Source organism: Phoca vitulina, unplaced genomic scaffold, assembly GCF_004348235.1.
Source record: "Phoca vitulina isolate PV1807 unplaced genomic scaffold, GSC_HSeal_1.0 scaffold62, whole genome shotgun sequence".
NCBI classification, from domain to species: Eukaryota; Metazoa; Chordata; class Mammalia; order Carnivora; family Phocidae; genus Phoca; species Phoca vitulina.
This window is the reverse complement of record NW_022589765.1, coordinates 5780476-5844855: the sequence shown is the minus strand read 5'-3', so window position 1 is coordinate 5844855 and position 64380 is coordinate 5780476. Positions and strand designations below refer to the sequence as shown.

Genomic DNA, 64380 nt, shown 5'->3' with positions numbered 1-64380 from the left:
CAGCATTTTGATCTCCTTGTGTCCAGGGTCCAGCAGGCAAGAAGAGGAGTCACCATTTTAACTTGGTCAATTGACCCTGACTATCAGGAGATAGGGCTACTATTGTACAATGGGAACAGGGAGGACTGATTGGAGGATCGAGTAGTTTCTAAGCAGAAGCAGCCGCTAGGTTGGATTACCATTCTGTCAGAGATCTGTCCAGTAAGGAGAAAAGCCCAAATAGATACACACACTTGGTTACTTACATAGATAGCATAAGCAAGATCAGCACAGTGTCAGCTCCCCACATCCCTAATCGCACAGGATGACACCTGAACCACAGGGGTCAGATAACAGATTGATAGAGCACTCTGTTGTGGAGGAACCAATTCTAGACTGCAGCTAAGAAGTGTTAGAGCCTTTATCTATATGCTAAGGAAGCCAAGGTAGATAGTCCATGCCTCCCCGGAACCAGGGAGGTAGATAAGAACCTGATCTGTGGCATCCTCCTGCAAGATAGGGAAGCTTACGAGAAATAGCCTTGCGACAGCTCCTCAGAAGATTGCTATCTTGCCATGTTCCTGGGAGGATCACGGGGTGTTTTCTGCCAAGACTTAGGTCAAAACAATTGAGCCTTGCCTATGTGGCCTACACAGATATATGAAGGTTGCCAGGGTGCCATCGTTCACCCATTTCCCTACAGGTACGTGTGTGGAACCCAGGTGATCCACTTGAATATTTCTAGGTACTACCTTTCCCAGTTATGACTATAAATGGACAGGTACAGCAACTCTGAACTGAGAAGGACGTGGTGAGGAGATTGAGGCCACTCAAGGACAAAGGTCTGGGTCACACCCCTAGGTAAGCCACTGAGACAACAGAGGTGGTAACTGGGGGTGAATGGCATTTAAAATGGACAGTAGAGGAAGGAGATTATGATATCAGTTGTGAACCCAAGACCAACGTCTATAGTGTTGCCTGTGTTTGTAACACTGACCTCCCTCTTCTGAGTTTCCCCTCAGGAGGAAAGACCTTATAGAGTCCTGTAGAATCTGCCCCCCAAATATATAGAAAGAAACGTATCCCAGTGGCACAAGTAGTATATTGTGGTAGACAAAGACATATACTCCCTAGCTGCCTCTTCGAGGAAAAAGTTGCTGCTCAGCTCTGGGAAGGACAGTCAGCAGACCCTAGGTAGCTGTCAGCGTTTTCAGGGCGTGCCTCAGCTGCAGTCTCTGTCCAAGTCATACTCTTCCTGTGGCAGCCCACGTCTAGCAACTGAGTGAATCTGACATGGGGCCATGCTGATTGGCAATATTCATTCCAAAGCCCTTTGCTGGGTCACCAAAGTCTTTGTTTGGGCTATATCACATTTCAGTTTCTCCACTGGCCCAATCCTACTTCATCCGCCTTTCGTGGGTGTTGATCCCTGACAAACACCTAACTCCATTTCAGCATCTGTTTCTGGAAAACCCAAGCTGGAACACCAATGATGATGTTTAGATCCAGGTTTAGAGGAAACAATATATCTTGATATGTCAAAATATACTCTGTATTGACATTTTTCTGGCATAAAGTTGTTCATAATATTTCCTTATAAGCTTTTTAATGTCTGTATGAATCTAGTGATGTACTGTCTCTCATTCCTTATATTGGTAATTTGTGTCTTTTCACTTTTTTTCCCCTAATGAGTCTGCCTGGAGGTTCATCAATTTCATTGATTTCCTTAAAGACCAGCTTTAGATTTCACTGATTTTCCTCTATTGTTCTACTGTTTTCTACCTCATTGATACATGTTCTGATTTTTAAAAATTATTTTGCATTTAATTAGCTCTTATATTTTTGGTTCTTAAAGTGGAAACTCAGGTCATTGAATTGGACCTTTCTTCTTTTCTAATGTAAGATTTAGTTCTATAAATTTCCCAATATGTTTAGATCTAAACAATACATTTAAAGACGTTTAAATTTTCCTCTAAGTAAGCTTATGCTTTAGCTACACTTCAATAATTCTGATATATTGTGCTTTTATTTTATTTTAAAGATTTTATTTATTTATTTGACAGAGGGACAGAGAGAGCGCACAAATAGGCAGAGCGGCAGGCAGAGGGAGGGGAAGAAGCAGACTCCCCCTGAGCAGGGAGCCCGATGCAGGGCTTGATCCCAGGACCCGGGGATCATGACCTGAGCCGAAGGCAGCCGCTTAACCAACGGAGCCACTCAGGTGCCCCTATTGTGCTTTTATTTTAATTCCCTTCAAAACACTTTCTAATTTCCCATTTGACTTCTTCTTTAGCTCATGAAATATTTCGAAGTAATATTATTTAGTTTCCAAATATTTGGGGATTTACAGATATCTTTCTGTTATTGATTTCTAATTTAATTTTCCATTGACGTAAGACAACATACTTCATATCATCTAAATGATTTCATTTTTTTTTTTTTAAAGATTTTATTTATTTATTTGAGACAGAGAGAATGAGAGAGAGAGAGAGAGCACATGAGATGGGGGAGGGTCAGAGGGAGAAGCAGGCTCCCCGCCGAGCAGGGAGCCCGATGCGGGACTCGATCCAGGGACTCCAGGACCATGACCTGAGCCGAAGGCAGTCGCTTAACCAACTGAGCCACCCAGGCGCCCTCATCTAAATGATTTTAAATATATCAACTTGTTTTATAAGTCAGAATATTGTTTATCTTGGTAAATGATCACCTGAAATATGTATTCTGATGTTTGTGGGAATAGTGTTCTATAAATATCAATTAAGTCAAGTGGATTGATCATATTTTTGTAATTGATCACTCTTTTCAAGTCTTCTTTGTGTTTGCTGTTCTGCTATCTACTTTGTTTGAAATTAAAGCCACCATTTCAGCTTTATTTCCATTAGTATTAGCAGGATGTATTTTTTTTTTCTATTCTTATACTTTAGCCTATTTGTGTCTTTATAACTAAGGTGGGTTTATTGTAGACCACACATATTTGGGTCTTGGGTTTTTTCTTATCCTGACAATCTCTACCATTTACTTGAGTTGTTTAGACTGTTTATAAATAACATTATTGATATGAGTTGTATTTAAATCTACCATCCTGCTCTTCGTTTTCTGTTGGTCTTGTTTGTTCATTGTTCCCCTTTCTTCTTTTTTTCTGCCTTCTATTTGAATTAATTGGGTTTTAAAAATGATTCCACTTTATCCCCTTTGATTTATTAGCTATATTGCTTGGTTTATTTGGGTTTTTTTTTTAGACCTTGCTTTAGGGTTCATAGTAGATATTTTTAATATATCACTGTCTACCTTGAAGTCATATTATACCACTTCTCATATAGTATAGGAAATTTACAATATACTTCCATTTTCATCTTTGTGCTATCATCATATATTTTTCTTCTACATATATTATAAACACCACACTACATTGCTATTGTTAGCCTTAACCAATTACCTTTCTTTTTTGCAACATGATTTTTAATAACTAAATAGTATTATGTACTAATCAGAGTATGGATGCATCAAAATGTATTTAACCAATTCCAAATTGTGCATTAAAGTTGTTACCACACAAATTATATAGCAATAAACAGTCTTGCACAAAAATCTCTTTGCACATTTCCAACTATTTCTTTAGGATAGTTTTTTATTGTGGTAAAAAATACACATAACATAAAATTTACATCTTAACCATTTTTGGGGTCGCCTGGGTGGCTCAGTCAGTTAAGCATCTGCCTTCGGCTCAGGTCATGATCCCAGGGTTCTGGGATCGAGCCCCATGTCAGGCTCTCTGCTCAGTGGGGAGCCTGCTTCTCCCTCTCCCTCTGCCTGCCACTCCCCCTGCTTGTGCTCTGTCTCGCTCAAATAAATAAATAAATAAATAATCTTAAAAAAGCCATCCTAACCATTTTTAAGTGTATAGTTCAGTATACTTCCAGCTCTGTCTGTGTTCCAATCCTTTTGTGTGCTTAATTCCTTAGCCTTGGGTAGCTTCCTCAGATGTACGTGCATATTGGTACTGGGGGGACCCTCTGTAGGTCTGTGGAGTCCTCTGTCTATACACCTCTCCTATCTAGTACTCTGTCTTGCAAACTCTAGCTGCCATAGTCTCCCTAGATTCTCCACTCCATCTTCTCAGTTTTTCAGGTTCCACCTGGGTTCCCTCTCCTTATACCATGGCCTGGAAACTCACTACAGACAGTATGCTACATAAACATGGGGTTCACCTCATTTCTCAGGGATCACTGTTCTTTATTACTTAATGGCCAATGACTTTAAAACTGTTATTTCATATCTTTGTCCATTTTTTAAAGTTCTTTTTTCTGGTGGGAGAGTAAATCCAGTCCCTATTATGTCATCTTGGCCAGTAGTGGAAATCTACCTCCTTTTTTGTTAAATTTTACTTCAAAGTGTGTCAGTCAGGCTTCAGTCAAAGTAGGAGAACTACTGTGTGTGTGTGTGTGTGTGTGTGTGTGTGTGTGTGAGAGAGAGAGAGAGAGAGAGAGAGAGAGTGCGTGTGCACGGGTGCACATAGGTGTATGCATGTAATTTATAAGGGATTTGCTACAGAGATTTTCCTTATACAATTGTGGGAACTGGTTAAGGAATCTCTGTAAAGCTGTTATCTTTACATCTGATGCTGAAACTTGAAGTCCACAGTGTAGGAAATCAGGAAGGCAAGACGGACATAAATGTAAAGTGGGAGAGAACAAAACCACAAGCATGAGCTGACACCCCCAAGGATAGACTGAAACCTTTGTCAGTTCTTACTTCCCCTGACCTTGGAATGGGTATCCTGCAGAGGCCAAGACACTTCATCACAGAACTAAATTCACACACCTGGCCCAGGAGTCAAGGAGCCAAAGGAGGATCCAGCAGGAGGTGGAGAATTTCCAAGCCCAGCTGCTGCCTTGTGTCAATAAGGTGAATCAACAAAAAAAGCCACAATGTGTTCAAGCTACAAAATGGCCACCGCTTCACTTTTGTCCTCCAAATCTTCCACAATAAACTCACTTGTGTCCCACCCTAACTACAAACATAAAGGAAAGCGAGTTCCCCCAATGTTTATAGCAGCAATGTCCACAATAATCAAAATATGGAAAGAGCCCAAATAGATGTCCATTGACAGATGAATGGATAAAGAAGATGTGGTATATATATACAATGGAATATTACTCAGCCATCAAAAAGAATGAAATCTTGCCATTTGCAAAGACATAGATGGAACTAGAGGGTACTATGCTAAGTGAAATAAATCAGTCATAGAAAGACAAATATATGATTTCATTCACATGTGGAATTTAAGAAACAAAACAGAGGATCATAGGGGAAGGAAAAATAAAATAAGACAAAATCAGAGAGGGAGACAAACCATAAGAGACTCTTAATCTCAGGAAACAAACTGAGGGTTGCTGGAGGGGAGGTGGGTAGGGGGATGGGGTAAGTGGGTGATGGACATTAAGGAGGGCACTTGATGTAATGAGCACTGGGTGTTATATACAACTGATGAATCACTAAACTCTACCCCTGAAACTAATAATATACTACATGTTAATTAAATTGAATTTTAAATAAAAATTTTCTTTTATTTTTTATTTTTTTATTATTATGTTCAATTAGCCAACATATAGCACATCATTAGTTTTTGATGTAGTGTTCAACAATTCATTAGTTGCATAAAAAATTTTTTTTAAGTAAAAAAAAAAAGAAAGAGTTCTGGGAAATGTAACTGAAAAGATAGGAAGGAAGGATGGGAGGGAGGGAGAAAACCAGGAAGGGAGAGAGGGAGGGAGAAATCGGATACAGGGGAGGAAAGAAAACAATGAAACAGAGGTCCACAGTTTGACCCAATTGAAGATCCAAACTTTACTAAAAGAATTTATAAAATAAAAAGATAAAAGTGTGCTGATTTGCTTTTGCACCTCTACAACATAGCTTCTGAATTAACTTTAATATCTGCTGAAATGCATCAACTGGCAAAACTTGATGGCCTTAATACTTGGGCTCAGATTATAGTGATACCTGAGGATCCATCTAAATTTGAACTCAACTCCTATAACCATAGGGAAGTTACTGTAACATAAAATAGAGGGCAGTTATGCCTCATCTTAACTATCAGGACAATAGCCTTGCCTAAATTCCCTGGGATGGTCGCACCCATTGCCCTAAAATATCCCATAACAAGGACACAGATGCTCTAACCCAATGGATAATAAATTAAAATTAAATCTTTGGCACTTACAAATTGGCTTTAAAAAATGAGACCACATGGACCTTCTCCCCTCCACATACCTGTTAAAAAGCTAATAAGGTCCAATGTAAATTTAAATAGGGCCTTCAAGGATTGAAACCCATTATATAACACCTATTTAGAGAAAGAGTGATTGTTAACCACTACTCCTCCCTTTAACAATTCAATTTGACCTGTTCTTAAACTTGGAAAGAACGAATGCTGCCCCACATTAGATTACTGCAGCCTCAGTGCTGTGGTCCCACTCACTAAGGCCCCCCATACTCAAAATTATTGAAATTACTGACTCTATCCGATCAGCAACCGGTAAATATTTTTCCATAATAGATTTGGCCCATATGTTCTGTTTAGTGTCTATTCTACCAGCAGTTTTCCTTTACCTCCTAATGGACATGATACCCCTTTACCTGGTTATCTATGGAGTACCACAATAGCCTGGCCATCGCACACAATCTTTGCAGACATAATCTTAACTGCATCTAGATTTTTCCAGGGGCACATGTATAGCATTATATTGATGACCCCCTCCCCTGAGGATATTCATTTGGCACACTTACTCAGGGCATACGAATACTCCTAAGGGAGCTCGGCAAAGTGGATGGGCCATTGCCTCACACATAGTGCAAGGCCCTGCCACCTCTGTAAATTCCTGAAAATTATTTGGTAAACCAAGGGCCCCTCTATCCTCACACTGTCAAGAAACAGCTACTGACTCTCTCAACTCCCACAATATTAAAACAAGCCTGGGCACCTGGGTGGCTCAGTCGGTTAAGCATCAGCCTTCGGCTCAGGTCATGATCCCAGAGTCCCTCATCGGGCACCCTGCTCAGCGGGGAGTCTGCTTCTCCCTCTGCCCCTCCCCCCACCCCCGCTCTCGTGCGTGTGCATGTGTGCACACGTGCAAAAATAAAAATAAATAAAATCTTTTTTTTTTTAAAGATTTTATTTATTTATTTGACAGAGACAGCGAGAGCAGGAACACAAGCAGGGGGAGTGGGAGAGGGAGAAGCAGGCTTCCCGCTGAGCAGGGAGCCCGATGTGGGACTCGATCCCAGGACTCTGGGATCATGACCTGAGCCGAAGGCAGCCGCCCAACGACTGAGCCACCCAGGCGCCCCAAAAATAAATAAAATCTTAAAAAAAAAAAAAACCCCAACATCTTTTAGGCCTTTTGGGTTCTGTAGGCAACATATTCCTCACTTACAAATTTTCCTTAAGCCCATTTCTGCAGTTATTTGTAAATCAGTCCACCTTGAATGGACCCCCTTCCAACAAGAGGCTCTAGATTCTATCAAAATTGCATTACAACACCCACTCTCATTAATGCCCCTCCACCAGACTCCTCTCATGGTAGAAGCTTTAGCAACCTTCTTTCATGCCTCTTGGAGTCTCTGGACTACCCATACTGGCCATAAGTTACCTATGGGCTTCTGGTGCAAAAAACTGTCCTCTGCAGCCCTATAGGATACTATAGGAGAGGTAATTGCCGGCCACAATACTGGGCTTTCCTGGAAACAGAAGTCCCACAGGCCTTGAGCCCATGATCCTCTGTACCCAGCGCCCACTATGCATTGGGTCATGGAAGCAGCACCCATAAGTTTGCCATGACCACAAAGGCCTCCTTTGCTACAGGATAGAACCAAACCTAGGGGGCGCCTGGGTGGCTCAGTCGGTTACGCATCTGCTTCCGCCTCAGGTCATGATCTCAGGGTCTTGGGGTCGAGTCCCGCATCAGGCTCCCTGCTCAGCGGGGAGTCTGCTTCTCCCTTTCACTCTCCCTCTGTATTCTCTCTCTCTCTCTAATAAATAAATAAAATCTTTTATTTATTTGAGAGAGAGAGACACAGAGAGAGAGGGAACACAAGCAGGGGGAGTGGGAGAGGGAGAAGCAGGCTTCCCATGGAGCACGGAGCCTGATGCGGGGCTTGATCCCAGGACCCTGGGATCATGACCTGAGCCAAAGGCAGACGCTTAATGACTGAGCCACCCAGGCACCCCATAAATAAATAAAATCTTAAAAAAAAAAAAAGAAAGAACCAAACCTAGGCCCCCTGGCATATCCCATCTACAGGAGGGGTGGCCTTCCCTGTCCTCAGTTCTTTGCCAGATGGCATGGGGCTGGAAGAAGCCACCTCTCTACCAGACCCCTTGGCTACCTGGGAAGCCCCTTGGGATCAACTGAGTGAACAGTGGGAGTTTGTACATTTTACAAATGATAATGTCCATCACATGTGACAGAAGTTCACTGGAGAGCTATTGTTTTCATCCCTTAACCAGGACATTCCTGATAAAGGATAAGACAGAAGAGTCAACACAATTGCCCAAATCTCAAGTCTGCATCTCAGAACTATTTTCCCTGGCCAAGAATCAGCCCCATCTGCACCATTTTATAGACTCGTAGACTGTTGCCAATGGTCTGGCTCTCTGGTCCGGCCAATGGCAGCAACAATAATTCTTTGTCTGGGGTTCCCCCCCTTGGGGTACAGAACTCTTGCCTCACAGATACCCCACATAAAATCAAGGTCACATATGCCAGTACATATACTGAAACCACAGTATAAGGCCTTACCAAGACACTCTTTATCCCCTTCGGAGTTCCAAACATTACTGATAGTGACCAAGGCACTCATTTTGTTTCTCAGAATATAAAATACTGGGCTCTTGAACAAGATATTCAGTGAAACTTTCACTTTCCTTACAGGCTACAGGCTTCAGGCCTCATAGAGCGCCATAATGGCTTATTTAAACAAGTTCCAATTCAATTAAATGAAGCATGGTACATTTTTGCCATCACTCAAACATCCCGGGTGAATTATAATGAAGAGGCTGACTCCATTTTTTTGATGTTTGACTGCTGACAGCTTTTAAGCCTCAACCCTGACTCTCTCCCTGGGTCCCACATCTGGGCAAGTTAATAAGAAAGCCTAAGTTCTTCCTCCTTTGGTGCTGACAGGAGTTTCAAACCACACAAGCCCCTGCCCCATCCAGGAACTGTCACCCCAGCCCTAACCCGAACCACCATTAAAATCCCAAACGAGTCTCCTTTCCTTACTGTCTTAAGCCATTTGTGGAGGCCTGGCTGCTCTCCCCAGAGAGTCCCATTAGGTAAGTAATAAACATATTCATACCCTCTTAGTGTGTACGTGGTGTCATCAGTCTTGACATCTGAACCAAATTTTGGGTGGGGATTCACCTTGTTTCTGCATGATGGTCACAACATATGTCTGCCACGTATCTCCTCATGGTCTCAAGGTCTAACAACAACACATCCTCATACCAGCATCCCAAGGATGAGGGCTTGTGGTAAGGTTTTCACTTCACTGATCTTTTATCACAAAGGAGTATCTTTCACTGAAACCACCAGCAAATTTTCTGTGTCTCCCTGGCCAGCACAAGGTAACATACCCACTCCTAAACCAATCACTGACAAATGGAAACAAGATGGCTGAGACCAATCATGAGACACTGCCCATATCTTAACACATCACTGTCTAAGCAATGTAGAGGTTCTGTTAGCAGGTAAGAGAGTATGGCTTGCTGTTGGTTATTAACCAGCAATACCTGTCACAGGAATGTTGATACAGTCCTTTTTCAGATATTTAATGTAGAATTTTTACAGATGGGCCAGTATATTTTATACTATATTATTTTCTACACTATTTTTTCTGATTGGCTATTAAATTTTATTGGCTTCACAAAATGAACTGGGGAGCTGTCCGTCTTTTTCTATGATGTGGAATATACATCTTTAGCTTACAATACCCATCTTTAGCTTATCGTAATATACCTTTAAGAGTTATTATACTCCTTCATATAGAATGCAAGAATCTCAAAACAGGGAATTTCTCTTGGATATTAACCAAAAGTAACACAGAAATGTTGGTACAATCTCTTTGCAGCTATATTTACAAATGAGATGGGTCAGTAGCATTCTTTTTGAGGTAATATATTTTTCTCATTGGATATTATATTATAATGGCTATACAAAATGATCTAGGGAGCTTTTCATATTTTTCTATGGCTGAAATGGCATACGTCATAATCATCTGATTTTAAAGGCTAAACAGGAATTAGCATGAAATCATGTTTTGTGCTTTTAAAAACTGACTACACTCAAACCATGCTTCTATAGGTTGGAACGCTCCAGGACTCGGTCCTCTGTTTTCTACTCATCTCTTTCCCTAGGGGATCTCATTCAAGTCCATGGTTGTTAAATACCATCAATTCACTGGTTTTTTCCCCCAAATTTATATATCCAATCCAATTTCTCCCCTCTGCTCCAGACCTGTATATCCCTGAAGGTCTACTTGATATCTCTACCCTAGTCATGAACAGACATCACAAACCACATCTCTGAAAATGTACTCTTGTTTTTTCCTTTCTTCCCCTGTTCTTCTCCATTTGGGAAGTGGTACCATCATCCACCCACCTGCTAAAGCCTTAAAACTAGGGGTCATCCTTATCTCCTTTCTTTTTTTTTTTTTAAAGATTTTATTTATTTATTTGAGAGAGAGAGAATGAGAGAGAGAGCATGGGATGGGGGAGGGTCAGAGGGAGAAGCAGACTCCCCGCCGAGCAGGGAGCCCGATGCGGGACTCGATCCCGGGACTCCAGGATCATGACCTGAGCCGAAGGCAGTCGCTTAACCAACTGAGCCACCCAGGCGCCCCCATCCTTATCTCCTTTCTTTCTCTCAATCTTTACAACCCTCATACAATCTAAAAATACCTGTCAATTTTGCTTTTTTTTAAAAAAAGATTTTATTTATTTATTTATTTGACAGAAAGAGAACACAAGCAGGGGGAGTGGCAGAGGGAGAGGGAAAAGCAGGCTCCCGGCTGAGCAGGGAGCCTGATGCGGAGCTAGATCCCAGGACCCTGGGATCATGACCTGAGCTGAAGGCAGACGCCCAACCGACTGAGCCACCCAGGCACCCCTCAATTTTACTTTAAAAATACATTCTCTCTCCCTGTGTCCATATCCATTAACAATACTTTAAGCCAAATCATGATCATTTCTTGCTTAATCCACTGCAACAGCTTCCAAACTGTTGTCCCTGTTTATATAATTTCATATAATGTCTATTCTGTAACATCCAGAGTGAAACTTTTTAGACCTGACAACACTACCATAGGAAATACTACAACATTGCCCCTTCGTACTTAGAATAAAATCCAGTCTTCTTAATATTGCTTCCAAGGCCATTGCAAGATGGCCCTTTTGTTTATGTTTCTAACATCATCTTATTCCACTCCCTCCCTAACTTACCAGGCTCTTGCCACACTTGGATCTCTTCTACTCCTTGAAGATTTGAAAATTTTCTGCACCAAGACTTCTGCCACTGGAATTCTGGGTCTCAGTTCAAATGTCCCTTTCTCATAGAGACCGTCCCTAAACTCCTTATTCACAGGGGACAATCTCAAACCCCTGTATAGTCTCTATCTCTCACATCAACTTATATATTAACTTGATAGCACATACCACAATTTACAATTACTTTGCTTTATTTATTTACTTTCTTCATTTATTATTCCACCAATGGGACATAAATAGCAGGAGGGCTGGGAACTTTTCAGTATTTTTCAGTTTTTGTCCAATGAGCCCACTATGTGTTTAATAATTATCTGTCAAAGGAAGAAAAATGTATGGATCTGATGATGAAGAGAAAAGTCTAAGTTGGAAATACAGAGTTGTGATTTGAAGTAGTGTTTAAAATTATGGGAGTGGATAAGCTCACCCGAAGAGGAGGGGTCTGAAGACAAAACTGGGAAAACACCAACTATGGGGCTGTGTGCTGAAGAACTGGCAGTTCAATGAAAGATAAGCGAGAGAGCTAAGAGGAACATCCGTAGATTTTGATATCACAGAAACGAAGACAGTATGGTGTCAAGGAAGGGAATGGTTAACAGAATTAAACACTGCTGAAAAATCATGTGAAAACTAACTTTTAGGGCACGTGGGTGGCTCAGTCGGTTAAGTGTCTGCCTTCAGCTCAGGTCACGATCCCGGGGTCCTGGGATGGAGCCCCGCCTCCTGCTTCCCGCTGAGCAGGGAGTCTGCTTCCCCCTCTCCCTCTGCTCCTCTCACTGCCCCTGCGCTCCCGCATGCACGGGCGGTCTCTCTCGCAAATAAATAAATAAGTAAATTTTTTAAACTGACTTTCAAAGTATCCACTTGCTTTTGTGCTGAGGTAGGGACTGCTGGTGACCTTAATAGAGAATTTTCGCTGAGGTTTTGGGAGGACCAATGTGCCGCAGGCTGGATGGTGAAAGCACGATGAAGTGGACAAGAGTGTGGACTATTCTCTAAGAGTCTAATAGGAAGAGAGAAAGGGCAGGATATAGGGTAGAGGGAGGAAATTATTCGAAGCACAGAGAGAACTTGGACAGGTTTACTGTATGGGAGAAAAAGATTCAGTAGCACAGGAGATGCTGGGAAATACGGGGGGCGGGGAAAAGATGTACTGAAGTGGCTGGGGAAGTGGAACAGGAGCGACTAGGGTCTGCGGCAGGAAGACAGCGTTTGGCAAGGAAAACTGACGGACTTCAGGGCTCAATCACTTGATTTTCTCGATGACAGGAACTCCAAGGTCATCTGCTTAGGACGAGGAGGGAAGAGGGCGGACGGCTTGGGAGTATAGAAAAGTTTGCCATCGCACCTGAGAGTGATGGGAGAGGGCGCTGAACCAAAAAGAGCCCCCCCCCGCCCCCGCACGCACTCACCGACCCCCAGGTCAGGACTTCATCCCGCGTCTCTGGGTGCTGTCCAGAAGCTCTCGGGAACGAGACGCGCCTCTGGGCTCACTGCAATTTCCAGCACAGTCGCCCACCCGCCCCGCCCCGTAGGAGGCGTCTGCCCAGGAAAGGGGGCAGAGCCCAGGGCAGCCGCCAACCCACCAGCCAAGTAGGGGGCTCTCTCCCGAGTGAGGCCGGTCCCAAGAGGCCTTGCGGCCGTGACTCAGAGCCCATATCTCTGACGCGCTCCTCCGTCGCCCCAAACGAGGTCGGCGGGGTGAGTCGGCTTCACGCTTTATCGAGAGGGCAAGTGGGTGAGAGAGGAAGCCAGCGGAAGGGGAGGCCAGGACTGGGCGAGGGCTGAAGTAGGACTGAGGCGGGGAGCGCGGGGGTGGCGGCTGGACGGGGTGGTGCTGGTGGGCCGGGCGGGTCCCTAGGCCGCCGTCGTTTTCGAGCAGCAGGGGCGGCTGGGGCGGCTGACTAGGCCGCAGCGGCCATGGCCGTAGATTTCGGCGACCCCAGGAACGGCTTCCGCCACAACGAGGTGGTGGTGTTCATCAACGAAGAGGTGCTCAGTAACGGCGGCGGTCCCGACTTCTACCTGACCTTCTGCTCGAGGCCCTGGAACGAGATCGAGGACGAGCTGCTGTCCATCGTGGCCGACCCCCAGGTGCCGCGCGCCCTCAAGAGGGCCTACTCGTGGAGCGCGCTGGCCTTGAGTGTGCGCGCGGCCGCGAGGCAGCAGGAGCAGCAGGCGCGCCGCGTGCGGCGGCTGCAGGAGCAGCTGCAGGAGCGCGAGACCACCACTTGGGCTCTGGCCTCCCAGCTGCAGCGGCTGCGCCAGGAGCGTGAGCAGGCGGTCTCGCAGCTGCACGGCATGCAGCACAGCCTCCAGCGGGTGCTGGACGAGCGCGAGGCGCTACGTGGCCAGCTGCTCCAGGCCCAGAGGCAGCCCCAGCAGGCCGGGTCTCAGGCGCAGTGGCTCTCGACCGAGATGTGGCCCCTGAATGTAGCGGAGCGCAACAACGTGCTGGCCGCCACCCGGTCACAGCGTGACCAGGATGCGGAGAGCCAGAGAGGGGAGGCCCGGATGGCCTCCGCGACAACAGGTGTGCTTTACGTGCCAGGACCGCCGCCGCCGCCGAGTCCCTGGGCCCAGGTTGTTCAACCCTCTCTGCCAATGCCGTTCCCCATGCCCTTCCAGGTGGCATTCCCCTACCCACCACCTCCCCAACCCACAGTAGTGGCAGAAGCAGCAGCCGGAGCAGCATTCCCACCCCAGATGCCTACCGGGGCCGTCTACCCACCTGGCACGTGCCCTCCGTTCGGGCCCCAGGAGGAGATGGTCCCGCGGTGGGACCAGAGGAGCCAAGGCCAAGAAGAAGGTCCTGCGATGCCCCACTTTGGCGTAAACCCCTCAGGGCACAGCTGCAGCCAGGGAGAGGAGATGAAGCAACAGCCACAGGAACAGATGCCCAGGCAACCAAATGGTAAGAAAGCCTTTGAATCCCAGCAAAAGGACAAACCTGCCTCCGACCTCAGGAGGAGGGGATTGGGACTGCCTGTGGTGTAGAGCATGATTAATTTTTCTGGACACTTGGCTTGTGATAAATGCAAAAAAAAAAAAAAAATCTACATGCTAACTTTGACCCCAAACAAGCTTCTCACTGAACTTAGGCATGTAGAAAAGAATGGGGACAGATTCCAAAGAGAAATCAATTTCTGGAGGCCCTCTTCTGATCAAAAGCTCACTCTTTTATTTACAGCAGAGAAAAATCGAAAATACCCCAAATTTTCAGTATCCTACCATCAAGTAATAACCATTTTTAGCACATTAATATAGCTATTTCCACAGGTGGATCTCTTTCCCCAGTTTCGTATCATACATGTTTATGTGTGTGTGTAATGTGTATTGCTTTAAAGAAAGATGAGACTCTAGCGAACATGTTAATGAATCGTTTAAAGGAAAATTTTTCCAACTGTGTTTAAGTTCACAGGTGGTGGACTCTGGATGGCTGCTACCAATTGGTTGACACCCTGGAGAGGCTGACATGATGAAACATTCTTTTTCTCTTTTCTGTATTCTCATTAACCTCCTCTCTCCCATAATAGCAGGTCTTTGGCTAAGAAGAATCATGCTTTTAGAACATACGCACATTGTGTTCTAGGAACACCACTTTTCCTTGAGAATGCTATTGTTATGCTATAAACTGCAGCAGTGTTCATTTTGTTTCTTGATTTGTTTTTACAAAATTCATAGCCGAGGGCCTGTTCTTTGTGTCTCCAAGCTCCAGGAACTTTGTGTGAAGCCGAAGAAACTCCAGCTCCCAGTGTGTGAATGAATCCTCACAAAATACCCTCTGGCTCTCAGCAGGCTTCACCTCAGTGAGATGTCAACCGGCTGGAGCTAGTAGAAGTGTGAAGAAATCAGGGAAAAGGAGACATTCTGGCACACATCCTGAAACAGGGGAAAGCAGACAGATTTTGTTAGAATTTGATCCTTCTGTTAGGGAAAGGGGATTGACAGCAGATTTCAAAGGGTGGATGGGAGGGTAGTATTAAATGTTAGAGGTTATAGCAAGTTTGTTGAATTTCATTCATTAATTCATTGAACAAATAGTTATTGATTGCCCAGTATGTGTTAGGAACTACAATTATATGTTATTATCTGGTGCACACATTATAGCTCAGTTGGATGAGTTTGGTTAGATGACAGAAGAGCCTAATTTGGGATACAGTGTACACGGGGGGTGTCTGCCTAGCAAGTAGTAATGGCTTTTGGGTGAACCCAATTGAAATAACATCAAGATCCATTTCTGTGATTCTGGAGGCAACGTCAAAGGCACTTTCATGGAAGGACTTGAATGACTGACTGCTCAGCACATCAGTCCCAACGGAGACCAACAGTGGCAAAGATGGGGAAAAGTAACCTCACAAAAGTACAGGCGGGACTTTTCTGAGACTCCTGCTGATTTCCTCCCTTGAAAAGGACTGCTATTTTCCCGGTTGTCTGAAAGGCCACTGGGTTGTCTTGAAGGAGAGTGTTGGCTACACACTCGCTCCCTCAGCTTTGGGACACCACCATCCCAAGCTCCTTTCCAGTCAAGATGGATTCCGAGGGCGAACACCATGCTGTGGATGGTGCTTCTCTTGGGAAGACTGACTGGATTAAAAATAGAACTGGACTGGGACAAGCCCTTTTGGGAATGCCCCGGGCCCCTTCTCTCCCATTTGGTGTGTTCTCTGCAGGCTCTCTGCTCCCCCGAGGCAGGTGGAGCCCAGGGGGTGGGAAGTTAGATGGTCTCCAGTCTGAACGGAAGGTGTCCTCGAGTTCCCCCATGAAATCCCAGCTCACCAAGCTCAGCCTTTGTCAGAGGTTTCCTGAGTCTAATAATAAAGAGTGTGCACTTGCCTGCTGTGTCTTCTGTGTGGCGTGCATCTCGGGGCAGGTTTGCTCCAGGGCGGCAGTTTAAACCCACATCTTCCCACCAGCCCACCGAGGTGAAGGAAAGTTCGAGCTCATTCACCATTAGAGGGCCTCTCCTCTTCCAGCAAGTTACCCAAGATTGGGAGGGGGAGGGGCTTCTGTGGGGCCTTCAATCCATTGTGAACGTCCCTGCTCCCCTCACTGTCCGAGTCCACATGGTCCTTTGAAGGTGGGCATCTCCGCTGCTCTTGGGCCCGTGGGGCACGGGAGGGGAGGTGGGGACGGGGCTTCTGTCTAGGCTGGGAACCCGGATGCCTGGTGTCCAGCCTCCCTATGTGCACCAAGAAGCCATTTCCCTGAGGCCCTGTCTCCCAGAGTCCCAGCAGAAATTTCCCTTCTGCATTTCTGCCCTGCAATCCACGGTCCCCTCCCTCCTATGCATAATCCCATGAAGGTGTTCAGAGTTCTGGGGAACAGCCAGGTTTAGACGGCCTGTTAATAAGACAAATGTTCCCTGAGGCAAAGGGGGGTAGAACCTGGCTGCCTGCTTGGTGTAGGGACAGGGGATGGGGCAGAGAACTGACCCTACCCCACCAGCTTTCTCTCTCTCCTCAGTCCCGGTAACCGGGAGGCCTTGCTTACTAGAGGGGAACACTGGGGACGAAGAGGACCATCAGGGACATCGACCTAAAGCTAGGTTTTCTGGGTCAGGGGCTGGTTTTGTGATACTCCTGTGTGTGCCGATAGCTCCCTGGAATTTTGAGAGGATGGGGCACAGATGCGACTCGGGAATGTTATAGGATATTTTTATCTGATGGTTCTCAGCGTGGTTTCTGGACCAGCAGCATCAGGATCACCTGGGAACTTGTTACGAATGCAAATCCTCGGACCTGACTCCAGAAGTCCAGGGAGTGGAGCCTAACAGGTGTTTCTGATGCCCGCTGAAGTTCAAGAACGCTTGTTTGTAATCCATAGTGCAATGTGAACAAATCACCCAGGATTTCATTATGGTTGGTTCAATTAGGGCTTCACAACTCACTCTGATGTCCACTGGAATGTCTTTAGGTCTGTATGAAAGCAGACTCATCCCTGGGCATAGCTCTTCCACAGCCCAGTGTGATTACCCAATATTGTAAGGCTGATTTTTTTCATAAAAACATTCATAAATCTTTGTCCAGAATTACTGAGGCTGGCTCTCAATTATCTCTTCATTCTGGGCTGGGCACCTGCAAGTAAAGCCAGTAAGTTTAGTTTAAGGGACGAGCCTGGGCTTTGGAGCCAGAGAGACCTCGGTTCATAGGTAACTTGTTCTGCCATTCACTAGCTGTGTGACCTTGAGCAAACTCCTGAATTTCTCGGATCCCCAAAAAGTGTTGGCTCCCTTCTCCTACCCTTACCACTCTGCTCTGTGATGATGGGGTAATGGGTATAAAGGATACCCGCTGAGGGCCTACCATGTGACACTTTGGCCATTATCCCACTGGTGACTGCCACAGCTCTGTGAAGTATAATAGATTCCTCTATTAATAGTTCTTCAAGGAGGATATTGTACTCCCATTTTACAGCTGTGGCAACTCAATAACTTACCCCAAATCATTCAGCTGGGAGTTGGTGAAGCCTCGGTTCTCACCCCAATCTGCCCGGCACCACATTCCATGCTCTTTCTACTGTAATACTACAGTGCCTCAAACTTCTACCCTTCCCAGTTAATAGCCGTTAACAGGGTCTGTCAATGCCTTGACTGATAGAATTGACTATAATGAAAGGACTCGAAGTCACAGAGGCAGTCTGGTGGGGAAGGAAGTGGGTGGAGATGGCAAGAGTCCGGCTTTGGTGGCCGGGGAGTGTTGGTGATAGAAAAGAAGGTACTGGAAGAAGAGGACTGCGGACATACCTCCTAGAGGCGTCAGGCTGGTGGAACCTGCAGAGACAGAGGTACGGAAGATGGAGCAGCATGCAGTGGGGGACTCGTTCCCAGCCCCACCTGCACAGAGCCCATGGCCAGCTACATTTCTACTCGCGTTCACCTCCGCTGCAGAAGGAATGGCTCCAATTCCAGCCTTTCCCGTGGGGGCTTCTGCAGGCAGCGTGTGGAAACGTGTAGAGATGGGGAGAAGCAGCTCTCAGATGGCAGGAGGCAACGACAGGCCGGTGAGAAACGTGCCTCTGCATCGCTCTGGGGCTGGCAGAGCTGTGCACGGGGCATGGTTAAAGGCCAGGTGCCTGGACTAAGGAACAGTGTAAAATAAATGCATTTTTCTTTGAATTAAACATGCTTTAGGGGGCGCCTGGGTAGCTCAGTCGTTAAGCATCTGCCTTCGGCTCAGGTCATGATCCCGGGGTCCTGGGATCGAGCCCCGCATCGGGCTCCTTGCTCGGTGGGGAGTCTCCTTCTCCCTCTCCCTCTCCCCCTGCTTGTGCACTCTCTCTGTGTCAAACAAATAAATAAATAAAATCTTTTTAAAAAAAATAAACGTGCTTTAAATGAGGGGAAAGTCCAAACAGGATAGGGTACATGCTTTTTTCTGCAGCCTCCTTGACTGCAGAAGTAGTGGTTCCAATCCGGACCCCTCTTGCGGGGGATTCTGCACCCAGCGTGGGGGAAGGTGGAAGAAAAGGGAGAAGCACGTCTTGGGGGGCAGAGGAGCAGTGATAGATACAGATAGATAGATAGATACACGTTTATTTACCAAAACAGAATCGTGGTACATCTTTCTTTCCAACATTTGTTTTTCGCTTAACAACAGTAAGACATGAACTGTCTCATATTCATATTGAGAATATGATTTTAAATGGCCGTGTAACATTCTGTCACATCAACGTTTCAATTGACTTAACTGGTTCTGTCTTACTGGGCATTTAGATTATTTTCAAATTTTTATTTTCACATTCAACATTATATCAGTATGCACAATTTTCTGTACCATGGCCAAGAGTGAATGCCACCATTAAAAATATCCCAACCGGTTTGAAAGATCTCTTGTTTTAATTTCTATTTCGTTGCCTACCTGGACGATGGAACCTTTTTTTCAAGCTACTTACTCAGTTTGTATTTCTTCTATCATGATTTAGCTGTTCATGTCCTTATTCAAGTTCACTCGTGGAATATTTATGTTATCTTGTTTTGTATTTGATAGTAAGGATATTACCCAACCCTTTGTCATACTTAAGATTGCGAGTATTTTCCCTTGTTTGTAGTTTGTCTTTAAATTTGTGCCCGGTGGCATTTTGATGATCAGAAATATTACATTTTTATATATTGAGATCGTCTCCACTGGCATTTCCTTTTTTTTTTTTTTCCTTTATTCTTAAGAAGGTCTTCTTTACTGGGGCGCCTGGGTGGCTCAGTTGTTATGCGTCTGCCTTCGGCTCAGGTCAGGATCCCAGGTCCTGAGTTAGCCCCGAATCAGGCTCCCTGCTCAGCCAGGAGCCTGCTTCTCCCTCTCCCACTCCCCCTGCTTGTGTTCCCTCTCTAGCGGTCTCTCTCTCTCTCTTGTCAAATAAATAAAATCTTAAAAAAAAAAACAAAACAGGTCTTCTTTATTTTGAGGTAAGATCTACAGCCATCTATATTTGATTCTATATCTTTTATAGTTTTCAAAAATTTAAGTCTTTAATCAACCTTGAATTTATTTTGGTACTTATTGTGAGGTAGGTGTCTAAATGTAATTAATAACCCCGTGTCTCAGCTTCAATGTTTACTCTTTCCCCACTGATCTGAAAAGAACATCTTTACCAAACACACACAGACACACACACACACACACACACACACACGCTGATGTTTGTGCCTATGTTGCCTGTTAAAACTGCTGGTCTATTCTTATTCCCACCTAACATTTGATTCTGGCTTTATAACACATTTTAATAAATGCAGTGCAAGCTATCACTCATCTTTTTCTAAACTTTCCAGGGAGTCATCACCTGTGTATTCTCTCAGTTGAAGCTTCATAGTTTACCTCTCTGTTCCTTCGAGTCCCGGATGTACTTCCTTCATTTGGATTCTGTGAGACTTACCCTATAACTTCGTAATTCACTCCTCTTTTTTTAAACCTAGTTTGAGTGAATTTCCATTCCTAAGGTTTTATCTCAGCCCTAATCTCTCTTTACTTCCTGTGTCTGTGATCTTGTCTAAACATTCGACGCCTATCATCTTCAGAAAGAAGATCTTGCTCTGTATCATTAAAAAAGCCCACGTTTATTGCCTTACTATGTATTTGGTGGCATTATGCTATTTAGTTTTCTTTAAAACCCTACAAGAATGGGGGGTGCCTGGGTGGCTCGGTCAGTTAAGCGACCCCACGGTCCTGGGATGGAGCCCCATGTTGAGCTCTCTGCTCAGCCAGGAGCCTGCTTCTCCCTTTCCCTCTGCATGTTGCTCCACCTGCTTATGCTCTCTCTCTCTCTCTCTGTCAAATAAATAAATAAAATCTTAAAAAAAAAAACCTACAAGATGGGTAAGAGCATCATCTCCATTTTACACATGGAGAAACCTTGGCTTAGAGGTTAAGTCCAAGGTGATACCGCCGCTGTGTGGTAAGAGCCAGGATTCAAATTCTGTTCTCACACACCTGCCATGCTCTACCATACAGCATTTAAAAGAAAGTGAAGGCTAAATATTGTTTGCTTTAAAAGCGAAAATTATAGCAACCAGAGAGACAGCCTTCTGTTCTGGGAACTGAAAATGACACAAGAACCAGTACCAAAGGGAGGCTGCCACGGCAGAGCACTGCTTGGCTCTGAATCCCAGAGGCGTTCAATGGATGGAAGGTAGATGGGAGAATCCACGTCCAGCACTCTCCCCAGTGCCTGGCACATAGCAATTCTCAGATGTACATTTTTCATTTTTATACCTTTGAAACCAATGGGGTTCTCACAACCAATTTTTTTATTTTTTTAAAGATTTTTATTTATTTATTTGAGAGAGAGAGAACAGGAGAGAGAGAGCACAAGCAGGGGAGGGACAGTGGGAGAAGCAGACTCCCCGCTGAGCTGGGAGGCCGATGGGGGGCTCGATCCCAGGACCCCGAGATCATGACCTGAGCTGAAGGCAGGCCCTTAACGACTGAGCCACTCAGGCACACCCCCACCCCAAGATGCCACTGGCATCTTAGAATTGATGAAATAAAGTATTAAGCGCTTAATAAATGTTCAGCTACGGCCCAAGATGACCACTCGTACACTCAGGAACTATTTATTCCGTGTGAACTATGTGCCAGGCACCATTCTCGAGACTGGGACAGAGTAGTAAACACAGCAAAAATTCCTGCTCTCAGGAAGTTTCCCTTCTAGGGGGAGCCATACATGAAACATAGATTCACAAGTAAAATGTGTGGTTTGTCAGATGGTGAGAGGAGATAAGCAGTAAGTTGAAGCAGAAGAAGGGGAGCGAAAAGCAGGGGCGGGAGTGGGGGTGCTATTTTAAATACGGTGGTCAGGGAAGGCTGCACTGCCTTCTGAGGGGGACATTGGAAAAGAGAACTGAGCGGGATGGCAGGGTGAGCCTTGAGGAGAGCTAGGGGCAGATCTTTCCAGGTTAAGGCAGAGCAGGCATGGGGGCCTCGAGCACCCTCAGGGGCTTTGAGGAATAGCCGGAGGGCCAGTCTGGCTGGAGTGGCGTGAGTACAGAAGAGCAGTGGATGAGGTAAGAAGGGGGAGCACTGCAGATGCGGCTGGAAACTTTAAGTATGTGGGTATAGATTTCCTGAAATCCTCTCAGAAAGGCTCTAGATCTGAGAGTAGGAATCGCGTACCGGAGCTCAGAACCACCTAGCAGGGACCGCCGGGAATCAGGGCTACGGTACACTCAGAGCTGGGGGACGGCTCGGGGGAAGGATGGCACTAATTTAGGCAAAGTGAGGAGAGAGACAGTTCCATTTAGTCTCTTAAACACACTAATGCACAGTCAAAATGGTTCAGAACAGTTTGAGGGCAGAAATGATAACGATACGTGACCAGAATACCTAGATGAGGCTCTTCTGAAAAAAGTGACATTCAGGGCTTCCCATCACTGATGAGGCACAGCGCTAACTGGCCTTGGCTTGATCTTTCAAAAGGCGTGCTGCCACAGCACCCATCCGCCCCTCGCGTGGGCGGACAGAACTCAAGTTATTTTAAGAACACTGAAGAACATTTCGAGGATGACCACACACAGGATAGAAGAGGACAGAAGCCAGATTTCTGTAACCATTTAATATAAGGCGTATGTGTGGGTCTTTTGTTGTTGTTGTTGTTAAATCTATTGTTCCTTAGAAACCAGAATGCAGAGTGGTTAAGAGCATGGTCTTTGAAGGCAGACAGAGCTGAGCTCAAATGTCAGTTTCGTCACCGACTTCCTGCGCGACTCTGGTTAAGTAGCCAAGCTAGTCATGTCATCTGTGACCTGGGGACCATACCACACCACCTCGGAGAGAATGAAATGAAAGCACGTGTGTCAAGCGCACGGCTCTGCACCTGCTCACAGCCACTACAGCTGCCGTTTCCTACTAGAGATGCATCGGGCTCCACGAGCTCTCCGGTTTCTGATGCAGATCTCTTGAAACGAAGGGGCTCGAGTCTACGCGGCCATCAAAATACTCACAGGGAGTAAGACAAAAAGAAAACACCTCCTCAGAGTTTGAAAGGCCGTTCTAGCATCCAGAGTAGACACACTGAGCGTAAAAAGATGAACCTCCACGTTGATTTTTTTTTCCAAGCGGACTTTTTAGATACTTTTTAGCCCTCCCCGCCACGTGTAGAGAACCACTCTTCTCGCTGTCAGTCATGTTGAAGTGTTTGCTTCTTTTCAAGGCCCCGTGAGGTGCAGAACTGTGAAGTATAGTCAGTGAAGAAGCTGAGACAAGAATGACGGCTTCTACTGGGAACCCCCTTGCCAGTCCCTCAAATGCAAGTAAGGCCTTTTTTTTTTCTTTTTTCTACTTAATTAACAGCCATTAAACGTCTAACAATCAGAAAGTGAAGTCCTATTACTCAGGAGCTATACACAGGGCCGATGTTCAATGCCCTGTGCCACCCACAACGCGCCCTACATAAAAAGGAGTGTGTTGTCATTTGATCCAATGATAGAACATGTGAGCATTAGACTGGGTTATAAGGAATTTAAAGGAATCTGCAGAAAATGGGTTAGGCTCCTTCTCCGCCCCTGCCATATCCCCGAGGTATATCTTGCTCGGAATGGAATGAACTTCGACAATGAGTACAGTACATCAAGGAAAAACAGACACGTGCTGAAAGTCCATTTATTCAGAAGCTCTTACATTTGTTAGATTTCCATATTTTCTTTTCAGTGTTTTCTTGGAATTTTCACAACCACATAGGCCCCCGCATTTGAATTGTCTGTACTAAAGGTTCCTAATGCCTTCTTCCCGGTGGTACTTGGTTAATTTGCAGACCTATGAAATCACAGGATTCCTACTGACAACTCAAGAGACTAGAATTTGAGGAACTTAGATTATACAAATCAATCCAAGCTCTTAAGGCTGAGCACATGGAATAAAAATGAAGTTATCCATAGTGATGTGGATTGTATAATCTTTATTAGCTTTGAGTCCACTGGTCTAAAAATCACACATATCAGATTAAACAGGAATACCACAGTATGTTTTATTTTGCAGGTATCGATTAGTTCACTAAATTGATATGTCCAAAACTTTAGGTTGCAGCAAGCATCAGTTCTTCCAAAGAAGCTTAGGTGAAAAACAATCCTTTATATCCGTGAGTTCAAAGTCCTACTGTCTGATCCACTGTTGTACTGACAGAAAAATGAACTCAGTGAGCAAAGCTAATTGAATCCTCAGTTCATAGATTTGGGGCTTCCCATTCTTTATTGGAATTAAAGCAGCTTTTGTTTTAACCCTCCACAAATATTTTGTATTTTAATCTTCATTCTCAAACAAGAATTAAACACGTCTGCTAATTATCTAAGATAAAGCCATGATACCTAATGATGAATTAGTGCTATTAGTCTCCTACCCGGAAGGTAGAAAACTTCTAAGTGAAGCCTTAATTCTGAATGTATCTGAATTTCCAGGTCATATACTTAGCAAGGTCACAAGCTGATTTACATCATCCGGCTTTCCAGACGATCATCTCAAAAATATTCATCGAAATTAAGCCACTGTTCTTTATGGTGCCATCATTTTGACCAAGTAACAAATAAGCAATTGTTTTCACAGGAGAACATGTTAAAAGAAAACCTTCTTTCTGTACTTAGCAAATAGAGGCGAGCTTGAATCTGCCAGTCAGAGCTAGAGAGTTCTAAGGGAGATGTAACTGAGCAATCTGACTCTATGCCACATTGGAAAAGATGCTTTCGAGATGAACATATAGAAAGGATAGCAAAGAAAGATCTTGATGAAGTCTCTTCCTTTTTAGCAAAATTTTCTAATTCCAGTTCCTGGCAAAGAGTTCTGGCATCAGTTAAGGGCAACACCACAGCTGCATTGTGCTGAGAGGTAGACTGGGACTTAATCCTTGGATTTAATAGCAAACTAACTTTATTTAAGGTTTAGGCTTCATTTTTTAATCCATGGAACACTTCTGAAGCGAAGGCAGATCTTTGGAGACTTTTGTTTTTAGTTAGAGAGAAAACAGCTTGGTAAAATAAACATCTGCCTTATGCTAATACCAGGTATGCAAAGTAGCCATTTGGGCCCTAGAGAAATACAACACTGTGCTTCCAAATCAAAGGGCAATTCAACAGCCTAGCCAACCAAGCAGGCCCTGGGATGAATGGTCTCTAGTACCTTACTCCAGAAGCCAGAGCCATGAGAGGTCCCTACAGGGATAGAAGTCTCTATCAAGATCAACAAATTTACATTATAATCCCAGTCCAGCTTTGGCTAGGCAGCCATCTGACTGATGATACTTCAGGGCCCACTAGCCTCTAGAGTTAGCACTTGCTGCTGCAAGAAAAAAGAAATCAATACATTAAAAAATGTCAATCAGAACTTATTCATGTAGGGAGTAGGAGAGTGCAGGAGGCCCACAAAGTATAGAAGTGGTTTTGGGGTTTTTTTTGGTGGAGGATGAATTCACGTTCTGGACAAGTTAAGACTCTAAGAAAAAAAAAAAATCTAAATTATAACCCTAAAAAACCATAACCCATCCTATATCAACACTTTAAAAAAAAGCTGAAGATCTTAATTCATTCTTCAGATAAATATCAAGTCTGAGATAATCAATATATTCCAAACTCCAGGAGGCAAAAGAAAAAAAAAGACATCCTTATTAAAATACAGTTGCCACGAATGGTAATGAAGAAAACAGGCAGACTTTTGCTATTAAGCACATATTGTGAAGCCATTTCTTTCTCTCTTTTTTTTTTTTTTTTAAAGATTTTATTTATTTATTTTGACAGAGAGACACAGCGAGAGAGGGAACACAAGCAGGGGGAGTGGGAGAGGGAGAAGCAGGCTTCCCGCGGAGCCGGGAGCCCGATGTGGGGCTCGATCCCAGGACCCTGGGACCATGACCTGAGCCGAAGGCAGACGCTTAACGACTGAGCCACCCAGGCGCCCCTCTTTCTCTCTTTTTTTTTTTTTAACAGAAAAATACTAAACAGATTTAAATAATCCTGATCAGGAGGTGAGGAAAGGAAGTCTTATTATGAACCAAATTTTATGCTTGCCACCAATGAAAAGGAATTCATTGTTCTTGAATTTATTTCCCCAAGCAAGTTAAATTCTCTAACAGCTTTGATTTTGTAAATACTGTCAACCAAAGTAGCAAAATACAAGTAGCTGCAACATACAAAATTATTCTTCAGTAGAAATGCTTTCATAATTGAATCCAGAAGCTTAAAATCATTATTTACTAAAAAACATATTCTAAGCCACAATTTTTCTTCCAATTACACTTTAACAAAGGAAGAAAAAAAACAGAAAAAAAAATTGGTCCTAATACATTTTTTTTTTTAAATAAGAGCTACTCATGCCCAAGTTAGCTAGCAATTCACTGAGGTTAGTCTGCATGTCTTAAACAATCGATTGCACAGCATTTCCTGGCATCTAGCCAATGGAAATGTAACTTCTGATGGCAAAAAAAAAGCGCACTAGATTTAATCGATTACACAGACTGATAACCAGTACGACTTTTCCTTCTTCCAATCATATAGGAGATAAAGACAACAATTATAAGGAAGCCCAAGGCCACACCCACTGCAACAGGAATAAGAAAGTTGAGGTCAGAGTCAGCAGAACATTCTTCAGCTGTTAGAAAAGAACAGACAGAGAGCAAGGAAATTAGTAAGGAAGGCAATTAAGCAGAAACAAGCCAACAAGAAACAAGCATTTCGAAAGTGAATGCACATTAGTCTTTAATAGCGTTACCTCTATGTCCCTATTCCCTCGATATCCACCCAAATATTTCTAAGGAACCGATCCTCCAATATCTCCCATTATTACTTCATCTCAAATCACACCTAATTTCCTCAGTACAAAAAGCAGAAGTTAAAGGGACAAACAAGAAAAGATTTGTGCTCACCTAACACGGGAAGATTTCATGTTTAATTGTCTAATAGCACCGGGGAAAAGAGCAATCATCTACACTTAACAGCCCGCCTGCGTGTTTTCCCGCTCCCTTTCTCCCTTGCCACAATTATCATCAATATATAAATAAGAATTCTGTAGGACTAATAAAATTTAAGTTAAAAAGGACTTGGGGTCAAGAAAATGCGGTATAATATTTTTTTTCCCCACACGGGCATCAGGTTGTCAGGTTATAAACATGATTATTTGTAGCTGAGCAGTGGCCTGGAAGAATAATAGAATCCAGTACATCGTAGTCCATTCCGGGACTACCAGGAAGGCTGTGTGTATGTAGAATTTGAGCTTTGGACTCAGACAGAACCGACTTTGAATCTTGACTACTTCCCTAACTAGCTAAACGACTTTGGTCAAGTTATTTAAACTGGGCCTCATGTTCCTCACCTGTAAAAGGGGGATAATCATGCCCGTACTTAAGGTATTTGAGGACTAAATACAATTCTATTTCCAAAGCATCTGACATACATCAGGTGGTCAACCAGTGTTCATTCCCTTCTTTCCTGCCATGTCTGTGATCCCATCCAAGGGTTAGGTTTTGAAGTAGCAAACAGAGATCAAAAGCCAATATTCAGTACTTTCAAAAAATACTTAAAGTTGGCATCGTGTGTTAGTTATTGAAAGTAGTTAGTACAGAAGCTCAAAGTGCCCCCTTCCGATCCCATAATTTCATGTTTAAACTAGTTTTACCAGTGAGTGATTAGATTTCCTTGGGACAATTGCTATCAAAGTGCTAATAATGGTGTTGCTGCCCACTAGATAGGTAACCTCAGCGAAGTCACTCCCTTTTCTGTGAAATTATAGGGTTAGAGTCAATAATCTTTAACGCCCTTTCCAGTATAAGCCTAAGGTGATTAACAAGATGTGATATTTGGCGTGATTTATGATTGAGTGATAACTCACACTTTTTCCTCTAATTTTATCTTTTGTTCCTTTTGCACTTTTGTCATTCATTAAAAACACAACACAACACAACACAAAACAAAAAAGAGTTGCTAAGTTTCCAAGTACGTGGATTTCAGTATTGACCATAGCCTTTATTGGAAGGATCCACCATATTTCACGAAAAGCCTTCAGAGACAGACAGATAGCTGGGTACCAAGATACTGTAATCAGTGAGTTACAGAAATTCTGAACAAGCCAATATATACACAGAATGAATTAATATAAGAATCACTTGGATGTGAACGTCTGCTCCAGTCCATTGGTTAAGCTTCCTTCTTATTTGTCTATACATTCAATATCTGAGCTGCACATATGACAAGGAGTATGCTTCAATAGGGGCTGATTATCTAGCTCATTTTCATGACAACAGCTTCTCTCTACCCCCCCCCCCAATCTATGCTCTGCCCCACGGGGGCCTTCTTGAAGAAGCAAGAGCCTAGTTGCTATGCTTCACTGCCTCCCTTCTGAGATTGCTGTTAGCTTACATTTCATAAGTACCAGTCTGATGACAACACTAAATAGATTTTAATGCTCTAGAGATCAACAAGATGAGGTAGAGAAACACAACACAATCTGTCCTAATTAGTTCATAGAATATTTCTATCTTTCAATGCTAATCAGGCATCCAAAGAAGAGAAAAACACACGGGAAAAAAAAAAGGCAAGTGGTTATATGTGCTTGAATCTTCTCAGTCTTTACTGCTGAAAAAGAAACAATTTTTCTAAAACTCTAATTCTGAAGCCAGTTTAAGTTCTGTTGTGGCCTCTTGGGGCTGTTTTTTACCTAGGGAAAAAATCACAAGCCTGAGATACTGACTTCATCCTTAAATCGAACTCAAAGAAAACAGCAAAACCTAAAAAATCTTGATTGTCCTGAGGACATTCAACTGAAAACCAAGTTTGCGCGTATCTGATGGGCATTTATGTCACATCAATATGTATTAAATGAACTATACGCAAAAGTACTGTGATGAGCTTAAATCAGGATAGTTCTTATACATTAAAACAGAACACTTGTAGTTAAACAATATTTATTAATTCCATTAAGAGACAACTGCATATTTTATTCTTATAATGGCCATGTTAGTAAGTTTAAGGCATCTTAGGTTAGGATCAAAATTTGGCCAAGGCCTCTTAGGATAGACCTCAACACACTGCAGCACACCAATGTGTTTTTAACCAGTTTGTCTTCAGGACCAGTGAACACAGTATTTAATTTTCAGCCGAAAAAAGAGAACAGTTTTTATTCATAGAGACTTATCTCAAAATGCTGGGACTGATTCAAGAATTAACGTTTCGACATATCAATCTTAGAGAGCAACGTGTTTCAAAATGGAGAGGCAAGAAAATCTCATGTGCATGTATTTTTATATCATCGATCAGATTGCAGGTTCTAAAATTGCTCATATCCAGCATGATGGCGCTTGAGACCAATAAAGTAAGCCAGCAACACTAGAATAAGTACTCCTGCCAAGGCTGCTCCCACCACAATGGGCACAAGGAAGTTGTCGTCATCTGCACTGCAGTCTTGAGCTAGATGTGGAGAAAGGACAATTGAGAACAGAAACAATGACACAATTTCCAAGCCGCAAATGTTAATACCCAGCCTTGCCTCTGACACCGCGGTCACCAGGCATGGGCATTCCTTACCAGCGAATGAGAGGTTCCACAAAAGTGATCCTCCGAGGAACCAAACCATACACTTTTAGGTACCCCGCCCCCCCCACCCCCGCAAAACACAGTCATTTTGGCTGAAAGAGAGATTACCAACCGAACACCTACTGCCCAGATTTCTTAAACAGAAGATAATGGATAAATATAACGAATCTTCCCTTGATGATCAGGGGGTGGGCTTTCGGGGGCAAACCGTTATCATGTAGAAGCAGGCACAGTGCCCAGAAGTATTAACGAAATGAACCAAACGGACAGTGACACAAAGCGGACGCGCGAACTCCACGCAAGGCACTCTGGGGTCCTTCGGTGACAAAACAAGAGAAGCCGGTGCGGACGGCATGACTGTTGGTGTCCAGCGTGAGTCAGACAAGAAAAGCGGTGGGTCTAATTTCGAAAGGTGCTGTCACGGGCAGGCAACGCGCGAAGTGTCACGGAAGCGTTCCAGAGACACACTCAACTCAGCCTTGTTACACAAGACGTACTCTGAAAGAGGTGACCCTGGAGCTGAGTTGTTAAGGATGAGCAGGAATTAACCGTGCAGGTGATGGGGGAAGGGCATTCCAGGATAGGACACGGCACAGACCAAACTGTCTGGAGGGCAACCGAACACGGCACTTGAGGGGAAATGCAGGCGGGCTGGCAGAGTGGGGACAAATCGTGGCTGGAAAAGAGGCAGGAAAAGTACTAGGACCAGCGCACAAAGGCATCGTAGGCTCTAGGTGCTTCCGCCTTACACTGATGGAAGGAAAAAAGAGTACGGTGGGATTTTAGGCAGGATATTTGTTGTGGAAGTCATGCCAACCGGAGACTGGCAGCGAGGAGGTGCCTCTATTGCTAGAGGCCAGAAGACCAATAATATGGTCCTGACCTGGGTGAATGAAGCATAGCTGCAGAAAGGGACAGACTAGAGATCCAACGAGAAGGCAGAACTGACCTGATGGATATTGGGGGCATGGTGGGAGGTAATAAAATGGCTCCCAATTCCCCACTTGAGTGATTATGTAGATCCCGGTGCCATTCATCCCGACAGGGAATACAGGAGGGAGAATGTATGCATTCAGTTTTGTTGGTAGTTATTTGTGTGTGTGTGTGTGTGTGTGTGTGAGAGAGAGAGAGAGAGAGAGAGAGAGAGAGTGAAGGGTGGGGAGGGATACGTGGAAGAGGGAGACGTTCAGTTTTGGATCTTCTGGGTTTCAGATGCCTGTGTCCCAACCAAGTGGTAGTACAAAATGATGAACCTAAGTGGTAGTAAAAACCAGGGACACGTTTGTTTCTCAGCAAGGGCAAATGGAATCTAAAAAGGATCAGAGACAAAACCTTGGGAACACTCAGATTTGAGGAATAAAGGAGCAAGAAAAAGAAAAAGGCAAGTAGACAACGGCGCCACAGAAGCCAAGGAAGGTGCCAGTTTTGATTGGCAATGGGAGAAGAGTGAGAACTATTAGAGAAGCCTATCGGATCCAGTGATATGGAGGGTGTTGGCTGTGAGGCAAATCGCTGCTGGTTTAGGAGCAAATGGGAAGTGATCGGTTAGGAGATCAAGAACTTGGGATGGGGAACATTCAGTGGTCATTCTGAGAAGTTTAGAAGAAGAGAGGGCACGAGGGAGGGAGTCAGAAGGCCAACAACAGGGTCAAGAAAGGGTATCTTCGGGGTTGAAGAGACTTAAATGTGTTTGTAGAATGACGGCAAGAGCTGCGAACAATGGACTGAAGCCAACAGTACGAGGTCTCCCGGGAGGTAGGTGAAATAGGATTCCAGAAGCCCGGACAGGGAAAAGCAAAGCCAGGGAGAGTGGAGAGGAGGAAGGGATGGTGCCTGCAGATGGAGGTCCATTTGCAGAGGGAAGGCAGCTGGGATGTTGAACCACCACTTCTGTTTCCCATTTCCTTGCCTCTTATTGCCCTAGTTCGCCTCCTAGCTCGCAATCTACCAGGGATGGAAAAATCAGATAACTACGCTTATTAGAATTGTGTCGAAGTAAGAATGAATAGGCTGCCAGGCAATTCTGATTGTGCCCGCATTTAAGAAATGTGCCAGGCTTTTGCTAGCCTCTGGGGCAATAAATGGGAACAAGATGCAATCCTGGAGTTTATGGACTTTATGATATCGGCTTTGGCTGCCAGCTCAGTGAGCTTTTTAACTTGCTTCTTGGTTCTGTTAGAAATCCAGATAGCTGAGATTGCTAGATGTGACCTGGGAATACTTGGTGTTAAGAGCACCCAGTTAACTGACTCCTCCCCTTCAGTTTCCCAAATTACCACCTGCCACATCAACTATTAGGTGACACGAACCAAAAAGTATTATGCCTTGGATTTAATATAACTTGGTTTTTAAAAAATTCATTAGTAGATTAATTTCTTATTCTGGCAACAGATTCACAGTCCTCTCTTTCCCAAATTGGGTATTTGACCTAGTACTGAAACGACTTTCATAAATACTGCCAATAAGGCTTTCATGTAAGACAAATATTCCCAGAGTAGATCAAAAAGGCAATTCCACTAATACAAAGATCTTTCTAGATGCTGTCACTTACTTAAAATGCTCTCAATTAGTATGTGAAGTATTAATTTATAATAACTATTGATTTTATGAATTCAACCTTTAAAAATTCTTTAGGTAATGGGAAGACATTTTGGAAAACAGTAATTTTAATAGGATCACATCCTGAGGAAAAGAAAATCTCATTCTGTAAGTCATTTTGACCTGATTTATTTGCATAATGTACACTGGAAACCATACTGAAAATATCTGGGGGGAAGGAAGAGTGTATTTGTGGAAGAACTTAATGATTAATTACAGAAGCAGTGAAGATTTTTTAAGAAAAACGTTTCGTGGCCATTGAAATTTCAATGAAAAGTTTCATGTAGATTAAAAATACTGTTAATCCTCATTTTTCTGATAGCTCAGAAATTTTCCAGATACAATTTTCAGTGTGAGTTGGAAAGCTGAGATATACAGTTGTAATAAGAATTCATCTTAAAAACCAATTGTGTCAAAATTTCTCTTTGGAAGAATCACCATTAAGAATCATAGTCTTGGGGCGCCTGGGTGGCTCAGTCGTTAAGCGTCTGCCTTCAGCTCAGGTCATGGTCCCAGGGTCCTGGGATCGAGCCCCACATCGGGCTCCCTGCTCCGCAGGAAGCCTGCTTCTCCCTCTCCCACTCCCCCTGCTTGTGTTCCCTCTCTCGCTGTGTCTCTCTCTGTCAAATAAATAAATAAAATTAAAAAATAAATAAATAAAAAGAAAAAGAATCATAGTCTTGGGGTGCCTGGGTGGCTCAGTCGTTAAGCATCTGCCTTCGGCTCAGGTCATGGTCCCAGGGTCCTGGGATCGAGCCCCGTATTGGGCTCCCTGCTCTGCAGGAAGCCTGCTTCTCCCTCTGCCTCTTCCCTCTGCTTGTGCTCTCTTTCCCTCTCTCTCAAATAAATAAAATCTTAAAAAAAAAATCATAGTCTCACGTGACATCTTATTATATACCTTTTAGATCTACAGTCAAACTGAAGTACATCACATGAATGTGAAGATCACGAAGCTACTCAGTATTACCCAAACATGTCTCCACTAGTTTCAAAAACAAGGTATGGTAAATTACTGATGGAGAAAGTTAGTTCCCAGAGTAAAAGAGATGGGTGGGAGAGAGATGAGCCCAAGACAATATAACCTTACCTACTTAAAGACATAAGGATGAAATGCTATAATCTTAAAAATATCTGAGTCTTACAAGAATTCCTCCTGAAACGTGCAAGCAACTTCAGCTGGTACACTTTATACTGTATATAAAGTATATGTTCTTGACTGTAACGAGTGGCTTATCAGATTCCTTCTAAAAATACTCAAATTGTCATTGAAATAGAAACTATCACTCACAGAAAATAAGAGTAACAGGATTTTAAAGCCCTCGGCCCCCAGATGAAGAAGCTGAGACCCCAGGAGTAAGCAGCTTGGCCAAAGTCACATGGCAGCTAGCTGCGGAGCTGGGAGTTGTGACGATTAACTGGTGGTCACACAGCTTAAGTAGGTAAGCCAGAGGAAAGTTACTAGCCAGGTTGCCAAGTTTTTGTGTGTGGGAAGCTATGGGGAAATTGGAAGGTTCGAGGATTTTAGGGTGATCTGAGAGAGTGACTGCACACAATCCTATTTAGGTTCAGACCAATAGCTGGGTACGGCTGCAATGTACAGCTGCCACGGGTTCCTACCGAGTATCAGCCCCAACTTAGAGGGGCGGAGAAAAGTGAACAGAGAGATAGTCTCAAGCTTTTCCCATGAAATACATATTCTAGATCACTGGTTCCCTGATTGGCTACCCACCAGACCCCACTGGGGAGCTTACACACCCACACATGCGCATGCGTGCACACACACGCGCACACACTCGCAGGCACAAGCGTGCACGCACACACATGCCCAGACCTGCTAAGTGAAATCCTCTAGGAATGGGGCCCCGCATGTGCATTCTTCTAACGAGCTTCCCAGGTGATTCTCACTCCGTAGCCAGCCCAGCATCAGTACAGACCTATCTATGTATGGGACCACTCTTCCAGATGGTAATACACAGAATGTTCTGGAAATAATTTAGTTCCACTTCTAAGCTTTTCTAAAGTTCTCCCTTTTGGAAGAAATTGTCATTATATAGCATACAAAATTTTCACTTTAACCAACGGGAAAAAATGTGAGCAAATTTCCTTAAGAAATAAAAGAATCTTTATTGTTTGTTTTAGAAGCAATATGTTGAGCAAATGGACAGGCAAATATCTAAAGAGAAACACCATACATCGACTAGTGGTTTAAACATTTGAGAAAAAGAAAACACATGAAAAGTATTTACATGGACCAGTTTCTTTATACAAATGCTAAAACGTGAAAAACACCCAGAACCAAATAGCAATGTTAGACCATCAAAGTGTAAACCCAGTAAAACGAACAAAACTACAAAAGGTACAAAGAACATGTGGCTATAGGAAATAATAGCGTAAATAAGAGTATATAAACTGGTCCATGTAAAATACAAAAATATTCAATGAAGTCAGATTTTCTATAAAACAGTGCTAATTAGAGGTATTTTAATAGGAATTAGGTATATAATCTAAATGTAAAAACTTTTAGAAACATTAACAGCATTAAGCTCGTGCCACCCACTTGTGCTTCCAATTTTTATTTTCAAAATAAAAAAAAGCTGCTTTGTTTTGACTCACGAGAAGTATCTAATGTCTATTTTCTTATAAGCATTATCCATTCATATAAGGTTAACAATCCTACACTAGAACACTATTTAAGTAAAAAATAAGTTTTAAAAATCGGATTTATATTTAGTCCTCCAAAAGTGCCTTAAGCTGGTAATGCAGCTCAGTGTAGCTGGAAGGAAGAGGCTGGTCAAGAATCTGATTCTGAGCCAGTAAGAGTTTCAGGCTACTCTAAGCAGAGGGCAAATTTAAGTGGGAGAAAATATTTACCACTCCAATATAACTCAAAAGATACTTACAGACATCCACATGCTAACAGGCAATTGCCTGTGTGTGTGCGTGGTGTGTAGAGCTAGACTACCGAATTAGTTCAACATCGATAAGAGTTTGGAACCCAGATGTCCCATTTTCTAGTGAATATGGGGGCACGTCATCTCCCACCCCAAAAACACAAGAACCTTACATATATGGCTGCATACTAACAACTCTTTAATATTTACTCAGCCATTCCAATACCAAAAAAAAAAAAAGATCTGGAAGCAGCGAGAAATACTTGACATGTTAACTATCAAGCTGAAATGTTTTGCTTTCTCATATAAACATTAGGTGGTGCACGGTAAATGGACAATTGGTGCATCTCCTCAGAGCACAAAACCGAACACAAAGTACATGAATTAATAATGATTCTACCATAATGAACAATAATAACGTTAAGTTTTGATTAGCACAGAACTATTTAAATGTGAAAGCCAAATTAGTAAATGTTGTAAATATCAATGCAAGCCGGAAACAAAGAACAACTTTTTAATGGACTAAGAGAAGACCAAGACTTTTGGGTTAGGTGCAAGTTACTTGCTAAGTCTAAGTGCACTTCTTTATCTGGGTTCTAGGACATCCTGGCATTTCTTAAGAAAGAGAAAAGGAAAGGAGAGAAAAGGAAGAGAAAGGAAAGGAAAGAAAAAGAAAGAAAAGAAAAAGAAAAAAAAAACAAGAAAAGAACATAACATACTACCACCAACAAGGATACTGCAAAGCTAAAGAGAAACTACATTCATTTTAGCAGTGTACGCACAGGCCAATTTACAGGTAACAAAGGACTAGTGCCCCAAATTGGCATGGCCTAGCAATTATCTCTAAAGCACCTAGAAAATGGATTGAAATGCCCAGCTGGAATAGTCTTGTGTCTTGCCATTTAAAAGACTGAAAAATCCAGTTTTTTTAAAAAGGATTAAACAAGAAGATTAACACCTATTCCAAAATGTATACAGCTTTTGTACCTTTTGTCATTACAGCCGCATTAAATACAAGTATATTCAAAAGGCATTAGAAAAGCATTCATTGCTAAGAACATAATACTAGACTCTGTTCAAATCTACTGGCATATCTCTCATAGTTCAAATATGCAGCAATGCCAAAGTAGCTAAGTTAAACTGCAAACAAAATCACAAAAAAGTACAAAGGGAGCAAGTACAAATCCACTGTAGGATGCACGGTCTCAATTTTGACTACATGCAGGGAAAAAAAAATCTCTTTTTGAAAACTGTTTTTCCTAAACTGTATATTTCTAGTCAGAATACATAAAGTGAAAACACTGAAATACTAATTCAAGATAATGGAATAGAACCAGTAATCAGGTGATTTTACACATGCTTTTTGCCGTAGAAGTAACAGTTTTAAAATTCCTTGGTTGGGGAAACCAAAATCATGTGACTAAGCTGTAGTTTATAGTTTTTAGGGTGTTTTTATTTATGTAAGTTTGAAATCCCCCACACCATCCATTCTAAAATCAGAATTACAACTAAGTATACCTGAAATTGAACAGTATTGCATGTTGGAACTTGTACTTGCTTTATTATTTTGTAACACAGATCACATATGGATTAGTATTACAGAGTCTGGTATCCGGCATAGCTTTTTCTTCTGCCAATTAGGTAAGCAATCACTATAACGATAATCAAGCCTGAAAGACCAGCACCAACTATAATTGGTATTAGAATGGTGTCATCATCCAGCGAACACTCCTGGGCTGTAGGTGAGAAAAAGTGTGTAACATATAATGAGTATAATCAAAAATGAATGTCCAAAAGTAAAAGATGTTGATTCAAAAGTCAGAAATGCTCTTACAAAATCAACTTTAAGTAATAAAGACAGGTATATTTTAATGATAAAGCTACAGAAAATTATGGATTGCTCTAGAATTAAAATCCTAAAACGTATTTGCCTTTTCTTTTGTGTGTGTATGTATATTCATATGTATGAATACATACATACTCATTTATACCTATGAGTAAGCACATATATATGTGTATGTGTTTCATATTCCAAGTCCTTTCTAAAATAGAGGAATGAAGAGGAGCACCTGGGTGGCTCAGTCAGTTAAGCATCTAACTCTTGGTTTTGGCTCCAGTCATGTCTCAGGGTCCTGAGGTGGAGCCCTGCATCGGGCTCCACGCTCAGCACAGAGTCTGCTTGAGATTCTCTCCTTCTCCCTCTGCCCCTCCCCCAGCTTACGTGCACGCTCTCTCTCTCAAATATTTTATTTATTTATTTATTTATTGGAGAGAGACCGAGATAGCGACAGAGAGCACAAGGTGAGGAGGAGAGGGAGAAGCAGGCTCCCGGCTGTGCAGGGAGCCCAAGCTAGAGCTCGATCCCGGGATTATGACCTGAGCCGAAGGCAGACACTTAACCGACTGAGCCACCCAGGCACCCCAATAAATAAATAAAATCTTTTTTTAAAAAAAGAAAAGAAATGAAGAGAGCTAATTCTAACCCATCTCTACATAGCCAGATTAGCCTCTTAGTGCTAGAGTGAATGTCTTTTGGGAAACTGAGAACAGATCAGAAAGGTTTAATCATGGGATTAGAACCACGCTGGCTCTGGAATCTTTCAGAGCAGAGAGCAAACTATAGCCTGGAGGCCAAATCTGGCCCAAGAGCTAAAACTGGCTTTTCCACATTTTTAAATGGCCAAAAAAAAAAAAAAAAAACACACCCAAAAAACAACAGAAATTTTGTGACACATGAGCATTATATGAAATTCAAATCTCAGTATCCATAAATCAAGTTCTATTAGAACCCAGCCACACTCATTTATTTATTGCCTATGGCCGTTTTCGTGCTACAACAGGACAGCTGAATAGTGGTGACAGAGCCCAGGTGGTCTCCAAACCTAAAACACTTACTGCCCGTGCCTTACAAACAAACTCTGCGCATCCCCGACCTAGAGTATATGATCCTAGTGGCTGCAGAAGTCAAGAAGCTGGGACCTCTTACTGATGTGCGTGTGTTTACTACATTTATTAACCTGGCCAGGGCTAGCAGCCCACAGGAGGCTAGCTTTTCTATTTCCAGAGAGTAGTCTGATCCAGTAAAATCCATTCAACACTCTTTGACCTGACTGCAAGCTTACTTCCTCCTCCTGCACGGTCAAGTATTAGCAGTGCGTTGTATCTATAGGTACCCACAGTCAAGAACCTAGCTCCACAAACAGATTACACGTTCACTGCCAGTATTCAATGTTGTGTATTCCTTTGGGTACCATTTTTAATTCGACATACACAAAAACCAAAGTTTCAAATTCGGGAAAGAATGCAGCTCATCGCTATTACAGCTGACTAGATAGATGAACAGACTCGAACTGGTATCACGCCGCAAATGATTTTCAATTCTAAACACCAATCTGGACCTAAAATTAGGGTAATAATGGAGGGGAGCTAGATAAAGACTCAAAAATAAAACTATAAAAAGGATCAAAATAATTGTAGTACATAAGCAATACTGACAAAAGGGAAAACAAATTCTTGAGAAAAATTTCTAAGTGTGATTAACCTTTCCAGGCGTGAGAATGGTAGGGTGAGGATCCCAACTTATTCTGGCCGAACCAAGTCAGGCTGGTGACCAGCACCAGCGCAAAAGCAGCTGAGTGGCTCAGGGCACAGTCACTTTTAAACACAGCTGCCACATTTCCTTCTAAACCATAGAATTAACTGTTAAAAAGGATGTGGATGGTCTGAATAGCTCTGCTCAGCAGAGCTGTGATCCACAAACCCCCAATTTTAAGTAATCAGTTTTAAAGGACAAGTCAATTAAGGAATTTTATGGACTTTTTTTTGCCTCCGTGCAAATTTTAAGCTTGTAATGCCAAATGCATCTTTCATATTCGTATAAACGCACTGCCATGAGCCCTCCACAAAAGGTTTCGTTAAAAATCTGATAAATACCACCATCAGCCCCGAGCAGATCTTCCAAAAAGCCTCATGCACACTGGCATATGCATTTAAAACGCTCCAAATCACTTCAGCTGGCCAAAACACTGTCCATGGTATTTGAGGCTTTGCCTAACCGTAATCTTCTGTCTTAACAAAATAAGACCAAACTGCTTTTATTTGTGTATGAAAATATTTCCAACGAGAAGATGGCCCCAAGAAAACAGATCCCAGATGCTCAAAGCTGCCATCCTTCCCACAAACTAAAACCTAGCAGGGAGTATCTATACCTTAAGCAAAGCTCACTGAATGCTTCCATCAGTTTTGAGTTTTAAGAACTTGGTTGCAAGTGGGTTTCAGATCCACACACAAAGAAATCTACTTTGAGCAAAATGATGGGCCAAATACAGAGTTCACAGAACTTGCTCAAGGCCATGCGAACTCTCCAACAGAGTCACAAGAGGTGAATTCATATTTCTCTATTTCAGTGCTTAAATTTCCATGAGTCAAAGGAAAAGCCACCTATTAGTCAACATAAGAACATAAATTATTGATAAAACTTGCTCGGTTCTTACCTGTAGAATATTTTCCTTCCATCACATTGAAAGGCTGAACCCTTAGATCAAAGGTATTTATCTGAAATGCTCCAGACACTGAAACAGTCTGCTCTTTGTTGCACATATAAGAACTTCCCAGGGGGGCATCCCAGTAGCTCAGATTGTTATTTGCGATGCTGAAAACTTTAAAGAAAACAAACATGTTAGGCGCTTTTTTTTGTTTTGTTTAAGTAGGCTCTACACCCAACATGGGGCTCGAACTTTCGACCCAGAGATCAAGAGTTGCATGTTCTACCGACTGAGCCAGCCAGGGGCCTCTGTTAGTAACTTCTTATTCTATCAACGTAAGAAATGGGACAGTCCTCAGAATTTTTCAGTGAAGTATGGGAGCCTGGGGTACAGGGTCTACCAAAAAAAAGCAATTCTTAGGATCACTAAGTTTCCTATCTTCCTATAGATGTTTCTGTGGTCTAAAAATCAGTCACATCCTTAACTATTATCCACCCTACTTGAAAACGAGGGAGACTGAAAAGATAAAAACACTATAGTTCTCAGTTACTGATTTTCAGTTGTGGTCAAGGTATAATTTTCACGTAGATTCTTCTGTTCCATTAAATAAAAGGCACTATTTGGTAACAAAACAACTATAGTTTCTATTCCTTCAGTGTAACCTACTCTTTTCCCCAAGGCCAATGCTTTGCTTACCAGAGCCATTAACCAAGTACATGCTGACATTCACTTCCTTCAGATAGAATCGGTTTTCATTTTTCTGTTAGAAAAAGAGCTTCCAGTTAATCAACACATCACACCTGTCTAAAGGTACAGTTAATATCTACAGATGAAAAGCAATCTAATCCTATTACCCAGAAGATAAAACCATGGCTTAGACCCGGACCAACAGAATAAACTGCAGCTAAGGAAAATGTGACAGAATCCTTTTTCCTCTGCATTTTGTTTCCAATTTTTGGACCAACGGTGTAGTCACGTGGTTCTTCAACACTCAACAATTCGTTCCCTCATTTTATTCCTCCTGTCACTTGCTAAGCCCCCACCTCCTCTAGCTTGGATCATGACAGTCTCTTAACTGGGCTCCCTCCCCGCCTTTCAGCCTCTCCAGCTGGGAGCTTTCCTTCGCCACTATTATCTTTGTGAAGCACGCATCTATCAGCCAGTCATTCTAATTACGTTAATGCTTAGCATGTACAAGGCAACCTATCTAAGTACTCCAGGTAGCTAGCCGAATGAACCGGGCTTGGATCCTGCCCCCACCGTGTCTGCAATCTGCCAGGGAAGAGAAGACAAATACATAAAGAAATAACCATATTGCAAAAAAGACAGCGATAAATTATAAAAATTAAAAAGAGATAGATGACTTCTAAGTAGGGGAGAAGCAGAGCGATACGAGCTTAGGGATGCGCCATTTGAACTGGGCCGAATTCAATGAGGAAACAAGCAGAAAAGGGTATTCAGGAAGGCAAGCGCATGAGTAAAGGTAGCCAGAAAATAAGCACCATCACAAGTACGCCAGCATTTGAAAACTTAGTGCCAAGCGATGTTCTTAAAACTTCACATGTGAGGGCGCCTGGGTGGCTCAGTCGGTGAAGCCTCTGCCTTCGGCTCAGGTCATGATCCCAGGGTCCTGGGATCGAGCCCCGCATCGGGCTCCCTGCTCAGTGGGGAGTCTGCTTCTCCCTCTCCCTCTGCCTGCCTCTCTCTGTCAAATAAATAAATAAAATCTTCAAAAATTTTTTACAGGTGAGGTGTCACTGAATAATCGTAACACTCCATTCTGGGATGGGGTGCTCGAAGTATGGCGATGTTAAGTGATTTTCCCCAAGGCCATGTGGTTAGTGGCCAGTGAGGCGGGATTTGAACCCCGGAAGTCTGGCTGCAGAGCCGAGGCGCTGGCTGCTACCGCGCTCTCCGACCTCACAGAACACAGGCCTCATGAGAAGGGAAAGGAGGAGACACAGAGCCGGATATGCAGGTTATGCAGGTTCCGTTGCATGGCGGCGGGGGGGGGGGGGGGGGGGGGGGGGGGGGGGGGTGGGGGGGGCGGGGGGGGGGGGGGGGGGGGGGGGGGGGGGGAGGGGACAGGGGGGGGGGGGGGGGGGGGGGGCAGTGTGGGGGAGAGACTTGAACTACCCTGCCATGGAAGTTAGAGGTTAGTTAGAGGTTACCTTGTTGGTAAAACAGAACCGCTGAAGCTTTCTGAGGAGGAGCTGTGCTTCCAGAAGATTAAGCGGATGCAGAAGAATACCAAGGGAGGAGAGGAAGAAGGACTAGCTGGGAGGCTGGGAGGTAAGAGGTCATGCAGGCTGGACTCAGGGCAGAGGCCGTGGGGAACAAAAATGGAGGGGACAGATGTAGAGAAATGTCAGGAGGAAGCACAAAGGACTTGACCACCTCATTACACCTCTCCTCGCCTTAGGCTATGTCTCGCCTTGGCATTCAAGGCTCCCCACGATTTGTCCCACCTACTTTCCCATGCCTGTCTTTCCCTCAACATGCCACGTGCCTCATTCTCCCAGCTGGTCTTGATCGCGTTCCTTTTTCCAGAAATAACGTGTACTTTTCCGCTTATTCCCCTTATCTCCATGTGTACAAACCTGACCCATCCTTGAAGGTCCAGCTCAAATGTCATCTCTTCTGTGAAACCCTGCTGACTCTCCTACACCCAGAATTAACCACTGCCCCTCTATACTCTCAGAGACTTTGTATTTTCTCCTGGCCTATCACTCATCCCACCCGGAATGCACCTTCCAATGGTGCTCTAATTGCCCACAGAATCCAGTTCAAAAGCCTTAGTGTAGTATTCAAGGCCTTCCACAAAAACGGTCATTTGTATATTTTTATCTTTACCACTAAACTGTGGGCTCCTTATTCATAGAGGCTTTCTTCTTTGAATCCCACCATGGCATCCTGTACTCAACACACTCGAATTCAATAAATTCTCCTTCAAAGTGTCTATCATGACAGGGTTGAAGATGGGCCCCAGTGAAGTCTGGTGATATTACAGGTGTTTCTTGATTTTTCGAAGTGCCTATAGCATGGTTAAAATGTCACTATTTTTTTTTATTTTCTTTAAAAGATTTTATTTATTTGAGATAAAGAGGCAGAGATAAAGAGAGAGAGCACAAGTGGGAAGGAGAGTCATGATCTCAGGGTCCTAGGATGGAGCCCCACATCGCGTCGGGCTCCCTGCTCAGTGGGGAGCCTGCTTCTCCTTCTCCCTCTGCCTGCCGCTCCCCCTGCTTGTGCTCTCTCTCTGTCAAATAAGTAAATAAAATCTTTAAAAAAAATAGTCTGTTGGGCAAATTAGGTATTATAATTATTAAATATTTCCCCGTAAGAGTTAGAAGAAACCATGTTCCTTTTAGGACCCGACCACAGCTAGAAAGATCAAACTCAATCACTCCAAAGGGAAGGAACCTAAAATACTACTTTATTCATTCTTACTGATAGTATAATCCCTATGAGATAACTTTAAAAGAGAATACGTCTGGGGAAGCCTGCTTTACCGCATCGAAGAGGACGAGCCTGACCAGACCTTTTTAATACTAATCCTCTGGTCACATGTGTACTGTAACAGAGGAATGATTTCAATGCTGGTAAAGGGAAGATTTTTATAAACCTCTCTAAGATATAATTGCCTGATACAATCCTCAATTACTCTGTGTATATTCCATAGAGAAAAAGGGCTTTAGACTAAAGATACCAAGTTTGGACTTGAAACAAACACCACACATCTAATTTTTTTTATATATCAGATGTTGAGAGTATTTCCCCATCCCTAGATATTGTAATCTTATTTAAAAGCAGAACTGGTTTTTAATCTACCTATACAATAACCCTTAGTTTGAGAACTGCCGGCGGCTTAAATTTTCCCTCATTGATGGCTGTCCCCTCTTTCCCATTCCCATTTGCCAGAACACGTACACACACACACACACACACACACACACACACCCCAAAAATTATGAGGGTAATAACTGCTTCTGAGAAGGTAGAAATGAAAGTCCTCGGTGATGAATTTATGCTAGCAAGAAGCAGAGCACATATGCTTAACCTGGAATCTTCTCTTTAGGGTTCAGCCCTTCATACAAGCATGAACAACAAAAATCCGAATGCTACCATTATACGCTATCTTGATTTAATGAATTTATGCATGTTAAGTACTTACACAGAGTCTTGTAGATGGCAAGTACTCGATAAACGTTAGCTATTATTGTTACTGATACTATGACAAACAGTATAGCCTCCCAAAAACCTAAAATATTAGAGTAAACAAACACGAGTTTTCCAACCAATAATAGAGAAACATATTATGGAAATTACTTTTTATCTTTTGCAATATATAATATATAAATATATATACTTTTATTATTAAATATTTCTGTATCGGATAGATTAGAGAGGTTTTTGTTTTTGTTTTTTTGAAGTGGGTTAATTCTTGCCCCTACCGTGAAGTCTATATAATGGCCGAATAGTCGCTTTTGGTGAACATGAATATTAAGAATCCAGCCCACAGACCACTGAGGTGACTATGAGGGATTAAGAGGGGTCGATGGACGACACTTTATAACTCAGTAGTGCTGAAACGGAAAACAGAGCTAAATCCCCCCCCCCTACACACACACATAGCTATTCAGACTTTCAGATGTGTTTCTAAGAAGACGCACTTAATCTCGGAGAAATCTGTTACTCACCACGGCGAAGACAAAGTCAAGATACTTGATGTTGCTGCAGTTCAGCCTAAGCAGGGCAGTCTGAGGCTGACAGCTGCCGGTGAAGTCAGTTGTATTGGGGTTGATGTTAATAACCGAAACAACCTGTCGGGGAAGAGAGAGAAAGGTACAGCTTAACCGTACGCGTCCACAGCAAAAACCTTATACTCTAATGAGCAACTTCAGTGGAGAACAAAAAATCCTTTTGTCTGCATACTTAAGGTTATGGTGTCTTACTTTGAAACAAAGTTGGCCCAGGCCCTCAAGCTATGACTCAGACAACTTAAAGAAAGAAAGAAAAAGAAAAGAAAAACAAGAGGGAAGCTTCCTCTGTAATCAGCCAAATGAAAAGACACATTTTGGGCACCTGGGTGGCTCAGTCGTGAAGCGTCTGCCTTCAGCTCAGGTCATGATCCCAGGGTCCTGGGATCAAGCCCTACATCGGGCTCCCTGCTCCGTGGGAAGCCTGCTTCTCCCTCTCCCACTCCCCCTGCTTGTGTTCCTGCTCTCGCTGTGTCTCTCTCTGTGTCAAATAAATAAATAAAATCTTTAAAAAAAAGAAAAGACACATTTTATGGAGCACAAGAGCCATCTGTCTGGCTTACTGAAGTCGCAAGACTCTGGAAGTGGGATCTGCCCGTCGGCACGCCCCCTGGAGGCTCAGTGGAACACTGCAACCACAAGTGCCGCCCCGGACTGGAGCCCTGAGCGCATCCGAGTCATCGCGGGGAAACAGCGGCACTTTGCCAAACATCAACCTACACTGCATTTCAGATACAAATGTGAAGGAGTTATATTTTAAACGGACTGAAATAAAAATCACCTGTGTGTACTCTGATCTACTAATGGTAAATAGAATCTAAACCCCAAAGAGTCCCTGAAACGGCTAGGTTTCCTGCTGGCCAAGACAACCCCTTGACAGGGACATGAACTCTTCCTGGTTACAGTAACTCCAAATTTATCAGACCTCAACAAGTCAACATCAAATCTCCATTTAAAAGGGGCACCCAGGTGGCCACTCGGTCGGTGACGCGTCTGGTCTGCCTTCTCCCTTCGGCTCAGGTCATGATCATGATCCCGGGGGTGCCGGGATCGAGCCCCATGTCAGCTCCCTGCTCAGCGGGGAGCCTGCTTCTCCCTCTGCCTCTTCCCCTGCTCGTGCTCTTTCTCTCTCTCAAATAAATATTTAAAAATCTTTAAAACAGGGCCGCCTGGGTGGCTCAGTCGTTAAGCGTCTGCCTTCGGCTCAGGTCATGGTCCCAGGGTCCTGGGATCGAGCCCCACATCGGGCTCCCTGCTCTGCGGGAAGCCTGCTTCTCCCTCTCCCACTCCCCCTGCTTGTGTTCCCTCTCTCGCTGTCAAATAAATAAATAAAATCTTCAAAAAAAAAAATCTTTAAAACAGAACCAGTCTAGCAACATTACTCTTGGGCCAGAGGTAGGATATACCATATTTGAAAGGAGCTACGAGAAGAACGTATCAGTAAAAACAGAGAACTCTACCTTATGATGAGTGAAGTTCAGCTGCAGCCCCATGGTAGCCAGAAGACAAGTACCATTGCTATTATTAACCGAGTAGGATCCCACCTCCGGTTTTTCCTTTGGAGTGGGTGTTGTAGTAGGTGATGGTGCAGTGGTGGGGATGACGGGCACCACAGTGGTTAAAGTTTTATCTTTTTCACACAGAAACTCTAAAGAAACAAACAAAGGACAAAATAAATTCAAGTGGCCTTTTTCTTAATTCATAAGGCCAGGAAAGAACAAAATATTTCTCACAACAGAAGTCCAAAGGGTTGTATTAGGGGAATCAGGCAGAGGTTCCCAAACTGCTGCTTCGGATGCCGACAATCTCTAAGAGTTATGACACACCAGACACATACAAACGCTTTATCTACTTCATACTTTATCTACCACACACTCAGCTTTTTAGACCCCAAAGCCCTTTACTCCCAAAGAATGTCACCTGCCTCTGATGTGAAAATGAGAGATTGAAGTTTGAAAATATTTCACTCCTGCCCTCTTCTTTCCCACATACAACCACTAGAACAAAGGACAGTGTTAACCAGGAAAACGTTCAGAAATCATTAAAGGGTTTAAATACAAATGAACCTTTTATTTGTATCATTATTTGTATCACCCCTTCAACGAATCAGAGGCATTTCAACCTCTTCTTAGGAAGTGCTGGTAAGTTTTCAGAGCTGGTGAATGAGAAATTATGACATTTCCATAAAGTCATATATAAGTTATAAAAGCAGTTTATAAAATTCAAGATTCGAACACAAAAATCTCATTCCTAAGCTAAAGAGCTGATGATCAAGCTATTTGAGGATTTGTTCAAACAAAGATTAGGTTTGATCAGCTGAAAACACTATAGATCGAGCATTTGTAAAAAGCCATCCATACAACATGTACATCATCAACTTGAAATTGCAAGTTCCACAAGAACAAGAATTGTGGTTATTTACAAAAACTTTATAGTCCAGTGTAAGCTAGGAACAAGGCTTAGTATAGAAATGCTTCCAGATAACAACGTCAATGAAAGCCAGCTGGCATACTCTAATCTTAAATTAGGATCCAAGTATGTATACTTGAAGAACTCACCTTTTGTGCTCACTGTGCCATTCTGGACAAAAGCCTGTACGTGAACATCCCAATAGGACTGGATGACACCATTCTTCTCTATAGTTGATAAACTATTGCATCTGAAGATGTTGTTCAAAGGAATTCTGAATCCCACAGCGTCACGGACGGTCAAAATTCCTATAAAACAAGATTAACACTAGCTGTTCCCAAGAAGGTAGTTCTCAAAGTGATCACATAAATTTATCTATAGACTTTCTTCTCCTTCTGCCTGCCTGCCTCACCCCATCCTCAGGTGACAGAGGACATGGCACATTCAAGAAATGACAAATTCACTGGGGCTGAAACACAGGGAGTAAGAGGAAAGACATGATGGGGGTTAGGAGGGAAAGACGAGTCGCAAGTGGCCACGCGTTGATGGAAACTGGAGGAGGGCAGGTTAGGTTTTATTCTGTTAGCAATGGAAGGTTAGCTTCAGTTTTTAAAGCTGGAAATAAATAACACACACATAGTTTATTCTAAGGGAGATGGCAAAATTGTAGGGGCTAGGCAGGGGAAAAAACTTTTAAGGGAAGTCATTTAAGAGGGAAAGCAGTTAGAAGGCTATTGTTCTGGCTGAGGTAAAAGGTGAGGAGGTTGCCTAAATTAAGATGGTGAGAGGCAGTCGAAAGAGAGCAAAGAGACCAAACTGAAAACACAGCTAAGGTACGATCAACAGGGCTTTGTAACCAAAGAAGGACGAAAGATGGATTCATCAAGGACTTTAGAGTAAATCCTTATTTTTGTGCTACTATCCCAAAGTATAAAATGAGCTTTTGGAACCTCTTCCTGGATAACATTTCAAGACTATTCCATTTTAGGAAATCTTCAGAATGTGAAAGGAGTAAGTTACAGTTAGTCTGTAGGGAGTTTTTATTATAATGCCTACGGTGAAACCTCAAAAAGACTATGATCACAATTATCCACCCAAATGGCTTAGTTTCTTTCGGAGAAGCAGCAAGGAAGGAAGGGATACAAGGTCCTTAATAGGGGCTGCCTCCGGGGCCTCTCCATCATGTAGCAAGGCAGCCAATTAATGCTGTCTTGGCACCCCCTAATGGCCAAAGGAAAAAAAAAATTTAAACCAAGAACCAGAACATTTTTCCCCAAAACGGTTTCTCACTGTTGACATAAGTGAATAGGTATTTGAACTGTCTTACACAGAGAGACCTCAAAAACAATCTATAGACATACTGGAGCTCTACTATGAAATGATAATTTTTTAAACTATATTATTTATGAATGTGTACAGATTAGTCAAATATAAACACACCGATAGGAAGGCTCCACCCTAAATTCCTAAGAGTGGCTGCCTCTTGGGAGGCAGAAAGGGAAGCTCTGGGGAGTGAGTACAGAGGAAACCTCAAATGTATCTGTAAGGTTTTATTTCTTTATTTTTTTTAAAGATTTTATTTATTTATTTGACAGAGAGAGACAGCGAGAGAGGGAACACAAGCAGGGGGAGTGGGAGAGGGAGAAGCAGGCTTCCCGCTGAGCAGGGAGCCTGATGCGGGGCTCGATCCCAGGATCCCGGGATCATGACCTGAGCCGAAGACAGATGCTTAACGACTGAGCCACCCGGGCGCCCCTATTTCTTTAAATAAATAAAAAGATGAGGCAAATATGAAAAAAAATGGCATTTATAAATTCCGGGTAACGGATACATGTAGGTCTATTATATTATTCTCTGGACTTTCCTGTATTTTAATCATGCAAAAAAACTTTTAAAAGAAAATAGCAGCTTTCAAAGTTACTTCGATTAGCAGATGCCTAAAAATAAAACACTAAATTATTTCAAAAACAACAGTCCATTTAAGGAAGCCATTTTAAATTCCAAATAGTTTCAAGTATCTTCTTACAGAGACGCTAGTAATAAAAAAAACTGCATCGGCCCCTCGTTTAAAATAAAAAGGAGGAGAGTGAGATGTTAATGTTAGAGTCCATAGCTTTTCTATTCAGATCTCTCAGATTTGTCCTTTTATCCGCCACCCCCTTGGTCTAGGCACGCGCTGCATCATCCCTTGGTTACTCTAACAGCCTCTTAAAGCTGCCATATCTCTGCCTGCAGTCTCCTCACTTCCCAATTAATCCTGCAGAACATTCTTTATTAACTACTGTCTCTGCTTTTGTTATGTCATTCTCCTGCTTAAAAACCTAAAATGGTTCCCCAGTGTCTACCCCATCAAGCTAAATGCCTTTCCTTGGCTTCCAGGGCCCCCTACCATTTAGACCCGCTGCACCCAGCCCACTTGATTTTCCTTCTGCTACACACACGGCCTCTATTTTCATCAGGCAGCTCTCCAGCTTCCGCTGCACATACTATGCTTCCCCCTGCTGGAAATCCTCTGCTCAATCTCTCCGCCTGACTCAAGCTCCATTAGCCACTCCACTATTCAGCTCAGGTCCCTCCCTACACCAAGATTTCTCACTCCTCCAACGCCCGCTGACCTCTCCTTTCTCTCTGCTCCCAAGCAGACCACTGGGGAGGACACACTCAGACCGGCTCTCGCAGAGGGGCTCAGGAAGTATATGCCATCCGCAACGTTTACTCTGTACCCTGAGAGAGAGGGTCGACAGGCTTTCCCCCCAAACAAAACCCCGGAACAACAACAACAAATCACACTGATCTCAAGCGCTTTCTACTTTTGCCATCTAACTTGGAAAAACAATTTTGCTTTGTCTCCCCAACTTGTTTTAGAACTCCTTGAAGGTGAGGGGCAAATCGTAGACTAGTTCTAAAGGACAATGCAGGGCACAAAGCTAAATATATCAAGTAAACCAGTAACAGTCTTGCTTCAGTCATCCTCTCAAACGAAGAGATTAGGAAAGAGAAAACTAGGATTGATTTCCAAGTCTCCATCCCTGTTACCTCCCAAGTTTTGCATGAGCTAATTCATCTCTGGGTCCCGAAAATAGGATCTTTTGATATCCATACCTCCAAATTAGTCATTCATCCCCAGGGCTTGCAACTGAAGCCCATCTGCCTGTGTTTCTGGGGTCAGAAAGAAATACTATCTGTGAAAAATGCTAAGCTACTTACAGACACCATGTTAACCCGAACCTCAATAGAAGGGAAAGAAAGGAGAATTACAGCCCTGACAAAATTGAAATCTCCACTATCCATGCCTTCAAAATATTTAGTACAAAAAAAAAAAATCTAGTATGCATTTCGGTTCTAAGAGTGACAAGAACGCCTTATTGCCAATGCTTTTCCAAGTTCGTTTTGACCTGAAATTGTCTCAAAATAGCAACAAATGTTGACTTCAGTCATTCTGCCTTTAATTAATCATTTACTTTCCAGTCCAAATCCTATCTAAATGGTAAAAGGATCTGAAGATGAAGCATTTCTGCCCATCTCAGGTTACTGAACTTGTGCAGATTTAAAATAGCTATCGGTAAAGGATTTTCTCATTCATTCAGCATTTGCTGACTACCCACTACTGAATGAAATAAAAAATAATAGTGAAGGCATGAACTCTGTAAGCTTAACAGACTTGAGTTCAAACACCAGCTCACCCACTGACGAGCTGTGTGACCTCCGGGGAAGTCATTTATTTCATCAAGCCTCACTCCCTTTACCCATAAAGCTGGGAAAATATCTACTTCCCAGGCTTGCTGTTATGGACTGAGGTGCAGCTAGTCACACACTTAGGGTACTCCGTGGTACAAAGTAAAGCACTCAAACAATGACTGCAAATACCATCACCGTGTCGAACACTGCCATACATGGGGTGGCGGGGATACAAAGACATGAACTTTCTGTTCTAGTTAGGAAGACAGACATGCATGCAGATGATTTCTTACATTATTTACATTTATATTATTAATATAAAGCAAGAGAGGGGTGCCTGGGTGGTGCAGTCGGTTAAGAGTCCCACTCCTGGTTTCAGCTCACGTCGTGATCTCAGGGTCATGAGGTCGAGCCCCGCGTGGGAGCGGGGAGTCCACTTGGGTTTCTCTCTCTCTCCCTCTGCCCCTCCCCCCTGCGTGCATGCGCGTGCGCGCTCTCTTTCTTTCAAATAAATAAATAAAATCTTTAAAAAAAAAGAGCAAGAGAACATAACAGAAATCTAATTTGTAAGCTTACCTTTATCTTTAGCATCAGGAAATGTCGTATTATCGCTAATGTTGTAGGAAAACGAGATGCCGTCAATTGAGTAAGTAGACGACTCCTTCGTAAAATTCACAGTCCAGGAAAAACCAGATCCAAACTGCACTGCTATTTTGGGATTGTTCTGGACATCCCCACAAATGCTTCCATTATATGTTGCAGTGCTAAAGTCTGAAATGGTTACAGTTTTCTAAAAGAAAAAGAAGTTCGGGGGTAAGGAGCTAACAGGCAGTAATGAGCACCAAGCATTTGCAGAGGATGTGCCAGTTCAGTCTCTGTCACCCCCCTTCCCCCATGGCCAGGTTGCCCTTGGCCTGGCCCGTTGTGTAAACCAGTCTCAGATTCTTCACCTACATACCAGTCCTCTGGACAAATTCATGTATGTCGAAAAGGAAAAGGAAAATGGGCCTGAACTTCTATTCTTGATTAAAAAAAAAAAATCAGGTTATAAGGAGGCAGGACCTTAACTAAAAGAAAATAAGAAGGCAAAAGGATTGAGAGAATACCCCCCCAAGGAGATTTTAACAGCAAACTATTAAAAATGGGAAAGCTTTGATGTGTACATGTTAAAGTATTACAGATGTAGTCAGACCTAAATGCCACAGTCTTCGGATCATTTGCCCTTAATCAACTGCAAGAAGAACTCCAAAGAACCCACGAAATAAAATATTCCTTCCAACACTAAACAGAATACCTTCAAGTATGTATGTTTTTGGAAACCCACAGAATTTAAGTGTTAAGTCAGTTAACATATGAAATCTTATTTACATAAATGTATACAAAGGATAAAGGGTAGAACTGAGTTCCTACTGTAAAACTCAAGGAAAAAGAAAAGCACTTACGGAAGTTTTGCTTGTGGTCTCATAGTGTATTGTGAAATTCATCTGCCATTTTGCATAAAGGCAAGTGGCTTTTTCTGAGTCTGTCACATTAAGTTCCAAGGCGTAAGATGAGACTGCTCCTAGATTAGAAAGAGTAAGACTGTAAAACCGTACCACGAAAACGTATCTGAAATAAAAAGCTCTACCCACCACTGAAATTCAACCAGCTCTAAAATGCAACAAAATACTTTGAAAATATATGGTATCTTGGTGATGGTTTTTCTTTGTATTTTTAGCGGAATCCTATTGATAAAGTTAGCATCACCCCTTCCAGAAGGAATGGTTACTTGACCTAGGATGCTTAGGTAAGGGCACAGACCGGTGACATTTGCCTTTTGCCTCCTAATAGCCATATCCACATTCATCTGTGCCTTGCTAGTTTTGCCTGTCAGGACTTTTGTTTTTAAGGTAAATGAGCTTACGGGAAGCTTGGGAGGGGTGTTAAAACGGTCTCTCTCATTTGCAACAAGGATGGAACTAGAGGGTATTATGTGAAGTAATGTAAGTCAGAGAAAGACAAATACCATATGATCTCACTCATATGTGGAATTTAAGAAACAAAACAGATGAACATAGGGGAAGGGAAGGAAAAATAAAATAAGATGAAATCAGAGAGGGAGACAAACCATAAGAGACTCTTCACTGTAGGAAACAAACTGAGGGTTGCTGGAGGGGAGGGGGGTGGAGGGATGGAGTAACTGGGTGATGGGCATGCAGGAGGGCACGTGATGGAATGAGCACTGGGTGTGATATGCAACTGATGAATCACTAAATTCTATCCCTGAAACTAATAATACACACTATATGTTAATTAATTGATTTTAAATAAAAAAACAAAAACAACAACAAAAAACCCTGTCTCCCTCAAACCAGCTGGTGGAACTTTCTCTGTCAAAATAATGATAGATCGGATGTTCTATGGTCTTGTTGCTTTCAATCCTGTCACAAGCTATGTGACCCATGACACACGGATGTCTTGGCAAACTATTTTATTCTGATATGAAAGTGTGGGATAGCTCTTTGTAAGCATGTGCACCATGTGACCAAAAGAACAGAGTTTCAAAGGTTGTTAGGTCTAAGAGCAAAAAGTTAATTTTTTATAAATGTAACATTCATCACTTTGGTTTATTTTAAAATCCAATCGATTAGGAAGGCTGATGAATCTTCTGACATGGACTCAAAGTCACTTCCTACGTTCTGAACCTGCTACCTCTTTAGGCAGAGAAACCTTACAGGGACAGAAAAGCCTTGGGACTTTTGAGCTAACTTGGCTCTGATCTACACAGGGACATCACCTTTTAAACTGAAGAGCCCAAGGACTCAAAATACTATGTGCCAGCAAACACACCAGCAGTATAAATGAGTGACAACCATTTAAGGGTTTTCTTCACTGTCTCACACATTACCCAAGGGGTGAGCTGTTTCCTGTTAAGACAGATGCGTACCTTTTAATGACACCTGAGCAACCCAGCGTCATCTACAAGTAGGGACATGCTATAGAGTGTAGAGCACGAAGTCCTAAGAGGAATACCAAGAAGGCGTGCCTCAGCAACAGCTTTCAAGCTGTACACAGAAGCCGATCGTCGTGATGCCACAGAGACCAGGCTGCCTCACAAGCCTGAATGTTCTGCTAAAGCTTGTGGTTACTGAGTACCTAAATGTACTGGTTAAGGCCTGAAAAGACCTCGGGAGGCCTAAGGAGATTTCACAGCTGTCCTTTTCGAAGTGCAATATGGAATGGAGGAGCTTGTCATCCCTGACCCGAGGCCACCCTGTAGTGGTGCCGGGAACTCTGTCTTCTAATGTTTCCAGTCGACTGGAGGCCTGCTTTTTATATGCTGTCTCTCTGGTCTCATTTAAAGTCCCTAGCTTTAACATAACTTCCTTGTACTCAAAGGCTTCAAAACGGCTGGAAATAACCAAGAAAAGCCTCACACTGGTTAATCATTTACTTTCCAAAGATAACTGAAGTAACAGATAAAAAATGGCAGAAGATGGTAACAGCCCTGACGTGCCCATGTGGGAGACCTCAAACGTCATGAAGCAGAAGGCACAAGTTGTGGTTCAAATTTACCACTACAGTAAATTCAAGACAGTCTAGCTGCCGACCTGAAAATGAGAACTGAGAAATGCCCTGAGGGCTCCAGCCCTTTCTGTTCCGGTGCCTTGGCCACCTTTCTCCCAGTGAGAACTATTCTTTTCGCAGAGCTTCCCCGCTTCCTTCCTCTCGACCTCTCCCAACTGCACCGGAAACCACTTTCACTCAATCGCTATCAACCTCACACTCAACAATTCCAAAATGAAAATTCACTCTAAACTGGTCCCCTTCTCGGCCTCTCTAGCTCTCAAGGAGAGGTGGGACCCAGTACAGTCACTCAGGCTCACAAGTTTGGGAATCAGCTTCTACTTCATTCCCTTTGTGAAGTCCTACTGGGTTTTTGCCCCCTTCAAATCCTCTCTTAAATCCAATCCTGGCCTTTTATTTCTATTCCCAATCCACCGTCCCACCCCTAAATTACTGCAGACGCGTCCTAGCTGTCCCTCAGAAATGCTCCCTGTTTAATGGTCCCTAAATACCTCTTCCTCTCTGGACCTAGCTCCAAAACTCCCATATTAAATTTAAGTTCCTCCACCTGACTTTCAAAGTAATCCTTAATCTCATCCCACCTTCTTCCTTCAACTTCTCTCAAACCATTTTCCCAGAACACACCCTTTAATCCGGTTAAACTTGTTCCACTGGACCCAAATGCCATGCTCTATACTCAATTTCTACCCCTAGGCTTCACCTGTCCCTAACAATTGAAATTCACGGTTTTTCCACTGACCTCAGTGTTCACCTTGGGAAGGATCTCCCTCTCTGTTTGGCTGCTGCCCCCAAATCTGAAACACCACCCCCCCCCCCCCCCGCCGACTCTGCCTCTTCCTAATAATTTCTGGCCTATCACCACCCACTGTAAAAGCTGAAAACGTCAGACACGTGCTGTCCCGGCCTCCCTGGCAGCAGGGATGGGCACCTGTGCTCGGCTCCGCCGGACACAGGCATCCACCCCAGAGCTCAGATAGGAGGGCAGCGGAATGGAGCCGCGAACGAAGCTGCTACGGCGGGCAGGGTCAAGGTCCCAGGCAACAAGGCCGGCCAAGCTGGTGGCAGTGGCCCAGAGCAGGCGGACTGCAGTGTCACGCTTGGCGCTGTTAGTGCGGCTCAGGGCCGTGATTTGGGAAACTCAACCAGGCTTCGAGATACACAGCCAGGAGCTCTGGTAATTCTGAGTTACCGGATGCACATTTTTTCATAAACATACAGAAGAGTGCACACTGTAACACACGAAAGGGAAAAGCGCACGTAACGTGAAGCAGACAGCTCCAAGAATTTCCACAAGCTGAGTCCACTTGCGTCAAGAAACAGAACATTCCAAGTGCCCTTGAAGCCCCCACTGTTCCCCCTTCCAGGTACCTTTTTCCCCTCCCAAGGGCAAACCCCTATCCTGACTTCTAACTATATAGATTAATTTTGCCTGATTTTCAACTTGATACCAATGGAATCACTATGTTCTTTTGTGTCTGGCTTCTTGCACCGCATATTATGTTTGTGAGGTTCACCCAGGATGGTGTGTGCAACTGCAGTTTGTCCGAACTCACTCTGTATGTGTAGCTTTCTGTGATTGGGTAAATATTCCACTACTGATCTATGGTAGATCGTAGATGGCATATGGACAGTTTCCAGTTTGGTCCTGCTGTGCGTGGACACATTGGCGAACACACGTGGATGTGTACCTGTTGGGTATATATGTAGGAATGAAATGGTGGGATCGAAGCCTACGCATATGCCCTGATATCTTTTTAATAAATTCCTTTTCTGCTTAAAATCGATCAGATTTTATTTCTGGTGCTTACAATTAAGAACCTGGACTGGGGGGCACCTGGGTGGCTCAGTTGGTTAAGCGTCTGCCTTCGGCTCAGGTCATGATCCCGGGGTCCTGGGATGGAGCCCCGCATCGGGCTCTCTTTCAGCGGGGAGTCTGCTTCTCCCTCTGACCCTCCCCCCTCTCATGCTCTCTCTCTCTCTCTCAAATAAATAAAATCTTAAAAAAAAAAAAGAATCTGGGGGGCACCTGGGTGGCTCAGTTGGTTGGGCATCTGCCTTCAGCTTGGGTCATGATCCCAGGGTCCTGGGATCGAGCCCCGCGTCGGGCTCCCTGCTCAGTGGGGAGCCTACTTCTCCCTCTCCCTCTGCCTGCCACTCTGCCTACTTATGCTCTCTCTCTGTCAAGTAAACAAATAAAATCTTTAAAAAAAAAAAGAACCTGGACTGATAAGCTACCCATTTCTCAACAGCCAAGTATCTCTACCAAGGTCTCCTTAACTGTAAAAGCCTCGAGGAGCTCTCATACATGGCCCATACCCCCACCTTTCTGTATATTTTATACTATCCTGAATTATTCAGTTATTTTATGCCTGTAAATCCTGACTCCTATATTGTCACAAGCTCTAAGACAGCAGTTTTCAACTGTTAACTTCACAACAAACTGATGTGTCATGGTAAATTATAGTATACAGCAGGTAATTTGTGAACTAATAAAAAAAGGACCTGAGTCTGTGAATGAATGATATATATGGATTCAAGATTCCCCTTTGATAATGTCTCTGCCACTCATTTGAATTCCAATATTCTCCCTTACCAACAGATGATCTAATCTATGCTGCAGCCCCTAGGAGTGTGCCTCTTATATGAACGTCATCCATCACGGGTGCCATGGTTGGGGAGATCATGTCTATTACTTTCCCTCCATCTCCTATCATTTCTAATAGTGTGGAATACATATTAGTTTCTCAATAACTCCTGGTTGATCATATCAAGGTAAAAATACCCTGCAATAAGGACCTGAAATATAGTTTAATTACAAAAAGGCCAGTGTTTTAGCTCTTCCAAATCATGAACCTAACCTATCTGGCTTCTAGATACTCCCTCAATCCCCAAGTCAGTTTTTGCCTCAATAAATTTTGACATGAATTTCAAGCTAGGAATAATGTATTTTCCATAAGGCAAGTTGACAGTTGAAACATTTACACTTTGCTAAAAAAGTCTCCGGCAAACCATTTCCATCCTTATTGCTGTATTTGATTTTAGCATAGCTAAACCATTTTTGTTTGAAAGTCTTTATGACATTAAAAAAAAAAACCCACAGCTGTGTCAACTATACTCAAATTAAAAAAAAATAATTAAATTTAGTTAAATAATGTTTTTCAAGAGAAACCCCACACAGCTGAATATATCCTAGAGTGTGTAATTATAGAGCTGAGAGTTTATTCTCCAAAGAAAAAGGCATGCCTCAAAATCAACTTTTTTCAAATTTAAATATCCTCTCAATCTTATCTCCAAAAAGTTCATTTACAGGTTCTTTTAGAACTCACAACTTATTTCGCCAAGCATGACATGCCGCAAAAAGTGGCTAGGTTTTTACAAGTCTATCTGACCCGAAGCGTAGTAGAAAAAATACACATTTGCAGGGGCGCCTGGGTGGCTCAGTCGTTAGGTAGCTGCCTTCGGCTCAAGTCATGATCCCAGGGTCCTCGGATGGAGCCCCGCATCAGGCTCCCTGCTCGGTGGGAAGCCTGCTTCTCCCTCTCCCACTCCCCCTGCTTCTGTTCCCTCTCTCTCTCTGTCAAATAAATAAATAAAATCTTTAAATATATATATATACATTTGCAAACAAAAGGGGGGTGGGGTGGGAACATAATAGCAGTGGTAAAACAAAACCAATAAAAAACAATGATCTAAGAGGCAATATAATGAGGCGATTAAGAGCCCCATCCCTGGCACTGAAAAGCTAGAATTCAAATCAAGTCAGTCCAATTTACTGGCTGTGAGACTCTAGGCAAGTTATCCTCGCTAAGAATTGCAGTACTTCTCGAACAGGTTCTTCGAAAGCCTGCAAGCCCTTCAGAGCTAAGAGAAATTTGCCAAGCAAGTTGGATATTCCAGCTTACAAGTTTCCCTTCTAGTAAATAGAGCACCTAAAGGAATCCTTCCCAAATTGTAATTCTATGTTCACTTTCATCATATTAAGTTATGAACTCCTGAACTCAAACTCATCAGTTCAGAATGATGCTGGGCAAAGGGTCTTAAAAAACAACAACAACAACAAAAACACGACATGGGCATACAGTACCTATTTATTCTTTCTTTGCTGTTCATAGGTTTAATAAATCAGATTAACTGTTCCTCATTTATTAAGTCCTCATTTATGCTTCCTAATATAGGTACAACCACCCATTCAGTTGCTGATGCTCTCAATTTCTGGTAAATCTCTTTTAAAAAGAAAAGTAATAAAATGATTTTAAGCTACAAAATAATTTAAGATCAGGCAGTGGGTAAGGAAGTGAGCTTCAACACTATTCAACTAATGGAAAATGCTTATTGCTGAGTGAGTGGTGTTTGGCAGACCTCCAGAATTCTTTTGCAATGCACAGCAAGATAACAACAAGCACTTATAAAGTACACTTTTGGATCAGAGGCGATCTCTGATCACTTTAATAAGAAATTATGATCAGAATGCTCTTGTCACTACAGGAGGAAGAGCAGACTTCCTGCACCAAGGGTCACTTAAGTCAGCTACAGTGCTATGAAATCATTGTCAATCGCAAATTCCACTCAAGGATATGGAAGAAAGCCGCACTCCTGGGAAATATTTGAATATCTATAATCCTATCAGATGTGATAACCAATGACTAATGGACAAATAATAAGCCTGTCCTTTCAACTATCTCTACTATAGCTAAAAATAATTGTAGCAGAACCTTGAAATCAAAGTTATCAGCTTAACAAATGTGGTTAAGGTTACAGAGAGATCTCCTGCTTACTTTCTCTCTTTCAGATCACCTCCAAAGGGAGGGAGATTGGTTCTCTGTGAAAACCTTATTCTCCTTCCCACCGAGGCCTTCCTAGTTCTCCCTGTTAACCCTGCCTACCATGGAGGTGTATCTGAAGGGGTAGCATTATGATATGGGATCATACATCAGTAAAATGGTTTATAATTATCTGCGCTGCTTAGCACTGATCTTGAAGTTCTCAATACAAAGACACAAAAAACACCTCTTGCGAAACATAATTTAAGGTTCACGGAAGAAAAAGGAGACCAAGTTGGTCTAATTTACAGTCATATCCCCAGTGCCCACCAATGAACACCCTCAACAAAAATCTCAGGGTTAACCATGTACCAGGTGCTGTGCTAAGTAGGCAATGAGAAATAACAGTGCCTAAGATAGTCTTGGCTCCCAGAGACTAATGCCTTAGGGGAGATCTGACTGGCAATGGGATTTTTTTTTTAAGGATTTATTTATTTGACAGAGAGAGACACAGCGAGAGAGGGAACACAAGCAGGGGGAGTGGGAGAGGGAGAAGCAGGCTTCCTGCCCAGGAGGGAGCCCGATGCGGGGCTCGATCCCAGGACGCCGGGATCATGACCTGAGCCGAAGGCAGATGCTTAACCGACTGGCCACCCAGGCGCCCCTGGCAATGGGTTTTTAAAAAGAGTGGAAAATAGGCTAGCCTAATAAGCTAAGAGTTTGGGAACGACAAGATTTACTCCTATTCCTCCAGATGGTCACCTGGCTGGCCTCCCTGCAACACTCAGGTCTCCGCTCACCGGGTAATCGATAGATAACCATTTGTGGGAGGGGGCCTCCTACCAGTGAAGCACACTTGGGATATTTATATGAGGTTTCTCCAACCCAGAAAAGCACCAAGAAGTCAAACTAGTTGTAAAAATCAATAACCACAGAAGAATTCTGAAATCTATGATGTCACAAAGAAAAAACACTTAGGCAACGATGCTAGGAAATGATTTTTAGCCACTACTCTTTATAATGCATCTATATAGCTTTTCTTCAGAAAACTCAGAGCTTTTCTTCAGAAAGTTCTCTAGTCAGTTATAATTCATTCAAATAAAGAGCATAACTTAATCTCTGTGAAAAGGACCAATAATAATACATAACCCCTAAGAACTCTCCTCTATACTTGCTGTAAAGCAGCTATTTTTAAAAAGTTTCCGTGGAGCCAGAATAGTTATAAAGTTACAAAGTGAAACTGGCACAGCTTGAGCACTCAAGCTAATGAGACTATAAATTCAGGACAGATCCCCCTTCAATGGTACCCCGGAAGAGCACAAGATTCACAGCAGCTCCTTTACAAATATTCACGGAGTTCTTAAAAACCTTATTCCTGGTATCCACTGTGATGTATGCAAAACCCACCAAGCAACTCAAGACGGGCTCAGGTCTTAAGAGAGAAAGCCACATGGAAGGAGTCTGAGCTCCACCCTGAACCAGCAGCTGCCAGAAAAAGCAGCTGTATCGAAGAGATGATTTCTATTTTATCCTGATATCGTCTGAAAAATCTAATCTAGGTACATTATGAACTTTTACTCCTCCAAATCCTGTTCTAAACCTGGAAGTAGAGGAAAGCGACCTTGGAAATCTTCCAAGAAGATGAATCTAGTTAGTCCCGATCAATAAATTTAGGCAAACTAGCAGATGAGCTGACGGGTTCTTTTATGTGCTTCTTTTTGCCTGTTTATTTTCTGCAATGAGCAAGCATTGCTTTTGTAAAAACAAAACAAAAAAGCTTTCATTAAAAAAAAAAAAATCTAATGACACGAAAGCCAACAAGCAGGACAGCTATTATTTTTTTTTCACTTTCTCTAAACAATAACCGTGTTGTGTTTGTGCAGATTCAATTGGCAGTGAGCTACTGATTAACAGATGCCTCAGTCAGATGTGTTCTAGCCACTGATAAGGTGCTTTTCGTTGTAAACAATCCTCTCCTAGGGTCACCAGCTCCTCAGTAAGTGCTTCACAGCAGTGTTAGAGCTTCGAATTGTGTTTGAGCAAAGTCTCCACGGCCCCCTTCCAGAAGGGCTATGGAGGCGTCTCCTGCCCTATGTGGATAGCCGCACTAGTTCGGGGAGTCCGAAACGTTTGGTATCAGGACCCCTTACTCTCTTACCCACTGAGGACTTCAAAGAGCTTTGGTTTACGTGCGTTCTATCTATTGGTATTTGCCATGCTCGAAATTAAAAATGAGAAGTGAATAAAACACAACATCAGGGCCATCAGAGTGGTGATGTCATCACACAGGATGAAGCCTCTGGAAAACTCCACTGTACGCTGGAGTGAGTGTGTGAGTGAAAAAGACAAATAACTTCTTGGTATTCTTTTAGAAATAAGTTTTATCTGACAGGCACCCCCTCAAAAAGATCCTTGAGAATCACCAAATCAGATCAAGAACCCTTCCAGCGCTATCACTCTGGAGCAAGACTGCTCAACCTCAGCACTACTGACATTTTGAGGTGGATAATTCTTTGTTGGGGGGGGCACTACGCTGTGTACTGTAGGATGTTTAGCAGAATCCCCAGCCTCTACCCCCTAGATGCCAAACGCAATCCCCTGTTGCGACAACCAAAATGTCTCCAGATATTGCCAAATGTTCCTGTCTGAGAATCCACTATTTTAGGGTGCTGATTTTATGCTACTGAAATGTGAATTACAGCATGTGCACCTCTCACTGCCTTCTCAGACCCCTATTATCTTTATCTACTAGCCACTCCCATCTGGGTCTGTTCCTTCTGGTTTTTTTTATGTGGTCACAAACAGCAAGTCGGTGGATAGCAACAAACACAGGATGAATGAGGTCAGGAAGAGACCTTCTGGTCAAAGTTCACCTTTCAGGCATTACAGCCCTCGGGGACCCAGTGATCTTTGGGGGAGGGGGGTATAACACAGTCAGCCAACATTCATCCAGCCATTCTTATGACTCGTTAACAACCAAGTCTTTGACAAGTTACCTTTCTCCTCCAAAAATGAAGTAAAGGGCCAGCTGTGCCACTGAGAAGGAGCTTCTGAAGGCAGAGAGGCAGCGTACACGACTCAGACCACCACCCCCAAAACCTCACATCCGGGAGGCCCTCCCAACCGAAATACTTGGAGATTGTTTTTAAGTCTTTTTTAAGTTGTTGTTGTTTTAAATCAGGATCAGGCCGGGAGGAAGTAGCAAAACTAATAGAAAACAGACATCCTAGGATGCCTGGGTGGCTCAGTTGGTTAAGCGACTGCCTTCGGCTCAGGTCATGATCCTGGAGTCCCTGGATCGAGCCCCGCATTGGGCTCCCTGCTCAGCGGGGAGTCTGCTTCTCCCTCTGACCCTCCCCCCTCTCATGTGCTCTCTCATTCTCTCTCTCAAATAAATAAATAAAATCTTAAAAAAAAAAAGAAAAGAAAACTGACATCAACACCTCCAAGTCAGATCTTCACTCCCCACCAAAGTTCCCCCTCTTCCCTTTAGTCTCCAGAGGTTAGGTCCTAGTTTTCTCGCCTGGAAATTGCCCCGGGCCACCTTAGGTCCCTACCCCTCAAAACTCCAACTACCAAACTCAAATCCAGCATCATTCCTCATCTCTTTACTCACCCTTCCTCCAGGACCTCAAATTCCCACCCACAAACCGCCCCCCCAGCCCCCTCGCTGTCCCCCAGACTCTACTGTCATATCTGCCCCTACCCCCCCACCCTTCCCCCAAGCTTCTTCACGCAGGCGACAGTCTCTTCCCTCCCCAATTTTCGCTCTCATCCCATAATTTTCCACCATCTTCAAAACTCTTTCCTGATCCTAAGAAACCAGGACCCTGTCTCTGCCACCCCAGAATCGCACGTACGTCCCTCCTACACTCACTCCTCAGTATCTTCCCCAAGTTACTCTTCCTACCCAGATCGGCTCCACTCCTCACTCTTCCCCACCTACTCCCTCGGCGCCCCCCCGCGCTTACTTGCCCCTTCTCACTCTCACGGGCCCTTCTTCCCCGCCATCCCTCGGTCAGGCCTTCTCTAGGTCACGGCTCGCCTCCCTGGGCCAAGCGCCGCCGCCCAGTGTCAGCCGCTCAGCCTCTCAACCCTCCCCCCCTCCCCCCGGACCAGTCTTTCGGGTTGTGGCCTTTGAACTGGGCTCCCCGGGCCCAGGCTGAGGGACAGAGCAGGAGGGCCCGACAACTCACCCAGGACAAGGCAGAGCAGAACGAGCCCCGAGCCCGGAACCGGGGAGAGGCGGAAGCACACCATGATTCCGCAAAGCAGGAGGCGGCGGCGGCTGGTCGGGGTGGAGGTGGCGGCGGCGGTGGCAACGGCAGCAGCAACACCAGCGAAAAGGCTTCGGGGAACCGGGCCAGGAGGACCGCGGACCACCGACCACAGCCCCGCAAACGCCAGGACTCGGCGCTTCAGCGCGGGTCATAAGACTAGGGGCGGGGCTCGTGCTTGCCTTTAGCCAATCTCCGCGCTTGAAAGCGGCGAGAGGGGTGGTGATGTAGGAGCCGGTGGGCGGGGCGACCATGCCCTGGCTTTTTGGTTCACAATCATTCCTACGCGCCTGAGAGCTCTGTGCGGACGGCTTTTTCTAAGGCTTAAAAGAGAGGATTAACTTTCCGGGGTGTAGGTAGTAGAGTTCATTTCAGTTCCGACTCCTTGAGGAGGAAGAGAATAATTTTGTTGAATTAAAAAGGTTGCTAAGCATCACAACGTAATATATGTAAAAATAATATACAGCTGTTCTAGGAACACTGTGGTTACCCCTGCTGTTCATGTGATTGATTAAATGGATAAGGGAGCTAGGGGGTAATATGGTGTCGCGGATCGCCAGAGCAAGACGTGGCCTTGAAGTTCGCCTAGTTACAATACCCTGTTTTTCGGACGGAGGAATTGAACTCAGAAAGAGGAAGAATCTTCTTTAAATACAGAAAGAAAGAAAATAGGAAAGAGAAAAATAAAATAGGAAGATAAAGGGGAAAAAATAAAGCTCATCCATATTCCCACTACCCAGAGAGAGATGGTTATCTAGCTCTCTTTCCGGTTGCTTTTCCTATGCATATCCACATGTGAATATTCTTTAATGAATTCATATTAAACATACTATTTGGTATACTTAACAATTGAACAGATGAAACCTCAAATAGTCAACAAAGGAAAGCATTCAAAAACTATAAAAAGAATCTCAAGTTGGGATAAAGCACTAATTCTCAAATGTTAGTGTCGGAAAGAATCATCTAGGGAGTTTTAATACCTCATTCGCAGAGATTCTGAAACAGTAGGTCTCTGGCTGCCCTGGGAGTCTGCATTTTGAACAAACACCCCAGGTGATTCCGATTTCTGTGGTTCCCGGACTACACTTTGAGAAACATTAAAAAATAGAGCTCCAAAAGCGTCTAATCCAGGAGATCTTAATCTGGTGTCAATGGATGAACTTGCCGGGGGTGGGCGAGGGTGGAGGGGACCGTCTGTGAATCTCCAGAAATTACTTGCAACACTTATGTATGCGTATTTTTCATGGGGAGAGGGGCTATAGCTTTTACCTGTTGTCAAATGGGACCTGTGAGTCCTCACCCTACAACCACCCCTGCTCAAAAATTAGGAGTCATTGGTATATCCTGTCATTTGCTTTAATATGATTAATTCCTGAAAGTGAGAACACTTATTCATGACTTCTTCATGGGTGCAACTGAGTCATGAGCAGCTGACTTGCT

The 64380-nt window shown here is 43.4% G+C and overlaps 1 protein-coding gene across 3 annotated transcripts; it reads right to left on the bottom strand.

Annotated features, from left to right (window-relative positions):
- Positions 1–25863: 25863 nt before the first annotated feature.
- LAMP2 (lysosomal associated membrane protein 2) lies at positions 25864–63111 on the bottom strand. 3 transcript variants are annotated; one of them, XM_032391381.1, is made up of 9 exons: positions 62860–63111; positions 51779–51897; positions 50913–51126; positions 46808–46966; positions 45710–45897; positions 44190–44312; positions 40186–40249; positions 39499–39663; positions 25864–26580 (listed from the first exon to the last, which is right to left on the bottom strand). In XM_032391381.1, the coding sequence occupies exons 1-9, from the start codon at positions 62921–62923 to the stop codon at positions 26438–26440; spliced, it is 1239 nt and encodes a 412-aa protein (XP_032247272.1). In that variant the 5' UTR covers positions 62924–63111; the 3' UTR covers positions 25864–26437. The 3 variants fall into 3 exon arrangements, with proteins under 3 accessions (XP_032247272.1, XP_032247275.1, XP_032247273.1); XM_032391384.1 differs by lacking the exon at positions 25864–26580 and adding an exon at positions 26595–29390; XM_032391382.1 differs by lacking the exon at positions 25864–26580 and adding an exon at positions 34214–36741.
- Positions 63112–64380: the final 1269 nt, after the last annotated feature.

Excerpts from the sequence above, each read along its gene's own strand:
- LAMP2 (XM_032391381.1), bottom strand. The coding sequence starts at position 62,923 with ATGGTGTGCTTCCGCCTCTCCCCGGTTCCGGGCTCGGGGCTCGTTCTG. Across the intron at positions 51,127-51,778 it reads AGACCACAAGCAAAACTTCC|AAAACTGTAACCATTTCAGA; the intron begins GTAAGTGCTTTT and ends TTTTTCTTTTAG. Across the intron at positions 46,967-50,912 it reads TCCTGATGCTAAAGATAAAG|GAATTTTGACCGTCCGTGAC; the intron begins GTAAGCTTACAA and ends CTTGTTTTATAG.